Raw genomic sequence first — 72089 nt, 5'->3', positions numbered from 1 at the left:
GGAGCAAAATGGCTGAGTGGTACACTAAGTGTATAACTTTTTAAGACACCACCAACAGTTTTCAAACAGCTTTTAACACTTTAAATTCCCATCAGTTACATATGAGAGGTGGTTACTCTGTATACTCAACAATAGGTATTATCAGTCTTTTTCATTATACTATTCTAATGGGTACATAGTGATATCTCACTGTGGTTCAACATGGTTTTAATTCAGATTTCCCTGATCACTTAAGCTACTGAGCAATTTCTGGGGTACTTACAGTCATTCATAGATCTTCTTTTGTGAAGTGTCTAATAAAATCTTTTGGCCATTTTTTATTTGGCTGTCTGCTTTTTAGTTGTAACAGCTTATTACATATTCTGAATACAAGTTCTTTTTCATATATGTATTGCAAATAGTTTCTACTAGTCTCTGACTTACCTTTCATTTTCCTAATAGTATCTTCCAAAGAGCAAGAATTCTTTATTTTGATAAAACCTAATTTACCATTTTTTTCTGCATGATTTTTGCCTTTTGTGCCCTAAGTAATCTCTGCCTATCTCAAGGTCACAAACTTTTATTTCTATATTTTCTTCTAGAAGTTTTATAATTTTAGCGTTTATATTTATGATCTTATCCATTCCAAATTAACTTTTATGTATGATGTGAAGTTAGGGTCAAGGTTCATTTTTCTATATGACAGACTATACAGTTGTTACAACACCATTGCGGAAAGACTTCCCTTTCTTCATTCAATAGCCTAGACAGCTTTGACAAAAACCAACTGAGCATTCTTGAGTGGATCCAGCCCTGGGTTCTCTTTTCAGTTCCACTGATCGATAATATCTATCCTTTTACCACTACCACACTTTTTCATTAGTGGTGCATTATAATTAGTCTTGAAATAAGGTAGTAATTTTTCCAAATCTGTTCACCTTATATAAAATTGCTTTGACTAATCTAAGTTGTTTATAGTTCCATATAAACTTAAAATCAGCTTATCAATTTCTATCTTTTAAAAAAAACCTGTTGGAATTCTTATTGAAACTGTACTGAAGCTATATATAGATCAATTTAAGACTTAACATATTGCCTGACATGCTGAATCTTTTAATCTAAGAACACAGTAAATTTCTCTACTCATTTAGATCTTAATTTTCTCTCGGCAATCAATATTCTGTAGTTTTCAATGCAGAGATCTTCTACTTCTGTTAAATTTATTCTTTTAACATTTATTCATTTTTTGATAGAGAGACAGAGCATGAGTGGAAGAGGGGCAGAGAGAGGGAGACAGAATCTGAAGCGAGCTCCAGGCTCTGAACAGACAGCACAGAGCCTGACGCGGGGCTCGAACTCATGGACCATGAGATCATGACCTGAGCCAAAGTCAGACACTCAACCAACTGAGCCATACAGGCGCCCTAAATTTATTTTTAAATATTTGAATACTTTGATACTATTGTAAATGGAATTTCCCCCCATTTCCTATTGTTTGCTACAATACCAGAAATTTTCCTTTCTTTTTTGTACAGTGTATTTGGTGGAAAAAGTGAATTTCTATGATGGAATCATTATTTCATTACAATATATTGTATGAAAGTTGAACCACTTTTGTTTTTGTTTTTAATGCAGTAATCATTTTTCCAATGTCAACTATTCTGCCAAGCACCACAACAAGAAAATGCTTAATCAAACTGCCTGATCAAACAAGCATGGGTATTTTTCTGGTAAAGACATCTAAGTCATCATAGCACAATACTCTGACCATTAACCCTATTCAACTCATTCCCCTTGCTTGTGTTCCATGATTAGCCAACTGTATGATCAGAATTTAGGCTACTGTGGAAAATAAGGATCTGAGAGATTTGAGCATACATATGTTCTCTCAAACTTTTTCCTTTAACCTCAACTTTATTGTGGCCCTTTCGACAGTTTAATTGCTTTCATTCATGATTTTTAATATGAAATTTATTGTCAAATTGGCTTCCATACAACACCCAGTGCTCATCCCAACAGGTGCCCTCCTCAATGCCCATCACCCACCCTACCCTCTCTCCCACCCCCCAACAACCCTCAGTTTATTCTGTTTTTAAGAGTCTCTTATGGTTTGGCTCCCTCCCTCTCTTTTTTTTCCTTCCCCTCTCCCATGATCTTCTGTTAAGTTTCTCAAGATCCACATAAGAGTGAAAACATATGGTATCTGTCTTTGACTGACTTATTTCACTCAGCATGGAACCCTCCAGTTCCATCCATGTTACTGCAAATGGCAGGATTTCATTCTTTCTCATTGCCAAGTAGTATTCCATTGTATATATAAACCACATCTTCTTTATCCATTTGTCAGTTGATGGGCATTTAGGCTCTTTCCATAATTTGACTATTGTTGAAAGTGCTGCTATAAACATTGGGGTACAAGTGCCCCCATGCATCAGCACTCCTGTATTCCTTGGGTCAATTCCTAGCAGGGCTATTGCTGGGTCATAGGGTAGATCTATTTTTAGTTTTTTGAGGAACCTCCACACTGTTTTCCAGAGTGGCTGCACCAGTTTGCATTCCCACCAACACTGCGAGAGGGTTCCTGTTTCTCCACATCCTTTCCAGCATCTATAGTCTCCTGATTTGTTCATTTTAGCCACTCTGACTGGCGTGAGGTGGTATCCGTGTGGTTTTGATTTGTATTTCCCTGATGAGGAGTGACCTTGAGCATCTTTTCATGTGCCTGTTGACCAACTGGATGTCTTCTTTAGAGAAGTGTCTATTCATGTTTTCCACCCATTTCTTCACTGGATTATTTGTTTTTCGGGTGTGGAGTTCGGTGAGTTCTTTATAGATTTTGGATACTAGCCCTTTGTCTGATATGTCATTTGCAAATATCTTTTCCCATTCTGTTGGTTGTCTTTTATTTTGCTGATTGTTTCCTTTGCAGTGCAGAAGCTTTTTATCTTCATGAGGTCCCAATAGTTCATTTTTGCTTTTAATTCCCTTGCCTTTGGAGATATGTCAAGTAAGAAATTGCTGCGGCTGAGGTCAGAGAGGTTTTTTCCTGCTTTCTCCTCTAGGGTTTTGATGGTTTCCTGTCTCACATTCAGGTCCTTTATCCATTTTACGTTTATTTTTGTGAATGGTGTAAGAAAGTGGTCTAGTGTCATTCTTCTGCATGTTGCTGTCCAGTTCTCCCAGCACCATTTGTTAAAGAGACTTTTTTTCCATTGGATATTCTTTCCTGCTTTGTCAAAGATTAGTTGGCCATACTTTTGTGGGTCCAATTCTGGAGTCTCTGTTCTATTCCATTGGTCTATGTGTCTATGCTTTTTGTGCCAATACCATACTGTCTTGATGATTACAGGTTTGTAGTAGAGGCTAAAGTCTGGAATTGTGATGCCTCGCACTTTGGTCTTCTTCGTCAATATCACTTTGGCTATTCGGGGTCTTTTGTGGTTCCATACAAATTTTAGGATTTCTTGTTCTAGCTTCGAGAGGAATGCTGGTGCAATTTTCATTGGGATTGCATTGAATGTGTAGATAGCTTTGGGTAGTATTGACATTTTGACAATATCTATTCTTCCAATCCATGAGCACGGAATGTTTTTCCATACCTTTATATCTTCTTCAATTTCCTTCATAAGCTTTCTATAGTTTTCAGCATACAGATCTTTTACATCTTTGGTTAGATTTATTCCTAGGTATTTTATGATTCTTGGTACAATTGTCAATGGGATCAGTGTCTTTATTTGTCTTTCTGTTGCTTCATTATTAGTGTATAAGAATGCAACTGATTTCTGTACATTGATTTTGTATCCTGCAACTTTGCTGAATTCATGTATCAGTTCTAGCAGACTTTTGGTGGAGTCTATCGGGTTTTCCGTGTACAATACCATGTCATCTGCAAAAAGTGAAAGCTTGACTTCATCTTTGCCAATTTTGATGTCTTTGATTTCCTTTTGTTGTCTGATTGCTGATGCTAGAACTTCCAACACTATGTTAAACACCAACGGTGAGAGTGGACATCCCTGTCATGTTCCTCATCTCAGGGGGAAAGCTCTCAGTTTTTCCCCATTGAGGATGATATTAGCTGTGGGCTTTTCATAAATGGCTTTAATGATGTTTAAGTATGTTCCTTCTATCCAGACTTTTCGAGGATTTTTATTAAGAAAGAATGCTGAATTTTGTCAAATGTTTTTTTTCTGCATCGATTGACAGGATCATATGGTTTTCTTTTATTAATGTGATGTATCACATTGATTGATTTGCGAATGTTGAACCAGCCCTGCAGCCCAGGAATGAATCCCACTTGATTATGGTGAATAATTCTTTTTATGTGCTGTTGAATTCAATTTGCTAGCATCTTATTGAGATTTTTTACATCCATATTCATCAGGGATATTGGCCTGTAGTTCTCTTTTTTGCTGGGTCTCTGTCTGGTTTGAGAATCAACATAATGCTGGCTTCATAGAATGAGTCTGGAAGTTTTCCTTCCCTTTCTATTTTTTGGAACAGCTTGAGAAGGATAGGTATGATCTCTGCTTTAAATGTCTGGTAGAATTCCCCAGGGAAGCCATCTGGTCCTAGACTCTTATTTTTTGGGAGATTTTTGATAACTGATTCAATTTCTTCTCTAATTATGGGTCTGTTCAAGTTTTCTATTTCTTCCTGTTTGAGTTTTGGAAGATGTGTGGGTGCTTAGGAATTTGTCCATTTCTTCCAGGCTGTCCAGTTTGTTGGCATATAATTTTTCATAGTATTCCCTGATAATTGCTTGTATTTCTGAGGGATTCGTTGTAATAATGCCATTTTCATTCATGATTTTATCTATCTGGGTCCTCTCCCTTTTCTTTTTGAGAAGCCTGGCTAGAGGTTTATCAATTTTGTTTATTTAAAAAAAAAAAAAACTCTTGGTTTCATTTATCTATTCTACAGTTTTTTTTAGATTCTATATTGTTTATTTCTGCTCTGATCTTTATTATTTCTCTTCTTCTGCTGGGTTTGGGGTGTCTTTGTTGTTCTGCTTCTAGTTCCTTTAGGTGTGCTGTTAGATTTTGTATTGGGGATTTTTCTTGTTTCTTGAGATAGGCCTGGATTGCGATGTATTTTCCTCTCAGGACTGCCTTCACTGCATCCCAAAGCATCTGGATTGTTGTATTTTCATTTTCATTTGTTTCCATATATTTTTTAATTTCTTCTCTAATTGCCTGGTTGACCCATTCATTCTTTAGTAGGGTGTTCTTTAACCTCCATGCTTTTGGAGGTTTTCCAGACTTTTTCCTGTGGTTGATTTCAAGCTTCATAGCATTGTGGTCTGAAAGTGTGCATGGTATCACCTCAATTCTTATATATTTATGAAGGGCTGTTTTGTGACCCAAATGTACTCTATCTTGGAGAATGTTCCATGTGCACTTGAGAAGAAAGTATATTCTGTTGCTTTGGGATGCAGAGTTCTAAATCTATCTGTCAAGTCCATCTGATCCAATGTATCATTCAGGGCCCTTGTTTCTTTATTGACCCTGTGTCTAGACAATCTATCCATTGTTGTAAGTGGGTATTAAAGTCTCCTGCAATTACCACATTCTTATCAATAAGGTTGCTTATGTTTGTGATTGTTTTATATATTTGGGGGCTCCCATATTCGGCACATAGACATTTATCATTGTTAGTGCTTCCTGACGGATAGACCCTGTAATAATTATATAATGCCCTTCTGCATCTCTTGTTACAACCTTTAATTTAAAGTCTAGTTTGTCTGATATAAGTATGGCTACTCCAGCTTTCTTTTGACTTCCAGTAGCATGATAGATAGTTCTCCATCCCCTCACTTTCAATCTGAAGGTGTCCTCAGGTCTAAAATGAGTCTCTTGTAGACAGCAAATAGATGGGTCTTGGTTTTTTTTATCCATTCTGATACACTGTGTCTTTTGGTTGGAGCATTTAGTCCATTTACATTCAGTGTTATTATTGAAAGATATGGGTTTAGAGTCATTGTGATGTCTGTAGGTTTCATGCTTGAAGTGATGTCCCTGGTACTTTGTGGTCCTTGCAACATTTCATTCACAGAATCCCCCTTAGGATCTCTTGTAGGGCTGGTTTAGTGGTGATGAATTCCTTCAGTTTTTGTTTCTTTGGGAAAACCTTTATCTCTCCTTCTATTCTGAATGACAGACTTGCTGGATAAAGGATTCTCAGCTGCATATTTTTTCTGTTCATCACATTGAAGATTTCCTGCCATTCCTTTCTGGCTTGCCAAGTTTCAGTAAATAGGTCTGCCACTACTCCTATGGGTCTACCTTTGTAAGTTAGAGCCTGATTATCCCTAGCTGCTTTTAGAATTTTCTTTATCCTTATATTTTGCCAGTTTCACTATGATATGTCATGCAGAAGATCAATTCAAGTTACGTCTGAAGGGTGTTCTCTGTGCCTCTTGGATTTCAATGCCTTTTTCTTTCCCCAGATCAGGAAAGTTCTCAGCTATGATTTGTTCAAGTACACCTTCAGCACCTTTCTCTCTCTCTTCCTCTTCTGGAATTCCTATGATACAGATATTGTTCCATTTGATTGCATCACTTAGTTCTCTAATTCTTCCCTCATACTTCTGAATTTTTTAATCTTTTTCTCAGCTTCCTCTTTTTCCATAATTTTATCTTCTAATTCACCTATTCTCTCCTCTGCCTCTTCAATCTATGCTATGGCCACCTCCATTTTATTTTGTACCTCATTTATAGCATTTTTTAGCTCCTCATGACTATTTTTTAGTCCCTTGATCTCTGTAGCAATAGATTCTCTGCTATCCTCTATACTTTTTTCAAACCCGGTGATTAATTTTATGACTATTATTCTAAATTCTTGTTCCGTTACATTGCTTAAATTGTTTTTGATCAATTCATTAGCTGTCGCTACTTCCTGAAGTTTCTTTTGAGGAGAATTCTTCCATTTTGTCATTTTGGGTAGTCCTTGCGGTGGCTCAAAACTGCAGGGCACTTCCCCTGTGCTGTCTGGAGTAACTTGTGTTGGTGGGCAGGGCCACAGTCAGACCCAATGTCTTCCCCCAGCCCACCGCTGGGGCCACAGTCAGACTGGTGTGTACCTTATCTTCCCCTCTCCCAAGGGCAGGACTAACTGCCGAGTGGTGTGGCCCCTGTCTGGGCTACTTGCACACTGCCAGGCTTGTGGTACTGCTTGGATGGGATCTGGCGTATTAGCTGGGGTGGATCCGCAAGATGCACAGGGGTAGGAGGGACAGGCTTAGCTCCCTTTGCTTTCGGTGGTCCCCTGCAGGAGGAGCTCTGCAGCACCAGGACGGAGGCAGACCCATCGGAAGGATGGATCCACAGAAGCACAGCCTTGGGCGTTTGCACCGTGCAAGCAAGTTAGATGACAGGAACTGGTTCCCTTTGGAATTTTGGCTGGGGAATGGGAGAAGGATATGGCGCTTGCCAGCGCCTTTGTTCCCCTGCCAAGCTGAGCTCTGTCTTCCAGGCTCACCAACTCTCCCTCCCGGTGTCCTCTCGCCCTCCCGCTTTCCGAGCAGAGCTGTTGACATTCCAGATGTTAAGTCCCACTGGCTGTCAGAACTCAACGGAGTCCGGCCCCTCTGCTTTTGCAAGCCAGACTTCAGGGGCTCTGTCTTGCCGGGTGGGCTGCCCCTCCACTGCTCCAGCTCCCTCCCGCCATCCGTGTAGCGCGCACTGCCTCTCCGCCCTTCCTACCCTCTTCCGTGGGCCTTTTATCTATGTTTGGAGCCAGAGAGTCCATTCTGCTAGTCTTCTCATGGTTTTCTGGGTTATTTAGGCAGATGTGGGTGGAATCTAAGTGATCAACAGGATGCAGTGAGCCCAGCAACCTCCTATGCCACCATCTTCCCCCTCATGAAAAGCCGTCTCCCACTTTCATTTATGATTTTTAAAGAAGGTGATCTGAAAATTTTATTTCACTCTCCAGAAAAACCCTCATTGATATTAACAGTTGTGAAGTTTTTGTTAATCTTTGATTGCCTTTTCTTCCAGGAAATCAGTAATCTTAAATATTGAAAAGATTCACAGTATTCACCTAACCTAATCATTATCCATACAATTCAAATTTGTCAAAATCAATCTGTCATGGTGCCAGACATAGGACAAAACAATGAGGGAAAAAAAAGGACCCTTAATATAAACACACAACCCACTACTGGAGATAAGTAAAGACTAAATTAATACAATATAAGATATTTTTCCCCTGCAAAGCCAGGGGACCTTCTCTTTTTTATCAACTTTTTGTTGTAAGCAGTGCTAAAAATGTCACAGAACAGAACTTAATATATACTCTTAATAACAAACCAATCCAGCCATTATGGCAACTATACAGAAACCCCTTAATAACTGTAACTCCTCAAATTCAAGTACAGACATTAATATAAGAAATAATCCTAATAGGGGAAGAATGCAGACAAGAAAAGCTTCTTGCAGGATATAGAAAGTAGCCTTAAGGAGAAAGATTTCAATAATTGGGAAAAACTCTGTCAAGAGATGACAAGGAGCTGTCAAGGGGCTCCAAGGCTGAGGCAACATACTGATTTAGTAAATCAACAAATGTTTACTGTGGATTGGGGTTGATCACTGTGTTAAACACTAGATCTAGTTACAGTGAACTAGACACATATGCTTATATCTCACTGGTTAGAATTTAATCACATGGCTACACTTAACTGCAATGCAGTTTGGGAAGTATACTTTGTTTTTTTTGTAGAAGGCCATGTGTCAAACTTTCATTACAATGAAAGAAGAGTATAATGGACTTTGGAGAACAACCAACAATCTCTCCTAGGATAATAAATCATCCAAGACAAAAATAAGCCAAAAGAAACTTCCAGGGTGGTGGTAAAGGAAAGTCCCAGTTTGAAAACTGTACATCACACTAAAAAGCATTCAGTCCAGATTGGAGCAGGTGGATAGGGGACAATGCAGGGGGAAGGGGGGCACTAGGAAGATACCTCAAAGTGATAGGTCATGCTATAGAGAGGAGTTTTAGAGTTCTGTTAAAAAGTTTAGGAGACAGAACCTTGATGGATATATTTCAAACCAAACAAATATAAAACAAAGCAATTATTAACTCCAGAAAATCACTAAAAATGAGGATGGGAAAAAACATAATTCTAGAATACTCCTCAACTTTGTAGCAGATAATCTTCAAACATGGCCCTCAACACTACCTGGCAATTATATTACCTTCCTCTAGTCACCTCACTTTCTCACTCTCCACAATGACAAATTCAAGCCTCCCCTACTCTCCTCAAACCTCAATGCCCCTTTGAAGGTGATTCTAGAGAGTCTCTCACCTTCTCTACAGAGAAAATAAAAGTCACCATTTGAGGTTGATAGTCATGAATTTCACATAAAACCATTTTTTCCCTTTTACATGATTTCCTAACACAGGCTTTAGCTCTTCCAATATAAGCACAGAGAAAGCCAAGAGTTGATCATGTAAATTTATGAGTTTGCCAGAAAGATGCAATAAAAATACAAAAAGGACAAGGGAATGTAGGACATTGTCAAAGAATGTTATTATCTAATATAATGTTTTACTGAATTTCCAGACAATCAAGGTCCCTTTGAAATATATTGTGACAGAAGGAAGGAGAGTTGATACAGCCCTAGAACATGACCAACCATAAACCTGTACTTTTGTCCATTCTAAGTGTGTATGAACTGCTTCTTATCCCCCTTCCTGATAGATACTTAAAGAAGGCATTCTCCATTATCACTTGCTTGCTGCATATGAAGTGCCACAGGCTGTGCTGCTCTACTCTAGTAAGGGTATCTTACCTGATACAGCAGCTGTGGTCAGCAAATTACTTGGTTAAATGTGTAATAGTTCACCATCACTTACCATCAGTCCTTTGCAGGGAAAATCTCATTAATTCAATGGGGATTTGACAGGAATCACTACCTTCAACTGTTAAGTCTTTGAGACTAACGTTAATCTCTACCATTCAACCAGGAAAGATTACTGCTTCTGATTTGCTATCTTGTGCAGAAGTTCCAGTAGTTTCCACCTGTCTTTTCCTACCATGAGGACTCTTACTCTATAGGTTAAACATGATGGTTCTGTCAATTACTAAATGTATCCATGATAATTACACATTCAGGAACAGGGAAAATTACCACACAGTGAGTCTAGTGATACAGTGAGCCCAGTTGTGAGACAGACTTGAGCCAGGACTCCATTTATCACCTGGCTTCCATATGCCCCCATATACACATGGGAATCATTACAGTGTCTAAAATCCCCTAGTAACAAGTGAGCTTGACCCAGTTCCCAACAATCCTTGAAAGATCTGGATAGATCTCTTTCTCCAGTGGACTGTTAAAATGTCCACACTACCCAAAGCAATTTACAAATACAATGCAATCCCTATTAAAACTCCAATGGCATTTTTCCCAGAAACAGAACAATTCTAAAATTGGCATAGAACCACAAAAGACCCCAAATAGCCAAAGAAATCTTGAAAAAGAAGAACAAATCTGGAGGAATCATATTCCCTGACTAGAAAGGTACAGAAATCAAAAAAGTACACTATCAGCACAAAAACAGACACATAGTTCAATGGAATACAATCAAGAACCCAGAAATTAAAAATAGACAAATATAGTAAATTAATTTATGACAAAAGAGCCAAGAATATACAACAGGGAAAGAACAGTATCTTTAACAAATGGTGGTGGAAAAACTGGACAGCCACATGCAAAAGAATGAAACTGGATCACTATCTTACATCATACATAAAAATTAACTCAGGATTTGGAGACATGAATGTAAGACCTGAAACCATAAAACTCCTAGAAGAAAACACAAATGGTAAGCTCCCTGACACTTCTCTTTGATGATTTTTTGGTTTGACACCAAAATCAAAGGCAACAAAAGCAAAAATAAACATGTAGGACGACATCAAACTAAAAAGCTTCTGCATAGCAAAGGAAACCATCAACAAATTGATAAGGCAACCTATCAAATAGGAGGAAACATTTGCAAATATCTGATAATGGGTTACTACCAAAATTTTATATTAAAGAAACTCATGCAACTCACTAGTTAAAAAAAAAAATCTGATGAAAAAAATAGGCAAAGGACCTGAACAGACATGAACAGCACATGAAAAGGTGTTCAACATGACTAATCATCAGGGCAATGCAAATCAAAACTAAATTCACCTCACACCTGCCAAATGGCTGTTATCAAAAAGAGAAGAAATAACAAGTGTTGGTGAAGATATAGAGAAAAGGAAACCGCTGTGCATTGTTGGCGGGAATATAAATTGGTGCAGCCACTGTAGTAAATAAGAGGCTCTTCAAAAAATAGCACTACACTATGATTCAGCAATCTCACTTCCGGGGATTTATCTGAACAAAATGAAAACACTAACTCCCTAGTGGATATAACCCTAGGGAACATAAATTCCCTGGCACTTTTAGCTCTATGTGCAAGCAGGCAAACAGTGTCCTGGAAACCTTAGGATAGCCTGTCAGCAGAAAGAAACAGGTGGTGGCTACTGGGAATGAAAAGTACACGAGGACCAACATGCACAAGTATGGTAAAGGGTTCCAAAGAGAGATGGATAGAGATCTGACAGTTCTATGTTTTCACTCTTATGTGGATCCTGAGAAACTTAACAGAAGACTGTGGGAAAGGGGAAGGGGAAGGGAAAAAGAGAGAGAGAGAAAGAGGGAGGGAGCCAAACCACAAGAGACTCTTAAAAACTGAGAATAAACTGAGGGTTGATGGGGGATGGGAGGGAGGGGAAAGTGGGTGATGGGCATTGAGGAAAGCACCTGTTGGGATGAGCACTGGGTGTTGTATGGAAACCAATTTGACGATAAGTTTCATATTAAAGAAAAAGATCTGACAGTTCTGCTACATGTATGTCTCCTGGTGCACATATGCAAGAGTTCCCCTTGGATAAATAGTAGGGTTATAGGATATGTGTGTGTTCAACTTTATTAGTAATGCCTATTTTCCAAACTGTGTACCAATTAATACTCATTTCAGCAATGTCATATTTAAACGCGCCCATTCACTTATATCCTTTACAACCTTGCAACTGAAATTGTGGTCCACAAGACCATCAGCATAGGCATCGCTTAAAACTTTGTTAGAAAGCCGGAATATGTCAGACCCCACTCCAGATTTGCTAAATCAGAACATGCATTTTTTCAAAGATCTTTAAGTAATTCATATTAAAATTTGAGAAGCCCCACTATCACTTAGTATTATCCTACTCATTAATTTTTGCCACTCAAATGCCAAATGAAATTTCATTGTGGTCTTAACTTGTATATCCCTAATTAGTTAGAACATAAGTTCAACATATGTTGACTATGTGTTTCTTCTTCCATAAAATGTCTGTTTTGTAACTTTTGCATATTTTCCTACAGAGTTATTGTTACTGATTTATTACTCATTTTATATTCTTGATATTGACTCTTCTGGAATTGATCTTTGTATTTAATGTGAAGTAAAAGAACCAATTTCAATTTCCTTCCCCATTTGCCTTTGGATTCTGTTTCCATCATTCCACAAAAATAACTCTCATTTAAGAAATCAATCATTTCCATATTAGCAATCCATCTTTTACTTCCTTACTTAACATGTTCAGCAGTACTGATATTCAGGACTCCCTCCTTCAAGAAATTTTTCTTTTAGTGGCTTCTAAAACACAGTTCTCTCCTCATTTCCCACCTACCACTCTGACTAGTCCTCAAAACTCTTTTGCAGGCTCATCTATCTCTAACCAGTGAGTAAATGCCATTGTTACTCAATACTCCACCCTATGTTCACACTTAGAACAGTGCCTGGCACATAGTAAGTACTATCCAAGTATTTGGGGAATATCATCATCATATTTTCACTCTAAACTCTCTACCTGGGCAATCTCTTCAATTCTTAGTGTTCAAGACTTTAAGTACTATTTATACAGGGATGATTTACAGTGTATGTCTTGCCCAGACATCCCCCTTGGAGTTCCTAATTTATGCCTATTTGATGTCTCCTCCTAGATATCTCCAAGACACCTCAATTCAGCATGTTTGAAATTAAACTCATGATCTTCTCTCTCCTCCCTCCATAAAATTTGGTCTTACTCAGTTTTTTCTGCAAATGCTACCACCACTCATCCATGTCTGTAAATCAGAAATGCATCTGTTTCCTATAATCAATCCATTGCCAAGTACTGCTGATTTAATTTTCTCTGACCACTTACCTCCATTATTCCCACTACCCCTAGATTCAACTTCCTATTATCTCTCACTTGCATTACCTCAAATGTAGGTCTCCCCGCACCATTTTCTTTTTCAACCTTTTCTCCCCACTAAAACCAGCATGATCTTTTCAAAATGCATCACATTTCCCTCCTACTTGAAATCCTCCAATGACTCTTAGGATAAAGTGCAAAACATTTAACATGAGCTACAAAGATCTGTACAGACTAGACTTACAGCCTCTTCTCACACCACCCTCCCTTTTGCTCTGCATTCCAGGCATAATGAATGGCCTTTCAATCCCTGATTCACCATGTTCCCTCTTACCAAAGATTTTAACACATGCTGTTCCTTCTAAATGGAAGGTTTGAGTTCAACTATCGCTGCCTCAGAGAAGCCATCCCTAACGTTCCAGAATAGGTCAAATTCCCCAGTCAGATGATTTAATAGTAACAAGAGCTTCTCATTGTTGTCATGCTTATCACAATAGGCATTTTCCATTTGTGTTATTGTTTAAGGTTTGCTTGCCCCCAACACAACCCCATTAGTCTGTGAGATCCAGGAAACCAGGGTTCATTTCTGTTTTTCTCACCATTGTACTTCCCATGACTAGTAGTATCTGGTATATAGTAAGAATGAATAAGCATTTATTTAATGAAGTAAGGAACACTCTGAATCACTGAAAACTTTTCTTTCTAAAGTATGTCCACATTTTCCTCACTGTATCATACACATAACAAAATTTCCAGAAATGGGGCTCCTGTTAATGTGTTTAAAATTGGAGGGGGGGGGGGATAAAAAGCTGGTTCTGGTCCAAGATGGCAATATAGGAAGACTCTGAACTCCCCTCCTCCAAGGGCACAACAAATCTATACCTATTTATAGAGCAATTCCTCCTGAAGAACGATGGCTGACTGAACAGCCCCTGCACAACAAAAGATAGAGACCACACAGAGAATGGCAGGAGGAGACACAGTAATAAAGACAAAGTAATGAAGTAATAAATGAAGTAATAAACCCTCAACACTGCAAACTCCAGTGGGGAGGGAGAGCTAGTCCTGAGGAACTGTGAGCAGACTCATCTGTCCTGGGGCACAGAAAAAAAGCTGCAGTTTATAGGACAACTAGAATATAAGGGAACTAGAACCCTGCCAGATGTCAGAGGAGATGCTGGAACTCTTGTCTGGGTCAGAAGGGCTGGCGGGTGTCCCGGTTTCCATTCCCCTGCCACCTGATAGCACAGACTGGAACATGGTATGAATGTCATAGCTGGCCTGCTGTCTCAGCAAGCCCCAGGTGCAAAGCCCATACCAGCCCAAGACACCCTGGAGCTGGTGATTTAAAAGGGCAATAGATGGGGCGCCTGGGTGGCGCAGTTGGTTAAGCGTCCGACTTCAGCCAGGTCACGATCTCGCGGTCCGGGAGTTCGAGCCCCGCGTCGGGCTCTGGGCTGATGGCTCGGAGCCTGGAGCCTTTTTCCGATTCTGTGTCTCCCTCTCTCTCTGCCCCTCCCCCGTTCATGCTCTGTCTCTCTCTGTCCCAAAAATAAATAAACGTTGAAAAAAAAAAATTAAAAGGGCAATAGAATATAAAAGAACTTGCCCTAGAGCCCTGCCAGCTGGCAGGGGCACTGCTGCAACTCCCTCGGGGTCAGAAGGCCTGGAGCGCTAGTTTCCGTTCCTCCTCCAGCTCGACAACTGGGATGTGAACAAGGGTCCAAGCACACAAGCCAGCTGATCACCTTAGCAAGCCCTGGGTCCCTGGTGACACAGCCCAAACCACCCCACTCAGGCGGCCTTGGCACAGTGCACATCAGGACACCACTGGCCAGCACACTCGACAGTGCCAGCCATCTCACCAGAAAGCCACAGGCTGAAGCCCCCTGGAATACCCCAGGCCCACAGCACTTGGGCTGCAGACAATTTGCACAGGCAACCCTGGCACATGGCACTACTGGACATCCCAGCTCACACCTGCACTGGCTCCAGCTATCCCAGGGGCATCTTGGCCCAAGATCACCTCAGCTAGAGATATCCTGCCAGGGCACCCCTGTATAGAGCACCTGGGGAATGCCACCTGTCCATGTCCCATCTTGCATCCAACCACCTTGCCAGAGTGCCCCCTACGAAGAGTGCCCCAGAAGTCCCCCAGCCGTTCACTTCAGCTCCAGCTGCCCCACCAGGGTGCTACATAAACGAAATGTCCTGGGACCAACTTGCACCCTGCCTTGATTCCAGTCACCCTGCCAAGGTTCCCCCTGTAGTGAGCACTCCAAGACACCCTAGTCTGTACTCACTTCAGCTTCAGCTATCCTACCATCCTGGCCTCTGTGAGGATCATCCCAGGACTCCCTGGCTTGTGCTGACTTCAGCTTCCTCTGCCTGGGCATCCTCTACATGGATAGCCCAGGATACCCTGGTTTGCACCTACTTCAGCCTCAGCTGTCTTGCTAGAGCATCCTCTGTACAGGGAGCCCTGGGACCACCCCAGCCCATGCCAACTTCAGCTCCAGCTATCCCACCAGGGCAGACCCAGCAAGAAGTGACCTGATCCCCAGCCCACACCAGTCATAGCTCCAGCCAACCAGCCTAAGTCACCAAGCACCCACAGTCTATACAAAGAACAATATACATAACACCATCCCTTCAAGTTTAGGAGAAGTAGCTGTTCTGCCTAATTCACAGAAACAAACATAGCACAGAAAGTCAAGCAATATGAGGAGACAAAGGAATATACTCCAAACAAAAAGAATAAGACAAAACCTCAGGGCGGGGGGTGGGGGTGGGGGAGGGGAACACCTAAAGAAACAGAGTTTAAAAATATGCCTAACAAAGAGTTTAAAGAAATTAGCATAGCCTGGATGGCTCAGTTAAGTGTCAGACTTCAGCTCAGGTTATGATCTCACAGTTTGTGAGTTCAAGCCCTACATTGGGATCTGTGCTAACAGCTTAGAGCCTGGAGCCTGCTTTGGATTCTGTGTCTCCTTCTCTCCCTGCCTCTTACCCACTTGCATTCTGTCTCCGTCTCTTTCTCAAAAATAAATGAACATTAAAAAAAAATTAAAGAAATGATCATAAAGATCCTCAGCAGACTAGACAGAAGAGTGGATAAACTCACTTATAACAAAGAAATAGAAAATATTTTTAAAAAATAATCAGAGTTAAAGAATATAACTAAAATGAAAAATATAGAAGAGAGAATCAACACTAGATTAGAAGATGCAGAACAACAGATCAGCTCTCTGAAAGACAGGATAATATAAAGCACCCAAGCTAAACAGAAAAAAAAAAAAGAGAGAGAATTTTTAAAAATTAAAATAGATTAAGGGACTTCTTGGACAACATCAAGCAAACAAAAACATTCATACTATAGGGGTCCTAGAATAAGAAGACAAAGAAAAGGGGGCAGAAAAATTATTTGAAGAAATAATAGCTGAAAATTTCTCTAACCTAGGAAAGGAAACATACATCCAAATTTAGGAAACACAGAGCTCCAAACATGTTGAACCCAAACAGGTCCACACCATGACACATGATCAAAATGTCAAAGATAGAGAATTTTAAAAATAGCAAGAGAACCAAATAGTTATGAACAATGGAAACCCACTAAGGCTTTCAGCTGATTTTTCAGCAAAAACTTTGCAGTCCAAAAGGGAGTGATGAAAGGAAAAAAATATGCACAAAGTGATGACAGGAAAAAAATCTACAACCAAGGATACTCTATCTGACACGGTTATCATTCAGAATTGAAGGAGAGATAAAGGGTTTCCCAGGCAAACAGAAGTTAAAGGAATTCATCACCACTAATCCAGCCTTATAAGAAATGTTAAAGGTACTTCTTTAAGTGAAAAAGAAAAGGGCATAATTAGAAGGAGGGGAGGGAATAGTAAACATGAAGAGGGGAGTAAAAAATATCTTTTACAAAGTGTTTGAACTTGTGACCATCAATTAATACAGACTATTATATATTTAGGATGTTATATATAAACCTCATGGTAACCACAAACCTAAAACCTATACCACATACACATACACACACACACACACACACACACACACACACACACACACACACACAAAGATAAAGAAAGCCAAACATAACACTAAAGAAAGTCATCAATCACAAGAGGAAAAGAAAAGAATGAACAGAGAAGAACTACAAACACAATCAGAAAGCAATTAACAAAACTGCAGTAAGTACATACCTATCAATAATTACTTTAAATGTGAATGGCATAAGTACTCCAATCAAAAGGCCTAGGGTGACAGAATGGATAAAAAAAAAAAAAAGCCCCATATTTATGCTGCCTACAAGAGACTCATTTCAGGCCTAAAGACACATACAGATTGAACATGAGAGGATGGAAAAGATACTCCATGCAAAAGGAAATGGAGGAAAAGAAGAAAAGCCTAGGTAGCAATACTTGTATCAGATAAAATAGAATTTAAAACAAAGATTGTCACAAGAGACAAAGAATGATATAATGATAAAGAGATCAGTATAACAAGAGGATTAGTATAACAATCAGGCCAGGCCAGCAATTATAAATACCTTATGCAACTAACACTGGAGCACATAAATACATAAAGCAAATATTAACAGACAAAGAGAAAAACTGAAAGAAATACAATAACAGTAGAGGACTTTAACATCCCACCTACATCAATGGATATATCATACAGGGCAGAAAATCAATATAGAAAAAAAAATCAATATAGAAATAGTGCCTTTGACCTGTAACACATTAGATCAGATGAATTTAAAAGATATAGAGCCAACATTCAATCCAAAAACAATAGAAAACACATTCTCTTTAAATGCACATGGAACATTCTCCAGAAGAGATCACATGTTAAACAAAAGAAGCCTTAATACATTTAGTAAGACTGAAATCATATCATGCATCTTTTCCAACCACAATGGTATGAAACCAGAAATCAATCACAAGAAAAAAAATGGAAAACGCTAACATGCAGAAGCTAAACAATATGCTACTAAACAATGAGTCAAACAACAAATCAAATTAAAAAAATACATGAAGACAAATGAAAATAGAAACACTATGTCCAAAATCTTTGGGAGGCAGTGAAAGCAGTTTTAACAGGGAAATTTATAGTGATTATAGGCCTACCTCAAGAAACAAGACAAATCTTAAACATCTAACCTTACACTAAAGGAACTAGAAAAAGAGAAACCAATAAAGCTCAAATTCAGTAAAAGGAAAGAAATAATAAAGATCAGAGAAGAAGTAAATGTAACAGAGCCAAAAAAAAAAAAAAAAAATAGAGACAATGAAACCAAGAGCTACAGCTTTGAGACAATAAAGAAAATTGATAAACCTTTAGCAAATGAAGAAAAAAAATAGAGGACCCAAATAAATATAATCAGAATGGAAAGAGACAAAATAACAACCGACACCACAGAAAGACAGGGATTATAAGAGACTACTACGAAAAATTATATGCCAACAAATTGGACAACTGAGAAGTGGATAAATTCCTAGAATATTCTAAAACTGAATCAGGAAGAAAGAGAAAACCTCAGCATACAAATTACTAGGAACAAAAATGAATGAGTAAGCAAAAACCTCCCAAAAACCAAAAGTCCAGGACCAGATGGATTCACAGTTTAATTTTATCAAACAAGTAAGAAGAGTTAATACCTATACTCCTCAAACTATTCCAAAAAGCAGAAGAGGAAGTAAGGTTTCCAAATACATTCTATGAGGACCACATTGCACTAATGGCAAAACCAAAAAGGAAACACAGAAAAAAAGGAAAATTATAGGCCAATATCCCTGATGAACATACATGCAAAAATCCTCACCAAATAGTAGGAAATCACATTCAACGATACATTAAAAGGATCATTTACCATGGTCAAGTGGGATTTATTCCAGGGAATTAAGACTGGCCCAATAGTCACATATAAATCAATGTGATATGCCACATTAATAAAATGAAGGATAAAAATCATGATCAACTCAAGTAGCTCCATGAAGTGGAAGATGGCAGCAGAGTAGGAGGGCCTAGACTCACCTCATCCCACAAATACAACTAGACAACTATCAAATCATCCAAAATACCCCAGAAATCGATCTGAAGACTGGCAGAACAAACTCCACAACTAAAGGTGGAAAAGATGTCCCATGAAAGAAGGTAGGAAGTGCAGATATGCAGTTTGGGGGAGGAACAGATCATGGTGACAGGGATGGGGAGAGAGCCGTGGTCACAGAGAAGGGCAAGAGACATCAGTGTACTTGGCTCTGGGAGAGCTTGGAGGACATTAGAGCTGCTCTTGGAGAAAAGGCAGGGCAAACAGCCTGTGGATGTATAGCATGAAAACAATGATCTTTAGAGCACCTGGGATACCAGTGGGGAGGTTAGTTTTTAATCTCAGAGCTTATCCCACAGAGGTAATATTCATGGAGAGACCCCCTCTGGAAATAAAGGAACTGGCAGGTACCATTTCCTTTCCCCACCCCTGAGTGTAAACACCAAGCCAACTGCATAGCACAAACACTTGCTACTTAACTTGCTTATATCAAACCCCACCCCACACTCCAGTGGAACCACCCTTCCCAGTCTCGCTTGCCTCAGTCCCAGCATGGCAGGCATTCCCCCCTAAAAGACAGGCACAAATCCCTGCCCACGTCATGTCTCCCAACCCAGGAGTTTTGCAAGGACTTGGTCCCAGTGGAGGTGGTGACAGGTCTCATTTCACAAGCAGACTAAAGTACAGCTAGTTAAAACACACCACATTCAGGCCAGGAACCAAACACTGACCACAATAGGCAAAGAGCCTCTACAGACAACTGGCTTGAAGGATAAAGTGGTCATGACACAACAGTAGAGCAGATGCAGCACACATTGGAAACACTCCCAGAAATGCCAGGCCCTGAGGCCTTCAATGCAGGTCACTACAGGATGTCTTCTTCATAAGGCCATTACCCTCAAGAACCGGAGACATAGCTGACATTCTTAACACAGAAACAGGCACAGAAACATAGACAAAATAAGAGAAGAGAGAAATTACTCCCAAATAAAAGGACAAGGTCATGGCCAGAAATATAAGCAAACAGATATAAATAACGTGCCTGATGGAGAATTTAAAGCAATAATCATAAGGATACTCAATGGACTTGAGAAGAGTGGAGAAAATCAGTGAGACCATTAACAGAGATAATGAATAACACAGCAGAGATAAAGAGATCAATAAGCAAAATGAGAAATAAACTTAATGGGATGAACAGTAGGCAAGAGGAGGCAAAGGAATGAATAATGACCTAGAAGACAGAATAATGGAAAGTAACCAAGCTGAACAAAAGAAAAAAATGAATTACAAAAAATGAGAATAGACTTAGGAAATGCAGTGTCTCCATGAAACATAATAACATTCGTATTATGGGAGTCTCAGAAGAAGAAAGAGAGAAAATGGGGCAGAGAATTTATTTGAAGAAATAATAGCTAAAAACTTCCCTAACCTAGGGAAGGAAACAGATATCCAGATGCAGGATGCACAGAGAACCCCCAGCAAAATCAACAAAAGCTGATCCACACCAAGACATATTATAATTAAAATGTCAAAGTATAGCGATAAAGGGAAAATATTAAAAGCAGCAAAAGAAAGAAGACAGTTACATACAAAGGAAACCCCACTAGGTTATCAGGGGATTTTTCAGCAGAAACTTTCCAAGCCAGAAAGGAGTGGCATGATATATTCAAAATGCTGAATGGGAAAAACCTGCAGGCAAAAATACTCTATCCAGTAAGGCTAACATTCAGAATAGAAGGAAGGATAAAGAGTTTCCCAAACAAAACCCAAAGGAATTCATGACCACTAAACCAACCCTGCAAGAAATATTAAAAGAGATTCTTTAAGTGGAAAGAAAGACCAAAAATTGCAATATGAAGGTAGGAAACAAAAAAGCAGTAAAATGAATATTTCTGTAAAATATCAATCAAGGAATTCACAAAATAAAAGGACGTAAACTATGACACATATCCTAAAATGTGGGGAGGAGAGGAGTAAAGAATAGGTTGAAACTTAAATAATCATCAACTTAATTTAGATGGCCATATGCATGTTATATATAAACCTAATGGTAACCACAAAGACAATACTACTAACAAATACACAAAGAATAAAGAGAAATCCAAATACATCACTAAAGAAAACCAGCAAACCATGAAAGACAGAAAGGCAAGAAAGGATTAGAGAACATCTTCAGAAATAGCCACAAAACAATAAAATAGCAATCAATATATACTATCAATAATTACATGAATGTAAATGGACTCACTACTCCAATCAAAAGACATAAGGTGACAGAATGTATACAAAAAATAATAAGACCCATCTATATACTGCCTACAAGAGAATCATTTCATACCTAAAGGTACCTGCAGATTCAAAGTGAGGGGATAGAGAAACACCTATCATGTAAATAGATGTCAAAAGAAAGCTATAGTAGGAATACTTATACCAGACAAAATGGACGTTAAAACAAAGACTGTAACAAGAGACAAAGAAGGACACTATAGAATAATAAAGGGGACAATCTAAAAAGAAGATATAACAATTACAAATATTTATGCATCTAACATGGTAGCATCCAAAAACATAAAACAGCTAGAAACAAACATAAAGGAACTAACGGATAATAATAAAATGGTAGGGGACTTTAACACCCCGCTTACATTGATGGACAGATCATCTAAATAGAAAATCAACAAGGAAACAATGGCTTTAAATGACACACTGGAACAGATGGATTTAACACATATACAGAACATCCCATCCTAAAACAGCAGAATATACATTGTTTTCAAGTGCACATGGAACATTTTTTGGAATAGATCACATATTAGGCCACAAAACAGGTCTCAACACATTCAAGAAGATGGAAGTCATGCCATTCATCTTTTCTGACCATGATGCAATGAAACTAGAAGTCAACCACAAGAAAAAATCTGGAAAGAATACAAATACATGGAAGTTAAGTAATATGCTAGTAAATAATGAATGGGTTATACAGAAAAAAAAATAATAATAATGAAAACACAAAGGTTAAAAACCTTTGAGATACAGCAAAAGCGATCCTAAGAAGTTTATAGCAATATAGACCTACCTTAAGAAGCAAGAAAAATCTCAAATAAACAACTTTATACCTAAAAGAGCTAGAAAACGAACAAACAAAACCTAAAACCAGCATAAGGAAGAAAATAATAAAGGTTAGAACATAAATAAAGGTTAGAACATAAATAAAGGATATAGAAACTAAAACAACAACAACATAACAGATGAATGAAATCAGGAGCTCATTCTTTTAAAAAAAAACAATAAAATTGATTAACTTACAGCCAGAGTAATAAAGAAAAAAAGAGAAAGGACCCAAATAAATAAAATCACAAATGAGGTGAAATAACAACACCACAGAAATACAATTATAAGAGAATATTATGAAAAACTACCTGCCTAGAAGAAATGGATAAATTCCTAGAAACATACAACCTACCAAAACTGAAACAGGAAGAAATAGAAAATATGAACAGACCAATTACCAGCAAAGAAATTGAATCAATAATCAAAAAACTCCCAACAAAGTCCTAAACCAGAGGGCCTCACAAGCAAATTCTACCAAAATTTTAAAGAAAAGTTAATACCTATTCCATTCTTGTCAACTATTCCAAAAAATAGAAAGGGAAGGAAAATTTCCAAATTCATTCTATGAGGCCAGCATTGCCCTAATACCAAAACCAGATAAAGATACCACACAAAAAAAGAGGACTACAGGCCAGTATCTCTGATTAACATAGCTGTAAAAATCCTCAACAAAATACTAGCAAACTGAATACAACAATACATTTTTTTTTTAAAAATCACTCACCACGATCAAGTGGGATTCATTTCTGGGTTACAAGAGTGGGTCAATATTCTCAAATCAATCAATCTGATACATAACATGAATAAGAGAAAGGATAAGAACTATATTACTATTTCAATATATGCCAAAAAAAAAAAAAAGCATTTAACAAAGTACAACATTCTTTTTTTACATTTATTTATTTTTGGGAGTCAGAGAGAGACAGAGCACAAGTTGGGGGAGGGCCAGAGAGAGAAGGAGACACAGAATCCAAAGCAGGCTCCAGGCTCTGAGCCACATCAGCACAGAGCCTGATTCGGGGCTTGAACTTACAAACCGTGAGATCAGGACCTGAGCTGAAGTCGGACACTTAACTGACTGAGCCACCCAGGCGCCCCGTAACAAAGTACAACATTCTTACATAATAAAAACCCCTCAACAAAGTAGGTTTAGATACTCAACATAATAAAGCCCATATATGAAAAACCCACAACAAACATCATTCTCAATGGTGAAAAATTGAAAGCTTTTCATTTAATGTCAGGAACAAGACAAAGATGTCCACTCTCACCACTTTTATTCAACACAGTACTGGAAGTTTTAGCCACAGCAATCAAACAACAAAAAGAAATAAGAGGCATCCAAATTGATAAGGAAGAAATCAAATTTTCACTCTTTGCAGATGACATGATGTTATACATAGAAAACCCAAAAGACTCCACCAAAAAACCGCTAGAATAAACGAATTTAGTAAAGTTCCAGGTTACAAAGTCAATAAACAGAAATCTGCTGCATTTCTATATACCAAGAATCAAGAAAACAATCTCATTTACAATTGCACCAAAAATAAGATACTTAAAAATAAACCTATCCAAAAAGGAGAAAGACCTATGTTCTGAAAACTATTAAACACTGATGAAAGAAATTGAACATGACATAAAGAAATGGAAAGACATCCATGGTCATGGATTGGAAGAACAAATATTGTTAAAATGTCCATACTACCCCAAAGCAATCTACACATTTAATACAATCCCTATCAAAATACCATCAGCATTTATCACAGAGCTAGAACAAACAATCCTAAAAGTTGTATGGAAACACAAAAGACCCTGAATAGCCAAAACAATCTTAAAAAAAAAAAAAAAAAAGCAAAGTGGGACCACTTACACCAAACCCTGCCCCTTCTTGCCTGGTAACTGTTTATCTACTGGAGTGGGACTGACACTGACCAAACCAGACAGCCTCTCCTCCAGACCAGCACAGCCCTTGGTCCCAGGCATCAACAGACAATTGTCCTGCAGTTTTGTATATTAGTCTGAGTTCTTTCTCTTTTCTTTCCTTCTCTTCTATTTTCCCTTTTCTTTCAACCTTTTCTTTTTTTCCTTTAGAATCAGGCTCATAGTTTCTAATTTGATTTTTGGTCAATTCTTATTATATGTATAATTTCAGACCTACATTATTTTTTATTTCTTTCTTTCTTTCTCTGTTCTGTTTGTTTGTTTAATCAGGCATTATTCTGTTTATACCTTTTCTGTACCTCCTTCTTTATTTTCCTCTCTCTCTGTATTAAGCCTTATAGTTTCTTTGATTCTCTACCTGTGTTGTTGTTTGTTTTTGTTTTGTTTTGGTTTTTTGCCCCTTTAATTTTTCTCTTTGTATGGGATGTCCCCCCCCCCCCAACACCTTTCCTTCTTTCCAGGGTTACTTCAACAAACAAATCAAAGCACACCTGCTGGAAAGTCCAAACAATCCACCACTAAGAGCAGTGGGATAGAGAAGCCAAATACACAACAACTTAGTGCACACAACACACTCCAAAAACACTTCCTAGACAGTCTATGACCCCTTTTTAATATAGTAGTACTTGCAGGTACAGGACACATAACAAGATATTAAAACAGTTAAAAGACAGAAACATAGCCAAAATGATGACACAGAAGAATTCTCCTCAAAAGAAATTCCAGGAAGAAATGACAGAGAATTGCTCAAAACAGATAAAACAATATACCTTAACAAGAATTTAGAATAATGGTCATAAGACTAAGAGCTCAGCTTGAAAAAAGCATAGAAGACAGCAGATAATCTATTTCTGCAGAGATCACAGACCTAAGAAATAGTAATGATGAATTAAGAGGTGCTGTAAATGAGATGCAAAATAAACTACACAAAGTGAGAGCAAGGATGGAAGCAGAGGAGGGAATAGGTGAAATACAAGATAAAATTATGGAAAATAATGAAGCTGAAAAAAAAGAGAGAAAGGAAACTACTAGACCATGAAGAGAGAAGTAGAGACCTATATGATTAAATGAAACCAAATAATATCCATATAACAGGTGTTGCAGAAGAAAAGAGAGAGAAAGGGGCAGAAGTTTAATCGAACAAGTTATAGCTGAGAACTTCCCTAATCTGGGGAAAGAAACAGACATCCAAGTCCAGAGGCACAGAGAACTCCCTTCAGAATCAACAAAAACAAGTCAATGCCATGACATAATCATAGTGAAACTGGCAAAATACAAAGATAGAGAATCCTGAAAGCAGCTAGGGACAAATGGGCCTTAACCTACAAGGGTAAATACACAAGGGTAGTAGCAGTCTTGTCTACTGAAACATGGCAGACCAAAAGGGAGTGGCAGGAAATATTCAATGTGCTGAATAGGAAAAATATGCAGGCAAGAATCCTTTATCCAGCAAAGCTATCATTCAGAATAGGAGAAGGCTTTCCCGAACAAAAACTAAAGGAGTTCATGACCACTAAACCAGCCCTACAGGAGATCCTAAGGGGGACTGTGAGTGTAATGCTGCAAAGACTACAAAGAACCAGAGACATCACCACAAGCACAAAACCTACAGGTAACACAATGACACCAAATCCATATCTTTCAATAATCACTCTGAATATAAATCGACTAAATGCCCCAATCAAAAGATCAATCAATCAATCAAGATCCATCTATATGCTGCCTACAAGAGACTCATTTTAGACCTAAGGACACATGCAGATTGAAAGTGAGGGGACAGAGAACCACCTATCATGTTATTGCAAATTAAAAGAAAGACAGAGTAGCCATACTTATATCACATAAACTAGATTTTAAAACGAAGACTGTAACAAGAGATGAAGAAGGGCACTGTATCATAATTAAGGGGTCTATCCATCACAAAGAGCTAACAATTGTAAATGTTTATGCCCCCAACATGAAACACCCGAATATATAAATATATTGATCACAAACATAAATAAATGTATAGATAATAACACTGTGTAGGGGACTTTAATACTCCACTTACAACAATGAACAGATCATCTAGGCAGAAAATCAATTAGGAAACAATGTCTCTGAATGATACATTGGACCAAATGAACTTAACAAATATATTCAGAAATTTTCATCCAAAAGCAGCAAAATACTCATTCTTCTCAAGTGCACATGGAACATTCTCCAAAACAGATCACATACTGGGTCACAAAACAGCCCTCAACAAATATAAAAGGATTGAGATCATACCATGCATTTTTCAGACCACAACGCTATGAAACTTGAAATCAGCCACAAGAAAAAGTTTGGAAAGCCTCCAAATGCATGGAGGTTAATAGCCTACTGAAGAATAAATGGCTCAACCAGGAAATTAAAGAAGAAATTTATATATGGACATAAATGAAAATGAAAATATGACAGTCCAAACCCTTGGTGTGCAGCAAAGGCAGTCCTAAGAGGAAAATACATTGCAATTCAGGCTGATGTGTGGAAGCAAGAAAGGTTCCAAATACAGAACCTAACCTCACAGCTAAAAGAGCTAGAAAGGCAGCAGCAAAGAAAGCCCAAAGCCAGCAGAAGAGAAATAATAAAGATAACAGCAGAAAGAAACAATATAGAATAAAAAAATTATAACAGATCAATGAAACTAAGAGCTGTTTTTTTGAGAGAATAAACAAAATTGATAAACCCCTAGCCAGACTTCTCAAAAAGAGAGGAGACCCAAATAGATAAAATCACAAAAGAGGAAAGATCATAACCAATACCACAGAAATACAATTATTTAGAGAATACTATTAAAATTTATATGGCAACAAACTGAGGCAATCTGGAAGAAATGGACAAATTCCTAGACATCTACACACTACCAGAACTCAAAAGGTAAGAAATAGAAAATTTGAATAGACCCATAATCAGTGAAGAAATTGAACTGGTTATCAAAAATCTCCCAACAAATACGAGTTCTGGGCCAGATGGCTTCCCAAGGGGAATGCTACCAGACATTTAGAGGAGAGTTAATACCTGTTCTTCTCAAGCTGTTCCAAAAAATAGAAATGGAGGGAAAGCTTCAAGACCCATTCTATGAAGCCAGCATCACCTTGATTCCCAAACTAGACAAAGACCCCACTAAAAAGGAGAATTACAGAACAATGTCCCTGATGAACATAGATACAAAAATTCTCAACAAGATACTAGCAAATTGAATTCAACAGTATGTTAAAAGAATTACTCACCATGATCAAGTGGGATTTACTCCTGGGCTACAGGGCTAGTTCAATTAATATATTGATTAGTATACTGATTAGTGCAAATCAATCAGTGTGCTACATCACATTAATAGAAGAAAGGGTAAGAACCATATGATCCTATCAATAGATGCAGAAAAAGTATTTAACAAAATACAGCATTCTTTCTTAATAAAAACCGTCAAGAATGTTCCAGATGGAAGGAACATTCCTTAACATCATAAAAGCCATATATAAAAGGCCCACCGCTAATACCATCCTCAATGGGGAAAAACTGAGAGCTTTCCCCTGAGATCATCCAGGGATGTCCACTCTCATACTGTTGTTGAACATAGTGTTGGAAGTCCTAGCCTCAGCAATCAGACAACAAAACGAAATAAAAGGCATTCAAATTGGCAAAGAAAAGGTCAAATTTTCACTCTTCACAAATGGCATGATACTCTGCATGGAAAACCTGAAAGACTCCACCAAAAAACTGCTAGAAATGATACATGAATTCAGCAAAGCTGTAGGACATAAAAATCAATGTACAGAAATCAGTTGCATTTCTATATACCAATGATGAAGCAACCAAAAGAGATATCAAGGAAATGATCCCATTTACAACTGCACCAAGAACCATAAAATACCTAGGAATAACCCTAACCAAAGAGATAAAAGGTCTGTATGCTGAAAACTATAGAAATCTTATGAAAGAAATTGAAGAAGACACAATGAAGTGCAAAACCATTCCATGCTCATGGATCAGAAGAACAAATACTGTTAAAATGTCTATACAACCCAAAGCACTCTACACATTCAATGCAATCCCTATCTAAAATAGCACCAGCATTCCTAACAAAGGTAGGATAAACAATCCTACAATTTGAATGGAACCATAAAAGGCTCTGAATAGCCAAAGTAATGTTGAAAAACAAACAAACAAACAAACAAGGAGGCATCACAATCCCGGACTTCAGCCTGTATTACAAAGCTATAATCATCAAGACAGTATGGTATTGGCACAAAAACAGACACATAGATCAAGGGAAAAGAATAGAGAACCCAGAAATGGACCCACAAATGTATGGCCAACTAATCTTCGACAAAGCAGGAAAGAATATCCAATGGAAAAAAAAGACAGTCTCTTCAGCAAATGGTGTTGGGAAAACTGGACAGTGACATGTAGAAGAATGAAACTGGACCACTTTTTTTATATCATACACAAAACTAAATCCAAAAGGGATGAAAGACCTAAATGTGAGACAGGAAACCATCAAAATCCTACAGGAGAGAACAGGCAACAACTTCTTTGACCTTGGCCACAGCAACTTCTTAATTGACATATCTCCAAAGGCAAGGGAAATAAAAGCAAAAAGAACTATTGGGACCTCATCTAGATAAAAAGCTTCTGCAAGCGAAGGAAATAATCAGCAAAACTAAAAGGTAACCTACAGAATGGGACAAGATATTTGCAAATAACATATTGAATAAACAGTATCAAAAATCTATAAGGAAGTTACCAAACTCAACACCCAAAAAACAAATAATCCAGGGAAGAAATGGGCAGAAGACATGAATAGACACTTTTCCAAAGAAGACATCCAGATGGCAAAAAGACTCATGAAAAGATGCTCAATATCACTCATTATCAGGGAAATACAAATCAAAACCACAATATGATACCACATCACACCTGTCGGAATAGCTAAAATTAACAACTCAGGCAACTACAGACACTGGCGAGGATGCAGAGAAAGGGGAACCCTCTTGCACTGTTGGTCGGAAAGCAAACTGGCGCAGCCAGTCTGGAAAACAGTATGGAAGTTTCTCAAAAAGTTAAAAATAGAACTACCCTATGACCCAGCAATAGCACTACTAGGAATTTATCCAAAGGATATGGGAGTGCTGATTCATAGGCACATATACACCCCAATGTTTATAGCAGCACTATCAACAATAGTCAAATTATGGGAAGAGCCCAAATATCCATCAACTGATGAATGAATAAAGAAGATGAGGTATAAATGCACAATGGAATACTACTTGGTGATGAAAAGAATGAAATCTTGCCATCTGCAACAATGTGGATGGAACTGGAGGGTATTATGCTAAGTGAAATAAGTCAGAGAAAGACAGATATCATATGATTTCATTCATATGTGGAATTTGAGAAACTTAACAGACGACCATAGAAGGGAAAGAAAAATAAGATACAAACAGAAAGGGAAGCAAACCATAAGAGACTCTTAAATACAATGAACAAAATGAGGGTTGGTGGGGTGGGAAAATGGGTGATGGGCATTGAGGAGGGCACTTGCTGGGATGAGCACTAGGTGCTGTATGTTAGTGATGAATCACAGGAATCTATTCCTGAAGCCAAGACTACACTGTATGTTAGGTAACTTCACAATAAATAAAAATAAATAAAATAAAATATTAAAAAATAATAAAAAAATAACCACTATGGTTATGGTAAAAAAATAAAAGATGCCTCCAAAGAAGGCATACAGATGGCCAACAGGCTCATGAAAAGATGTTCATCATCACTTATCATCAGGGAAATGCAAATCAAAACTACAAGGAGATATCACCTCATACCTGTCAGAATGGCTAACATCAACAACACAAAAAACAAGGGCTGGTGAGGATGTAGAGAAAAAGCAACCCTCCTGCACTGTTGGTGGGAATGCAAACTGGTGCAGCCACTCTGGGAAACAGTATGGAGGTTCCTCAAAAAGTTAAAAAAAGAACTATCCTAAGATCCAGCAATTGTACTATTTACCCAAGAAATACAAAAACACTAAATCAAAAGGATACATGCACCCCTATGTTTATAACAGGATTATTTCAAACAGGCCAGATTGGAAGCAGCCCACATGTCCACTGTCTGATAAATGGATAAAGATTTTATTATTATACACACACACACACACACACACACACACACACACACACACACATCCCTCAACATCAAAACCCCAAATAATCCCATTAAAAATGGTCAGAGGACCTCATTCAACATTTTTCCAAAAAAGGCATACAGATGTCCAACAAACATGGAAAGATGCTCAACATCACTAATCATTAGGAAAATGCAAATTAAAACCACAATGAGATAGCACCTTACACCCATCAGAATGCCTAAAATCAAAAAGACAAGAAATAACAAGGGTTAACAAGGATGTAGAGAAAAATGAACACTTGTACACTTTTGGTGAAAATGTAAATGGGTGCAGCCACTGTGGAAAATAGTATGGAGGTTCCTCAAAAAACTTAAAATAGAAATACCATATTATCCAGTAATTCTACTACTGGGTAATTATTTAGGGAAAATGAAAATACTAATTGAAGAGGATATACGCATCCCTATGTTTATTGCAACATTATTTGCAATACCCAAAATATAGAAAAATCCAAGTGCCCATCAGTAGAGGAATGGATACACAAGATGTGGTATGTATATATACATACATACACACACACACACACACACACACACACACACACACACACACACTGGAAGATCACTCAGCCACAAAAAGGAATCAGATCTTACCATTGGTGACATCATGAATGGACCTAGAGGGTATTATGCTAAGTGAAATAAGACAGTGGAAGACAAATAACACATGATTTCACTTATATGTGGAATCAAAAACAAAACAAACAAAAAATAAAAACATACCCCTAAATACAGAAGTCAAGCTAATAGGAGGAAGTAATCAAAATGGGTGAAGCAGAGTGGGAAGTACAGGCTTCCAGTTAAAGAATGAATAAATCACAGGAATGAAAGGTACAGCATAGGGAATATAGTCAATGGTTTTATAATTGTGTTGTATGGTGACAGATGCTACAGTTGTGAATATAAAGTAGTTGAATGACTATGTTGAATTGCTGATATTAACATAACATTGTGTGTCAACTATACTTCAATTAAAAATATTCTTTTGAAAAAACAAAGTTCTGCAGGTAATACTGATACTACCCTTATCTCAACTATTAGCCCAAGAATTCTAAATTAAATTTCTGGTAATTATTCAAACTAAGGTCTATTGCCTAAGAGAAAATAGTCGATTGGCTTAGCATAGCAAATTCAGGTTTTTTTGGGTTTTTTTAATGTTTATTTATTTTGAGAGAGACAGAGAGAGAGAGAACAGGGGGAGGGGCAGAGAAATGGAGAGAGAGAATCCCAAGCAGGCTCCTCACTTTCAGCTAAGAGCCCAATGGGGAGCTCAAACTCCCAAACCATGAAATCATGACCTGAGTCAAGATCAAGAGTCAGATGCTTAACCAACTGAGTCACCCAGGTGCCCCACAGCAAATTAAGTTTTAAATTGAAAGTAAGCATCAAAATTAGAGATAAATGACCAAAAAAGATAAATTACCAAAAAGTAAATCATAGGGATTTGATCAAAAAAGAATATTCCAGGATACATAGTAAAAGTCAGAACAGATATATCTCAATGACTATCACCAACAACAGGAAAAAGTAATGGACTGATGATCTTAAACCAAAAAATCATAGTGGTTTAGGGGAGCCTGGGGGATTCAGTCTGTTGAGCGTCTAACTCTAGATTTCAGCTCAGGTCATGATCCCGTGATTGTGGGGTTGAGCCCCAAGTCAGGCTCTGCGCTGAGCTTGGAGCCTGCTTGGAATTCAATCAATATTTGGTTTCCTAATTAGCTAAATGAATGAAAACACCATATGGTCTTTATTCCCAGGAGCTCACAATGTAGTTGCAAGATGAAATGAATATTAAAAAAAACTTAATTATTAGATAATTTGAATATAGTTGACCCTCAAACAATGCAGGGGATTAGGAACACTGACCACCTGCACAGTCTTAAATCCACATATTGTGATGCCCAAAAACTTAATCATTAATAGCCTACTGTTGACTAGAAACCTTCCCAACAACATAAACAGTGAGTGAAAACATTTTGTGAGCTATATGTATTATATTCCGTATTCTCACAATAAAGCTAGAGAAAATGTTAATAAAATCACAAAATACATTTACAGTACTATAAGATATCCATATATAAGTGGACCCACACAGCTCAAACTCATGTTGCTCAAAGGTCAACTGTATATTTGCCAAGTTGTTAAGAATTCACTGAAGTTCTTGAATGGCTGCGCATAAAAAACACCTGCCAACTGATTTGAGCAACAGGATGCATGCATTAAATTGCAAACTCTACCAGGTCAGAGGGAGTAGGAGAATTCGCCTGGAATGGAACAGTAAAGGCTTATTTTACCTATTTCAAGATCTCTTCCCGTATTCTACTAGTTTGTTATGACCTGGGTGAGGGGGGTGTAACAGTTAAAAAGGTTTTATCTCTTGAAGTGCAAATACACACACTTAAAGGTTAAACCTATCTGTAGCTTTAATGTCATTAAGTCAGTGAAATGTATTGCTTTGTTCCTAATCACCAGTCAAATCACCCTCACTGATGATTTCAGAAGATGTGATATCCAGAGAAAGAAACTCAAACCTACGTGGGATGTTATAAAGAAGAAATGCAGGTAGCTAAAGGCCTGCAGGTGAGGCAGCATTAGAAAAATGGCCTACTAAAACCAATTTGTCAATAAATTTCATAAAAAAAAAAAAAAAGAAAAAGAAAAAAACAAACAATAAAAAAAAAAAAAAAAAGAAAGAAAAATGGCCTACTCCTCTCCATAAACTCTCCTACCTTAAAAGCATCAGCTACAACACTGGAAACCATCCAGACTGCTCCATTTCTTTTATGCACCTGGAACTGTTAATGCCTGATAAAATCCAAGTATTACCATGCTAGCATTTAGTAAACAATTTGATTAGTGACACTCATTTTACTCACACTAATTAACTTTCCTACTTCCTAAATAAACTTCTTTAAGTAAAGATTATGTTGAAGATAAATTTAAAATAATTTTTTAAGGAATCAGGAAGCTTGACATAGAAATTAGATCTGACTTTATTACTTTTTATTTTTTATTTTTATTACTTTTATCACATTGCATTTATTTAGTACATCCAATTCACACCTTTGCACTGACTTGCAATATAAAATAAAATCTGTTTACATAAAATAATGTTCAGCTCCAATAAAACCTACTTTTTAAAGTGCAGTAAATATTTAAACCATATTTCAAAATGATAAATAATAAAAATCAACATGAATCCAGTGACATTTAAAATATCACACTATTCCCCAGAAAAGAGTTCAATGCAAAATAGATGTTGCCTGATATTTCAGTTTGTGTCTTCCATTCTCGGGCAAATATTTTCTTTTAAAATTAATGCTTTAACTGTTCCTTATAAAGACATCTTATTCACTGTTACTGCATATTTACTTAAAGTATCATTTATGCTATTCATAAGTAATTATTTCTAAAATTTTATAATAAAAATTATTACATTCATTCATACAAAATATTCTGAATTTTTAAAATGTCATAATTTCTTACACTGTTTTTAAGTAGTTTGCTAAAATTAGTGTTTTGAGGATAAAAAACACACACAAAAAAACTACTTCTATTTCCTAAATTGATAATATCTATGTAGCTCATTACTATACGAGATATTAAAACCTTAAGGGTTATTATTACACATCACTTTGAGAAATTCTACAGGATGGATCAACTGTACCACACTTGTATTTGTAAATTATTTTGCCCAACTGCTTAATCAGGAGTAATGCACTCAAAGAAATTGGATTCTAAATTTATGCCTGTATCTAACTGATGTTTTTTTCCAACCTGTATAAAAATTGATCTTCTAAGGCATATATAAAAGGAATACAAGGTTTAACTTTGGCAGGACTGCTAAAATACTGTCAACTAACCAATGCCCTATAAATACTCTTATCTTAGCAATGGCTCACAAGGTTAACTTCTAGAGAATTTTGCCTGATACAATGAAATAATTCATAACCATTAGACCATATAATTTTTGTCACTTTCGCAACAAAATATGTAAATTAAAATAATGTCTGTTTATAGCACTTGCAAATGTCTATATGTTAAGATTGCTACAGCCTATGGGGCGCCTGGGTGGCGCAGTCGGTTAAGCGTCCGACTTCAGCCAGGTCATGATCTCGCGGTCCGTGAGTTCGAGCCCCACGTCCGGCTCTGCAGAGCCTGGAGCCTGTTTCCGATTCTGTGTCTCCCTCTCTCTCTGCCCCTCCCCCGTTCATGCTCTGTCTCTCTCTGTCCCAAAAATAAATAAACGTTGGAAAAAAAAAAAAAAAAAAAGATTGCTACAGCCTATAAGGTTCTTAGCATTTAGAAAACACAACTGGTCACACACTGTTCTTTTTAGACATATTCATATAAAAATGGAAATAGTATTTGTAGCATCAATAAGTTTGATTAGCAAATGTCACCCATGTAGGTATCAACAGCCCAAATACAAATAAATCAACAGCCCAAGTGTGCCTTTGATTATAATCACTATTTTAACTGAATAATCTGTAAATTATATCATGAGTTGTAATCCCCCATCCACTACCAGAACATGCCCTGTAACATATGGTGATTCTAAAAGAAACACAACCGCATGTGCCACATCAATAGGTTCTCCAAACCTCCCAAGAGGGATAATTTTCTTTAAATGTTCTTCTTTCAGGTCTTTCGTCATATCTGTATGAACAAATCCTAAAAGAAAAATGTTTATTTAGTTGACACTTAGAGACACTAAGACATCTGCGCAATTCTAAATAAAAATAGTTTGCATCAGAAAGTTTGAGATTATCAATAAACTTGTTTAGGAAATACAGAGTTCTGCTAGCAATCAAGCATGTTCATTAAGTTTAACTGAATAACACCAAAATATTTGACTCCCAATTATTTCGCCCAATTCATAGCACAATACAAGTGGGTAGATACAACATGAATAAAAATTTCATTCCTTGGGGAACCTGTAGTTTATGGAAGAAACACTTGTACCCCTAAATATAATAAAAGGACATCTGATGAATATCCTTATATATAAAGTATCACAAAAAAGTAATTTTTACTTGATTGAGGGTAGAGGGGTAGTAGGGTTAGAGGGAAGAAAGGTGGTGACATGAACTGATTTGACAGTTCTGACAAAAATTAGTTTCATTTGCTATAGCTAAGATAGTTGATCAGAAAGACCAATATTTCCAATATTCATAAGAAAAATATCTTATGGGATGATCCAATTCTTTTTTTATAAAGTTTATTTATTTATTTTGAGAGAGAGAGAGAGAAGGGCGGGGGGGGGGGGGGGAGAACAAGCAGGGGAGGGGCAGAGAGAGGGAGAGGGAGAGAATCTCAAGCAGGCTCTCAGCTATCAGGGCAGAGCCCAGTGTGGGGCTTGAGCTCATGAACCATGAGATCATGACCTGGGCCAAAATCAAGAGTCACAGGCTTAACTGACTGAGCCACTCAGGCATCCTTGAAATGATCCAATTCTGATGCAAGCATAATACACTGAAAATTCAAAATTTAACATGGCATTGGTATATGAAATAAAGCTCAAAAAGAACATGTTCTAACATGTAGAGGTTTATAGTATAAAGTACTATATATTACGCAACCAATTCTAAATGGTTCATACTGTAGATATATGCAAGAATTCTAAATTTATTAAGAAAATCTTGTGAGATTAGTCTGAGACAAATACATATTACCAATAAAGTGCTCAATTACATAATTACTATACTGTATAGTATTCAATCATTTAAACTTTTAAAAAGAAAGCAAATAATTAACCCTCAGGAAATTAACAATAGAAAAGATCTTTAAAATGTTAAGGTCATGAAAAATATATGGACTAAAAGTCAGACATGTGAAGTGAAACTTTAACGTGCAATCTGAAGAATACAGTTTTCAAAGTGGCTTATGTTAAAATTAAATCATTTGTCACTCAAATTGTAAATCAACCTAAATACAGTGACATTTTAAACTATAAGGATAAATGTGAATTAAACACTATACTGAAAATTAACATTAAGTCACTGGTTTATTATGTAATACTATGTTATTATTTAATTGTTCTTTGCCTTAGATTTCACTCATAAATATCCAAACAGTTTCTGAAAAGTCTTATGAGAGATAATCATAGATTCTTCTATCACAAGGCCTATGACAGTGACAACTTTATTAGGGGAAAACCAGAAACAAATTGAATGTCTTTCAAAAAGGAACTGTTTAAAGAAATCATGGTATATCCACATGATAGAACAATATGTATCTATGAAAAATGATGCTATAGAAGAACATTTAAAAGTGGAAAATAATATTTGCATATTAAAAAGGTGGTTACAAATGCATTATCCCATTATTAAAAAGAAAACAAAAAATATATATACTAACAAAAAAAGTCCCACCAAAATATTAACAGTGGTTATCACTAATTACTAGCATTACAAGTAATGATTTTTACTTTCTTCTCTGTACTTGTCTGTACTTTCCAAATCGTCTACAACAGATATATATTATTTTGGTATTCAAATAAAAAGTTACTGAAAAAGATGCACAGTACTAACTTCAGGTGGTCTGTAATGAGGGCCTGGAATAACAAAATAATTTTACATTGTGAGATTTCACTGTGAAATAAGACAGTGAGATTTCACTGTTTCATTGTGAGATTACACTGTAAAATATGACCTCTTCTGCTACTACATTTATTTAAAAAGTCAGCAACATTTCCTTCAATCCCTTTCATCTTTAAGAACAATGAGATGGCCAGAGGAAAAAAGAATAAAGAGAAGCAGCTGACACAGATAACACTGGATAACCAGCCTCTGCAGAATTTCAAGTGAACTGTAAATGAAACTTCATCTACAGTGAAGAGTCAGAATGATCAACAGGCAATCCAAATTACCTTAAAAAGCACTATCACGGGACTGCTTGATATCCAAAGTTTTAGGTCTTTGGACACACTTATTTTCAAAGATACCTCAGAGTGTATTAGGAAAAAAAAAAAACTATCTCACATGTTTAAGAAGTTGAATGCATTAGGGGCATCTGGGTGGCTCAGTCGATTAAGCACCTGACTCTTGATTTCAGCCCAAGTCATGATCTCATGGTTCGTATTTTGAGTCCCGCTGCCACCCCGTCAGGTTCTGTGCTGACAGTGTGGAGCCTGCTTGGGATTCTCTCTCTCTCTCCCTCTCTCTATACCCCCTGCCCCCACTCACGCTCATTCTGTCAAAAAAAAAAAAAGAAAAAAAAAAGCTGAAGGAATTAAAATTATGAACGTAACATTTAAAAGACATTATTTTCTCAAAGAGTTCATGATACACTTATTTTAATCTAAGGTTGTTTTAATTCTGGCAAAACTGGCATGTTTCTCCCCTAACTCTCAAAGCCCTCAACAGAAAATCAATAATGTGTTTTAATCTTAAAAAAAAAAAAAAAAGCAAGGAAAGAGAAAAAACTCAAAAAAACTACAGTAAAAATGGTTTGCAAGAAAGACCTTGTGACAATCAGTTAGCAAATCCCAGGCTCAACTTCTAACTGGTCCTAGTAACTTTTTCTCAAAAGCAGCATTTTGTGGTAAAAAAAGACCCTTGGATTAGGACACATTAAACTAGATTCTGGTTCCCTGCTCTGCTAATACTATCAAAGCTATGACCCAAGCAAAGTCATGTACTATCTAAAACTGTATGACTATTTCTGTATCATATAGTAAGTAGATTGAAAATGATGGACCTCTGAGATTTCCTTTAGCTCTACAAAACTATGATTCAAAGACGAAAAGTATGCCTCATTAAATGACTACTTAACTTGAAGATTAGGAAAGTGGGCTCCCCTACAAGGACCCTCAAGTAGAATAGCTCCAATTCAGGAAGCGCTGATGCTAATCTAGGTTTTTATTCATTCTGTGTGGAAAGAAACTCATTTGCCCAGCTTCCGGCTGGATATCAGTCCTTATGGGTCTGTCCTTTTGGAGACAAAGAATAAGGCCACACAATCTGTGAGAGGCCATTTGAAGGCATTCCGCCTTGGAAAAAAAAAGAAAGATCTAGAACAGAGCATGAGGTACTGAAAAGCAAATCTTAGATTTAAATAGTGAGACAAGGTTTTTTGGGTTTTGTTTTGTTGAGAGAGAGAGAGAGAGAGAGAGGGAGGGAGGGGGAGAGAGAGAGAGACACGAGCGCACACACAGGGCAGGGGCAAAGGGAGAGGGAGTAAAAGAATCTTAAGCAGGCTACGCGCCCATGAGTGAGATCATAACCTAAGGCAAAATCAAAAGTTGGACACTTAACCAGCTGAACTACCCAGGCACCCCAAAACAGTGAGACAATTCCAGTAGGTGAAAAGAAGTCTTATGCCACAGATATGGGCCATGAGGGCAGACTATAGTCTTCCAAAAAACAACCAGGTAAGTGAGAAGCATGGAACAGAAAAAAGTATCTTGAAGCTTTTGATAAGATCTTGTTCAACTTTACAACCTGGATTCAGCCCTGCTACAATCTGTGTCCATGTTAGGTCGAATTTGAGAAGGAGAGAGATGTGTGTCCCCTGAATCCAGCAATGATTGCAAGAAGTCCAGAACTGAGATCCTGATGTTCAAACACCCACCTTACATGAAGATTTTCCCTCTACTGCTCAAGTTTGGATAAGGGTGTTATTTCATGAAGGGAAGTTTGCACAGATTCTCTCCAGGTCTTTGTTTTGTTTTGTTTAAATATGAAATTTATTGTCAAATTGGCTTCCATACAACACCCAGTGCTCATCCCAAAAGGTGCCCTCCTCAATACCCATCACCCACCCTCCCCTCCCTCCCACCCTCCATCAACCCTCAGTTTGTTCTCAGTTTTAAGAGTCTCTGTCTTTGAATGAATAGTTATAATGACAATCCTCATGGGATCCCTGAGGATCCCATAGCCATCCCTGAACTCTACACCGAAAGTCTAAAATAAAGTAGGCATGAGAGGCCAAGTTGAAAGGAAGGGATGAATTCACCAATACTGGCTTTTCCTCTTTGAAATTGATGTTTGATATTGAGACCAAGAACAGGTCCAAGGAACAAGAACCTTTCTCTCATCACTATCAGCAGCTTTTTTAATTAATAGACTTATTTTCAGAGCAGCTTTAGGTTTACAGAAAAATTGAGCACATTACCCCATTTTTCCCCAATTATTACCATCTTGCCTTAGGGTAGTACATTTGATGATGCAATATTGATACATTATTAAGTAAAGTTTGTAGCTTACGTTAGCGTTCACTATATGGCTGGTATAATAATTGTATCCACCATACAATATAATAATTGTATCCACCATACAATAGCATAAAATAAAATAATTTTATTGCCCTAAAAATCTGCCTTCAGCTTTTAAGAATTCATGTATATCATCCCCAAATTTATCAGAAATCAAATAAAAAACATGTAGCTAGTCTCTAATGATAAGCTACTCCAGGCTCTACCAAATTTCAATGTCATTTTATGCTATAGCTCATGAACCGTGTGATCCTCATTTAAAAATATATTCACAACCCAAGACACTGACCGCATATAAACAGCCTGTTAGATTCTCTATCATATATCATAAGACCTGAGCAGAAATATTAGTAGTCCTTAAACATGCTCATTTTTGTGCTTGTATTGCACAAACTGTGCTCTCCCCTTGGCCCCACAGGCATCTCTTCCATATCATTATTACTTTATTTATAAAGTTCTGGAAATGTTGCTCTCCTACTTGCTTTACTACATATGTATTTACAATGCCTTTCAAGCTGGGTTATAAAAATTACAAACTACCAGTAGGTGCCACTGTCTAGCAAATGATGTTACTGATCACTTGGGCAATTCAGGGTTTCCAGCTAAATACAAAGCTGTCACTCCTTAAACAGATAACTGAAATGTATCCTTGTACTAAGTCGAGTGCATGTCTTCCATTTTAGTTCCACAAACATGACAACACACTCAGTAAATTGTTTTTAAAAAGGTACAGATATACTCTTCCTCATAAAATCATGTACATGGTTCTTGTCCGATGAGAATTTATATTTGATAAATTCTCAAGAAAACATATTTCTTTTATCCATTTTTGGCTAGCTATATAAATAAACAGCATCTCATTTCCATATCTGTTGGTCACTACTTTAGTTTTGAAAGCTTTTATGTACAGCACAGACCATGTATTTAAATAAGATGCCAGGATTTTAGCCTATCACCAGTATTAACAATTGTGGGATGTACACTAATTGATACCAGCTCAGGTATCAAGTCCTTGGTATATAGAAAGAATTAAAATAACCCCAGACACTTTTTTTAAAGAAGAACAAATAAGGTTGTTGTCAGAAACTAGACTAAGATTTTAACCAGAACAAATTTCATATGTCTTAATGTTATGGTTGTAAAAGCATATAGGAAAGCAGTGTGAAAAACCATCTCCATATCAAGTGGCATATTAAGAGCACCAAAATAATATCTGTTTTGAGTAGCGGCAAAGCTTATGCAAGCATTTGTCAACAAGATTTTCTCCAAGTAGTAAATGTAAAAGCTCTTCAACTTAAAAAGGGGGGAAAGGGTAGACACTTAAGGTATCCTACACAAATAAATGCAATGCTGTACTACTTGTCAAAACTTAAAATGCATATACCCTTTGAGTCTTGTAAGTTTCATTCCCAGGATTATACTCATATACTCATACATGTACAAGATAAATTGCACACAGGTACTGTCACCACATTATTAGTTATAATGGCAAAAGATCAGAAGCAACCCAAATGCCCATCAAGAGGCAATAGGTTAAATAAATTATGGTACACCCCTAAGACAGACATTATTGTCTTTTAATTCAGCCAGTAAAAGTGATACAGCAGTCACATAAGACCACATATTGTATGATTTCATTTATATGAACTGTATCAGAATAGGGAACTCTACAGAGACAGAAAGTAGGTTATTAGTGGTTGCTAGAAGCTGGGGAGATTGGAGGGAAATGGGGAGTGAATGCTAACGGCTACAGGTTTCTTTTGGGATGATGAAAATGTTCTAAAATGTATTGTGGTGATGATAGAACAATTCTTTGACTATACTAAAACCACTGAAGTGCACACTTTAAATGGGTGAACTGCATGACATAGGAGTTATACTTCCATAAAGCTGAGATTTTAAAAATGTAAAGCAATTCTATATAGAATAATATGGAATCAACTCCAAGATACACTACTGCACTATGAATAAAGCCAAGGTACAGAACTCTACGAACAGCATGATACAATTTGTGCTTTCTTTTTATATATATATTTATATATTCACATATTGTATATTCACATAAATACAGATTTATATTTTTATATATTATATGTATTGATACACACACACATACTTTATTGGGTTGTGTGTGAAATACTGAAGACTCTAGTTAACTCTAGTGGTTGTTTTGAGAAAAGAAACTAGATGATTAGAGAAGACTCACTTGTCAGTCTATGCCTTTTTATACTTTTGAATTTTGTACCATTGTTATCTACTGAAAACACATTTTTAAAGTTATGTACCCATTATAGTTTCAATTTATCAAATATTGTTTCTCATATTCAATATTTTCTAATCAGTGAGATCTATCCATGATGAGAAATTTATTTTATATTTGAATACCAAAGCTTAGTAACTAACTGATCTTTAAAAAGTCAATAATATTAGGCAGGGATTAATGGCCTAACTTATTATTTTCTCTTTCTTGCTTTTTCTGTTATGATTTGCTTCTTAATTGTTTTCCTTAACTGGAAACTCCATTTGAAGGTGACCAGGAAAACTGACATAAGAAGAAACATATTTGTTAATTCTGAGGTTTGTCAGTTCTATTAAAAGACATGACAAATCTGGTTGAAATTACTACCCAAAATAAATAAATAATCCATAGAATCAATTTAATTCTTCTACTTCCACTTACACTTCACTTCTGGCCAATAAACATATTCAGACTATGAATCCTGCTAAATATGCATCCCCAACATAAGAAAGGTCACCCTATGAAATGGCCACATTTTTAGCAATAAGGTTTTTTTTCTGTAGTACAAATTGGCACTGGAAAGTAAAATCTTTAGGAAAGGCTATACAAACACACTTCCATTAACACTCATAAAACTTCCCTTTGTATACAAACTGGATTCCCACTATTTAGTCTGTTGCCTTGACGACTGATTCACTTTGACAAAATTAAGCATTCCTTCTTCAGTGTTTCCATAGCATCATATATATATATGCTCCTCTACTTTATATTCATCATACGGCATTTTAATTATTTGTTTACATGTCAGTCTTTATCACTGTACTTAGCTCCTTGTAGCAGAAATATCTTACTCATTTTTTTTTATAATTTTGGAACCCTTGCATATAGGAGACACTTCAGGAAATCTGCTGAGTTATTATTATGAGTTAGAAACACTTGCATTACCATTAAATCATTCAACTTTTAGATCATCATGAACTAGAACTCTTCACCACCCACACTACTGCAATCCCTAAAGGAGGGAAGCAAATACATACATCCCAAATCTCAAGTAATCGAGAATCAAGTAATTCTGTATATGGTTTAAGCTAACACAAAAATCAACCAGGTTACATAAGCATACACAAACAGAAAGCAGTGTCAAAATGACTACAGGTTTTAGTTTTTTTTCTTTTCTTTCCTCCCCTGCCCCCCTAAAATGGCTGTATCGAAACCACAGTCATTTATCAAATGTTCATTGAGATGAAGTCACATTACAGAGCACAAGGGTTATCAGGACATTTTGACAATTCCCTGATCCCTGCTAGTTCAGCATCACTGACAAAGAAAACACCAACTCCAATATACAAGCTGGAGTCATTAGTGACTTGAAATGAAAAAGTGGCAAAGATCTACTCCAACCTAACACTCTCAAACAACCAACCAATGAACCAAAATGTCTTTTCTCATATAGATAATCAATTCTTCAATACCTACAGTAAGCTAGGACAAAGATCCCATGGCTAACTGGCACAGGTATACAAAAACAATCATTTTATCCAAAAGCCAAGGAAATATCTATGCAAAACTTCTATCACACCAAAGAGTGATAATGTAGATTTGAGTTTTAGCACCTTTTTATCACCCTCTTTACTAATCCAGGTAATTTGTGTATGTTTTTGGTTTTTTTATATCCATTTGGTCCAAGGATAGTTTACACTTTTTATAATAATGCCATGTTCTCATGTCCTTGGTAAGTTAAAACTTCTGTCTGTACTACCTATGATCTCCTGAACTGACAAATCACAAAGAACCAAGCTCTCCATTCTGCACCTCCAGTGAACAGCATTGCCACATAATTCACATGAGAACTAACAGCTTGTTAACCAATCTGCTGAAATAATGGACTTGTCAAAATCTTTTTTTAAAAAAATTAAACATCGGGGCGCCTGGGTGGCGCAGTCGGTTAAGCGTCCGACTTCAGCCAGGTCACGATCTCGCGGTCCGTGAGTTCGAGCCCCGCGTCAGGCTCTGGCCTGATGGCTCAGAGCCTGGAACCTGTTTCCGATTCTGTGTCTCCCTCTCTCTCTGCCCCTCCCCCGTTCATGCTCTGTCTCTCTCTGTCCCAAAAAAAATAAATAAACGTTGAAAAAAAAATTTTTTTAAAGATTAAACATCAACTTTGTACAGCTCTTATTTTTTAATTCATTTGTTATTTTCAAATTTGTACATTTAAATGGTTCTAACTTCCAGATAAAATGATTTTTGATGTTATTGTGAGACTTCTTCCTATTTTTGGGATACTGAACTGTAATGTTTTCTTAAAACTAGAGTCTATTTTGTTATACTATCTGCTTATAAATTTATGGAATCCCAGATACTTGATGCAGCATCCGTAATTTTCATTTTTGGATTTCTAGCTGGATTAGTACTAATTTTATACATGTTTAACTGGTCTGTACACTTTGGGATGGTACTTGAGGAAGGTTTCTGACTAATCTTAAAGTCATTGTAATTAATACTTACCTATTCAACATTTCTGGCCCTATTTTGGCTGAAGAGTGACATATAGTTATGACCATTTTGCAGTTCATGTTTAGGAACTTAATATGTTTTTATGTAGGTATTCCAACTGCTTCTATTATCCTGTGAACTAAACACACTGCATAGCACTGAGTCTTCTGATAGATGCTTATATGCTGCATTGTTTCAGTCCCCTCTGGGAGGCCTGTAACATCTGTAGATCAGAACAGAGACCAGAATCTATAATATGGTCCCTTTCTCAAACTGAGCAACTAAACCACTTCAAGATAAGCTTTGGCAAAAGTTTTCTCTTATAACTCTGTGCTTGCATTTGGTATCGTGAAAGTTGGCTTTATAATTATCTTGAATATTATATCAACACACTGACACTTCATCCCTCTTTCCCTTTCCATCTTACAGATTATTTAGCATAATGTGGAAATTTAAATTGGAGGAAATTTTTAAAAGGGACTTAAGTGATCTGTAGAATGCTTTTGTTCATGAGTACAGATGGCTATTGAATAGAACTTGTTTAAAATTTCAGGCAATTAATTTGAAGACCAAAAAACCAGATGTAAATTGTATATTTGAATTTACATTTTAAACCGTTAGCATAAGTTAAGAATTGGAAAATTTGTTTTGCCTTTACCAAACTACACTATTAATTCTAATCACTGTTTTAATATTTCCCAATTACCTGTAACTGACAGACCAAGTTAATTGGCTTTGCATCCCATTTAATCCACCCGTATTTTCAAGCCATGAGGAATGCCCAAAGTCAGCACATTAAAAGAAACAGGTGCACAATAATGTTCTACTTGTTTTCTTGAGAAGTCTCTGATTTCTGTGTACTTAGCCCAAATCAAACTTGCTTTGTCTTACAAGTGAATTGCATCTCTGCTGGCTTGGTTTTTCCTACATATTTAACAAAAAGACAAGTGTTCCTGATAGATTTCCTAAAGAAGGCTAGCTCTATTGCAAGTTTCCCACTGTGACTTCTACTATTTTAAAAATTATTAAAAAGCCACATCTATTAAACAGTCATCTTCATTGTTGGCCACTTCAACATATGTCTGATGTTAGGAACCTTAGTTCCTCTAAGCAGTGCCTCATGCATATGTAATAGTACTTTCTGGTGCCAGGGTATTCACATTCTCATTTCTGTTACCATGTCCTACCACTTTCCTCCTCCCATGCCATTGCACAATGAGCCTCAGAGCCCCCATCCATTCATTAAGGAAACAACCACAAATAAAATTGCTGTTAAAATCTTGCTACTTCATAGACTGACTTCAAAAAGGATGTTTCTTCCCCGAGTCTGTGTAAATATCTTTTTACCCTTCAAGTTTTTCTTTGTTTTGAAACTCTAACATGAATCCTGGGTAGTTCTCTGGGGTAAAACGAAGTCCAGTGAAGAGCATCTTGTCTATTTTAAAAACAAACATGTGATCCCTAGCAATTCTTTTTCTGTCTGAATATTGACTTTCTAGAGAAATTACTATGTCAGTACATGACTGCTTAGTTAAATGTGCAAATGTCATCACATATGCATCCTTGTTTGATTATTCCTTCTGGTTTGTGCTGTTATTAAAAGCATATTTTATTATAGACCTATTCAAATATTTTAAATATAAATAAGTATTGTTCCCATAAGATAAACTTAGGAAACATATTTAGGTAATAGATGCATTACTTGGAAAGTTCTGCTTTGACACTGACAAAGTCTAAATTAACTAGCAAATGTATGCCAATGAGCAATAAATCAATGGAATATTCCAAGAAGAGAGAGGACACTTAAAATGGAAATAGTTCTGGGGCGCCTGGGTGGCGCAGTCGGTTGAGCGTCCGACTTCAGCCAGGTCACGATCTCGCGGTCCATGGGTTCGAGCCCCGCGTCAGGCTCTGGGCTGGTGGCTCGGAGCCTGGAGCCTGTTTCCGATTCTGTGTCTCCCTCTCTCTCTGCCCCTCCCCCGTTCATGCTCTGTCTCTCTCTGTCCCAAAAAAATAAATAATAAAAAAAAACATTGAAAAAAAAAAAAAAAGAAAAAAAAAATGGAAATAGTTCTCCAATAGTGTACCATTTTGAATTGTTCAACTAGTGGATATGTTACCAATACTCACCCCCTACCTACCTTGAAATTCTTAACATTCAGCTCTTAAGAGTTCTTAATTTATAACTGATTTTTAAATGAGAAGTTTCTCTTGTGGTTTCAGTTTGAGAGTAATCATTTATTTAAAAATGCAATGTGGTTTATGCAAGCAAACTGGCATTACTCTTGGTCTCCTTCTTGAAGGTGGCGCACAGACTGGCAGTGTGGCCAGATGTAGCCATTTAAGTCCTGTCAAGATATAGTCATACCCTCACCAATTTCACTACCCAAGTATTTAATGAGGCGCCTCGGTGGCTCAGTTGGTTAAGTATTAGACTACTGATATGGGCTCAAGTTGTGATCTCAGAGTCATGGGATCAAGTCCCAAATCGGGCTCTGTGCTTAGTGGAGACCACTTGGGATTCTCTCTCTCCCTCTCTCTCTGCCCCTCCCCTGCACTCATGCATGCGTGTGCACTCTCTCTCTTGCAGAATGAATAGATAAACCTTAAAAAAAAAAAAAGAATTTATTAATAGTGAAGAGTCCATGCTCCTATTCTGATACTCTCTCAGAAGTGCCTGATGATGCTGATGTACTTACAAACACAGGAACAATCTTTCCTATTACTGTACAAAGCCATAAGTATACATAAATTACGTTTAAAAAGAAAAACATAAAACTGGCACTATTTGAAGATGACATGATCTATATAGATATATATAAATCTTGAGGAGTCCACCAAAACCTACTAGAAGTAATAAATGAATTCAGTAAAGTTGCAGGATGCAAAACCAATACAGGAATGTGTTGTATTTCTATACACTAATAATGAACCAGCAGAAAGAGAAATTTAAAAAACAATCCCACTTACAATTATACCAAAAAGAATAAAATACTAAGGAATAAACTTAACCAAGGAGGTAGAAGACCTACACTCTGAACCTTATAAGACACTGATGAAAGAAATTGAAAATGCCACAAATAAACATAAAGATATTCCATGTTCATGGACTGGAAAAATTAATATTGTTAAAATGTTCATACTACCCAAAGCAATCAACAGATTCAGTGTGATCCCCATCAAAATACCAATAGTAATTTTTGACAGAACTAGGGACAAAGAATCCTAAAATTTATAGGGAATCACAAAAGACCCCAAATAGCCAAAACAATCTTGGGAAAGAAGGACAAAGCTGGAGGTAATACAATCCCAGATTTTATACTATATTACAAAGCTACGGTATTCAAAGCAGTATGGTACTGGCACAAAAACAGACACATAGATCAATGGCACAGAATGGAGAGTCCAGAAATAAACCCATTCTTACATTGTCAATTAATCTGTGACAGAGGTGAAAAGAATATACAATGAAGAAAAGACAGTCTCTTTAGTAAATTGTGTTAACTGGACAGCTACATGCAAAAGAATGAAACTGGCCCACTTTCTTACACAATACATAAAAATAAACTCAAAATAGATTAAAGATCTATATGTGACATCTGAATCCATAAAATTCTAAAAAAAAAAAAAAAAAAAAAAAAAAAAGAAAAGCCAGACAGTAACATCTTGGACATTCACCTTAGCAATATTTTTCTGGATCTGTCTCCTCAGCCAAGGGAAACAAAAGCAAAAATAAGCTATTAGGACTACATCAAATTAAAAAGCTTTTCCACAGGAAAAAATTATCAACAAAACCAAAGGCAACCTACTAAATGGGAGAAGATATTTGCAAATGATATATCCAACAAGGAATTAATATCCAAAATATATGAACAACTTCTACAACTCAACACCAAAAAACCACAAATAGCCCCATTAAAAAATGAGCAGAGTGGGGCGCCTGGGTGGCGCAGTCGGTTAAGCGTCCAACTTCAGCCAGGTCACGATCTCGCGGTCCGGGAGTTCGAGCCCCGCGTCAGGCTCTGCGCTGATGGCTCAGAGCCTGGAGCCTGTTTCCGATTCTGTGTCTCCCTCTCTCTCTGCCCCTCCCCCGTTCATGCTCTGTCTCTCTCTGTCCCAAAAATAAATAAACGTTGAAAAAAAAAATTTATAAAAAAAAAAAAATGAGCAGAGGACCTGATTCAACGTTTTTCCAAAGAATACACACAGATGGCCAACAGACACATAAAAAGATGCTCAACATCAATAATCATCAAGGAGATGCAAATTAAAACCACAATGAGATATATCACTTTATACCTTCAGAATGACTAGTATCAAAAAGACAAGAAATAACAAGTATTGGCAAGGATGTGAAGAAAAGGAAACCATTGAGCACTGTTGGTGGGAAGGCACAGCCACTATAGAAAACAGCATGGAGGTTCCTCAAAAAATTAAAAATAGAAATACCATATAAGCCAGTAATTCCACTTCTGGGTATCTACACAGAGAAAACAAAAATACTAATTCATAAAAATATATGCCCCCCCTGTTTAATCTACTATTATTTACAATAGCCAAGAAATGGAAAAAACCTAAATGTGCAACCATGATGGATAAATGGATAAAGGTGTGATACATACACACACACACACACACACACACACACACACGGAATATTACTCAATCATAAAAAAGAATGAAATCTTGCCATTGGTAACAACATAGACAGACCTAGAGGGTATTATGCTAAGTGAATAAGAGAGAGAAAAAGACAAATAGCATGATTTCACTTGTGTGTGGAATCTAAAAAACAAAACAAACAAAACCAGAAACAGACTCATAAATACAGAGAACTGATGGCTGCCAGAGGGGAGGAAGATGAAGGGATGGGCAAAATAGGTGAAGAGGGTTAAGAGGTACAAGCTTCCAATTATAAAATAAATAAGTCACAGCGATGGAAAGTAGAATATAGAGAATATAGTCAGTAATATTGTAAAAACTTTGCATACGGACAGATAAATGAAAGCTACACCTATCATGGTGAACATTTTATAATACACATCATTTTTTAATCACTATGTTGTACATCTGAAACTAATATAATAGCGTATATCAACTATGCTTCAATTTTTTAAAAAAAAAAGAAAAAAGTTTTCACTGACCTGGTGCGACCACATTCACTCTAATTTTCTTTCTTGCTACTTCTTTAGCAAGAGCACGAGAAAACCCAACTAATCCTCCTTTACTGGCGCTGTACACAGACTGGCCAGAATTGCCTTTTAAACCAGTAATACTTCCTAGAAAAAATAAAATGAAAGCAAATTCAAACCAATTAATGGATTACTTGAATATTTAGATAATCTTACAGGAAACAAACAAAGGCACAAAGCATTTTACCTTGTCCTTTGCTAAAATTAGGAATTCTAACCAGCATCATTTGAGTAGTAAGACTTAGGGTTGGAGTCTGCTCCAGATACAAACAGAAAACAGGTTCTGAAAGAAGCTTACGTAAAACTTCGTGTGTCAGGCAAGGGCTTGAGAACTGATCCATTAAGTGAAAGAAACCCAATCTCATCTCTTAGTAGGTGAGACATGGTGAAAATCCTATAGTATTTTTAAAGGCTTCCAGTAGGAAGAGGTTAAAACCAGAAAAAGTCAGACAAAGGCTGATTAATTTTATGATTCTACAACACAGATTAAGGACATATTCATTTCCAACTAAAAAAAATAGTTCATCTGAAGATAAATCTCACTAAGTTTGAACTACCATCAATCTAAATTAACTAAGGTTCATTATAAGCTTTTTGTAAAACTGCAATTTAGTTATCTTCAGTGATGTATTATAGCTAGTACTGCCTACTAAAGATTCTTGGGTGGTCTCATTTATATGAATATGAAAGAATAATTTATAATTCAAATATCAACTGTATGCAAATAAATTCTGGTAAAACAGAAGTGGGGAAACAATTTTCTGCACCAGTGACCTGTACTTATGATATAAAAAATTAATCAAGAACTTCACAAAACTTTCAAAAAAGTAATTTTATTTTAGGAAAAGAAAAACACCCCACTTTTTATATTAATATATCTACATTATATATTACATGCCAGTTAATGACAGATGAAAAGAACTCTGAAGCACAGAAAGAGAGAAAAGAGGGGCACACAGGTGGCTCAGTTAAGCATCCAACTCGACTTTAGCTCAGATCATGATCTCACAGTTCATGAGTTTGAGCCCTGAGTTGGGCTCTGTGCTGACAATGTGGAGTCTGCTTAGGATTCTCTCTCCCCCCCCCCTCTGCCCCTCCCTGGCTTGCTCAAGTGTACACATTCTCTCTCTCTCTCTCTCAATTTAAAAAAAAAAAAAAAAAAGAAGAAGAAGAAAGAGAGGAAAAAAAACATCAGAGAAAACACAGACAGAGAAATGGGTATTTGGGAGAAAGAGAAATATGGAGAGACACAAAAAAGAAAAATATAGGCATGGAAGAAAGGCCAAATAGGAAACTTTAGTTCATGCCACACACTATTGCTTATCTAGTGAGAGTTAACTCCTAAATCAATGAACTTTTTAAAGTAGTCCTTTCTGTAAAAAGATTCTCCTAATTTATTTTCAATTATTATTTTTGCACAATTCTAAAAGTTTTGCATGTACACAAAGGACTGATGTGGGTTTTTTAAATATATCTAAAAAGGGGATATTTTAGAGTTAAACAATACACCCATATTATCAGGTGATATATACAGGCCAGTATACCAGCTTCTAAGAATCCAAAATCATTACCTGGCTGTGTTACAAGGCAAAGGTCAACTAAATCTTTTACTTTTTAATCATTTACTAATCTTTTTTAAGAAAACCTATTTCTTACATTTTTAAGGGTAAATGTCAAAAATGTTCTAATTCTTATTAGCACAGTATTCGTGTTTCATCTTCAAAAGAGAAAAACCCTACATTTTGGCTTGGACAGCCATTTCCTATATTAAAAACAACAGGGTCATTTACTCTAATGGAGCAGCATTCCCCTTTTGCAGCCTTTTAAGGTATGACCACTTAAAATTAAAAGGCAGATGATATGCTATTTTCAAATTACCAAACTGAAATAAAATTCTAAGTCATTCTGCGTTTTAAGGTCTACGAACACACCTATGTGGTTTATCTACTACTCCATGGGTCAGATGAACTGAAAACTAGAGGTTAGTTACAGTCACTCTAAAAAAACTAAAAAGATTATTCACTCAAAACTTCCTCCTAAACCTCTGTACTAGATTTATCAGTCACACACATAACTGCTGTAGAGATCATTTTCTATCCTCCACTACCTAAAATTTTTCAATCTACTTTCCTTATCTGTATTTTAAAAACCAGGTTTCACATGAAAATCAGGGTGTCCAATTTCTCTTAAAAAGTCAAACAGCTTGGGGCGCCTAGGTGGCTCAGTCAGTTAAGTGTCCAACTTCAGCTCAGGTCATGATCTCACAGTTCGTGAGTTCGAGCCCCAAGTCGGGCTCTGTGCTGACAGCTCAGCCTGGAGCCTGCTTCAGATTCTGTGTGTCTCTCTCTCTCTCTGGCCCTCCCCCACTTGCTCTGTGTCTCTTTCTCTCAAAACTAAATAAAAACATTAAAAAAAAAAGTTAACATTTTGATCACTAGAAAGATGTGAATCCGTGATTCCCGTTTTACCCACTAATCACCTAATCAAATCCTTTTTCCACAAATAAAAAGACCCATTTCATCCAAGTTTCACACATGAATAAACTCCAAATTAGTCAATTAAATATTTTTATGGCACTATGAGATAAACAATTTCACAGGTGAAGACTTACCTACATTAACAATAGACCCTCTCTGTTGTTGAATCATAGTCTTCAAGGCAGCTTTACAAGTCAGCATGGAACCCAAGAGGTTAGTATGAAGCTGGGATACCATATCTTCAGTTTTTGTTCTTACTAAAAGGCTATCCCTACAAAAAACAGCAGTGGCATATAAATTAAAAACGGGATAAAACAAATTTAAAAAGTCAAGAAGTATATATTTGAGCTAGAAAGCCTAGAGAGTCCCATTTTAAATCTGATTTGAGAGGCATTAAAATAAGTGATAAACTAGAAAAGATAACTTAGAAGCTGGCTGAGAGGCGAATATTCCTATCAGCTAAAAGTAGCCAAAAAAGCTTAAATAAACTGAGAAAATCCCACATTATAGTAAGCCCTGTTAGCAAGAAAATTAATATACTATTCTAAGTATTCTGTCCTAAATTCACCTTTTAACAAGAAAAAAAAATATCTACTCTTGATACCATTAAGTTCATGAACTGAAAAAACTTACATAATGGTGACAGAAGTCAGAATAGAGGTTATCTGTAATAACTGGGAACAAACTAAAGAAAGCCTTCTAGAGTGCTAGAAATGTTCTACAGTTCACTATGAATGTGATTACATGTTAAAATTGATCAAATTGTACCCTTATTGTATATCTCAATATAAAAGGAAGTATAGATAGACCAATTTTTAAAATACATATTTTCTTCCACTTAGAAGTAAAGTAAGTTAATATATTTACTCATACCAAAACAAACAATTAGAAAAGTACTTAAGTCTGTGACTAACCTGTTAATTCCAGCTGCATTTACCAAGAAATTAACTCGACCTAAATTTTTCTCCATCTTTTCAAATGTATTTTGGACATCACATTCTTTGGCAACATCACAGCTAAATGCCAAATGATCTCCTAGACAACAAAGTTAAATTAGAACTACTTATAAATTATGACTTGAATTTAAAAATTATTCAATACACATTTGTTAAGCATCTACTAGGACCTACACCTGTGCTAATTTAGAACCTACAGATAAAAGATGATTATGTCATGGATTCCTCTACTCATGGAGTTCAGTCTAATAAAATTGGGATGGAGGTCGGTGGGGAAGTAAACCTTAAGAATATTTCTTCATCAACAAAAAATGGCAGGAGGGCCCTTTTTATGTTCATAAGGCTTTGTAAGACTCATCTAACAATATTTATAGCTTCCACAATGACCCCATGCTACCCAATTCAACAGTGTTCTGGGTTTTATATTTTTTTGAAATTTATGGGACAACTGGGTGGCTCAGTTACCTAAGCCTCTACTCTTGATTTCAGCTGGGGCCATGATCTTGCTGTTCCTGAGACTGAGCCCCAAGTCAGGCCTGCATTGATAGCTCGGGGCCTGCTTGGGATATTCTCTCTCTCTCTCTCTCTCTCTCTCTCTCTCTCTGCCTCTCCCCCACTCACCCTTTTTCTCTCTCAAAATACACATTTTTTTAAAAAATAAATTTATGTCTAATTGTTACAGTTGTGTTTAACTGGTTTCCTGATCCTGAGAATATACCCTAGGGTTTCTCACACTTTTTTTTTTTTTTTACTATGGCACATATATTAGAATAACTATTATTCAAGGCTGACCATTACAAAGCAGGAAGGTGTAAAAACAAAATGCAAAAACTAAAAAACACACCAAAAAAAATAACTTTTTACTAAAAACAACTGTTACTTCCCTTTAAGTGTCCATTTTTTAAAAATGCATAAATATCAAAAGAATACACTTCAAAGAAAGCATTCTCTATTTAATAATACATCATTTTAATACTCTAAAATATAGGGGTTTTTGAAAACTAAACAATTCCTTATTTTCTGGCTGACCTTGCCTATTATGTTAACATTAAAATTACACTCTCATGTCTCTGGAAACAGTGTGCAAACCAAACACTTATGGAACACATAATTCAAGGAAATGAAAGGCCCAAAGCATCCTCTGTGACTCACCGTTGGCGTTCATCTGAAAACCTGTTGGGTCCACAATAACCCTTGGAAGCTCAACCAACAGGTTTTATCTATTCCAGCAAACACTAATGGCTTGGGATGACCCCATAAGGAAAACCACTTTCTCACTCTCTTGTCAGAATAACATAATGGTAGTGAATATGAGCAGCAAGAAACATTCACTGAATTTCTCCCTGCTCTGTAACTTGTACTTTGTTTTGCTTCTTTAAAGAGCCTAATATTTTCCCAACCCATATGCACAATTAGGGTGAACCAATCAGTATTGTTATTTTAAAGGTTACAGCCACCAGATGCATCCCAGGACTCTAAACTTCCCAATGCCTCCATGATAGTGAATAAGGAGCATTTGTCCGTTCTAGTTAGTAAACAATAGCAGCGTCTTAGCATCTATCCTACATCCTACTTCTCCCTACGATCAAAAGACTTAAGTTTGCAAAATAATGAAAAGTAATTACTAATCCATTAATAAACAGCAAAAAAAAAAAAAAAAAAGAATTTTAAATGCAATAAAAAGGAATCTGGAAGTCTCATTTGTCCATTTGTAAAAACCACCAAAACAATTTAATAACCTATCAAATGCTTATGGAGGTAAAGAGCCAAAACAGGTATATCTCAAAACTAGCTGGTACTAAAAAGAGTTTTGTCTATGAAACACTGCTTTGTGTATTTGCACGTGGGCCAAAACAGCCCACAGCAAAACTATACAGAGCCTTTCAGGCTTGACACGCCTACTCTTCCTGCCTTAACTCCTTTCCACCCAGCCCAGTCTCCAGGCGGCGCCCGGGACCTCACGGCACCAGTGAGCCCTTTACCCTACAAAGAAAGTTTGTGTCTCCCTCCTTCCAGACACCAAAACAAAACAGCGCCTCACGGTTAGCACTAGCCTCAGGGAGGTGAGGGCTTAATTAATGGGGCCTCACAAGACTGCTAAGTCTCAAAGAAAACCCCAAGTTGTTCTGTCCTTGGCTGCAGGCAGCGTGGCAGGAAACACTGCGGGAAACGGTGATAAGGGGTTCTCCACCCAGTCTGTTGTCCACACTGAGGAAAGGCTGCTCCTGAACGCGGGAAGCCAAACGGCTAAACCTCAGAGCCTTAAAGGCCAGGCCTCGTTTTACAAACGAGGAGAATTTAGGCTCTCGGGCTGCACCCCACAAGTGCACAATTCTAGTTTGGTACCTACCGCCGAGGTCACCGGCGGCGGCTTTGGCCAGTTCCAGATTTCTGGCGATGATGGCCAGTCGGTAGCCTTTCTGAGCCATTAACTGGGCCACTGCCCTCCCAATGCCCCGGGAGCCTCCAAAAATAGCACAGACTTTGTCCATCTTGGACCGCGGAGTCGCAAACTCGAAGGAAGGAGGGCTAGGAGTGGCGGCCCCTATCCAGATTCCCTCGGGTTTTTAAGCCACTGGGGCTCCCCCTCAAAAAACCGCCAGACGGCCTCGGAAAAAGCACCGCTTTACGCCTCCTGCCACCGGACTTTAGCCACCCAGAAGGCGGGGGAAGAGGCGCGAAGAGTATGACGTATACGCATCAACGTCAGCACGCACAGGCCTTCAGGCCCTGCGCCCTACGGGAGACACGGGCGTGAAAGAGCCCGAGCGATGAGGACTGGCCTATTAGAGTTGCGCTGCATGCTGGGACTTGTAGTCTTCACGCAAGAATGGAAGAGGCAAGGGCGCACTGCTCAGTGGGAAATGTACTCAAAGGAATCAAGGCGGGAGGGTACCTCCATACCCGTTGGGACATGGCAGTCGGAATTAGAGTTCGGATGACCTGCCATTCCAGTTTGCCTGGAACTAAGGGTTAAGACGCTGGACTTAACATTTTAAAATTAGGAGAGTACTGTCAACACACAGTTTGACACAGTTGTGTCAAAAATACACAACCTGGAACAACAGGACTAACACACACAAAACACTAGCTAGTAGTCGGAAACCATAAAGTGCAAAATGATATTAAAACAAGAGCGTAAAGAAAGGGGACAGATGGCAATGAAAAAATGCAGGAGTGCATGGAAAAGCTGGATTTGAGGACTGGATGCAGTTTGAATAAAAGGAAAAGAGGAAAAAAACTATAAGCGAATTGACCATTATTTTTAAAATATTTGTATTCCATCTAGATCCAAAAGGGATTTGAAATGGCTTGCAAAAATACACAAGTGAAACTTCACACTCTTTAGGATGGCTACTATCAACAACAACAAAAAAGAAAGACAGTAACAGGTTTTAGTGAGGACATGGGGAAATTGGCACTTTTCTACTCTGTTCCTGGGAATGTAAACATTAGCTTTGTAAAACAGCATCCTCCAAAGAATTAAAAATAGAATTACCTGGGCTCCTGGCTAGCTCACTTGGTAGAGCATGCAACTCTTGATCTCAGGATTGTAAGTTCAACTCCAGGTTGGGCATAGAGCCTACTTAAGAAAAATGAATAAAAATAGAATTACCATATAATCAAACAATTCCATTTCTGGGTATATACCAAAAGAATTAAAGGCAGAAGCAGAATGTCAGAGGGATATTAGTATACCCATTTTCATAGCAGCCATTACTCACAATAGCTAAAAGTTCAAGCATCCCAAGTGATCTTCGGCAGATGGATGGATAAGCAAAATGTGGGACACATACACACAATGGAATATTATTCAGGATTAAAAAGGAAAGAAATTCTGCAACATGTGACAACATGGATGAATTTTAAGGATATTATGATAAATGAAATAAGCAAGTTACAAAAAACAAATATTGTATGATTTCACTTATATGAGGTACTTAGAATCATGGAGACAGAAAGAATGGTGATTGCCAGAAGCTGGGGGGGTGGAGGTTGGATGGAGAGTTATTGTTTAATGAGTATAATGTTTCAGTTTTGTAACATGGAGCATTCTGAAGAGCCATGGTGGTGATGGTTTCATAATATGGCTGTGCTTAATACTACTGAGCTGTACGGTTAAAATGGTTAAGATAGTAAAATTTATGTTGTGTGTATTTTACCACAATTTCTAAAATCAGGGGAAGAAACCTCAGCAATACAAATATTACCATCGACAACATGAACACTATATGCAGTTTAAGATTTCTTAATGGAGTTTTTTTTGTCCCTAAGGCATACGGCAATATTGTCAAAATACTGTAATTTAAGAGCCCTTTAAACACTTCTTTTCTGAAGAGTTACACCACAAACTTGATATCAGGTTATTTATAATTTTTTTAATGTTTATTTATTTATTTTGAGTGTGTGGGGGAGCATGCAGAGAAGGGGCAGAGAGGGAATCCCACGCAGGTTCCAGCACAGAGCCTGACTCAGGGCTCAATCTCATGAATTGTGAGATCATGACCTGAGCCAAAATCAAGAGTTGGATGCTTAACCAGCTGGGCCACCCAGGTGCTGCTGTAATCTTTAGAAATTACTTTATTTTTGTCATGTTTATTTAATTTTGTCTTTTAATTATATAAAACATTTACATGGTGTTAAGTGTAAACCACAGAACAGGTACTTCAGGGAAGTATAGCTTTCATCCTTGCCCCTGTTTTCTGTTCTCTTCCTACCCCTATAAATGACATTTTTGTTAACTTTTTATTTATCCTTCCATTCTTTCTTTTTGAAAATATTGGAAAACACATGTGTTTCCTATTTCACCCTCTTTCTTATACAGCAGGTTGTATTTATAGTATACACACCTTGGTTGTTTTGGGTTTTTTTCCAGCATAATAATATACCTTGGAGATCATTCCGTAGCTGTGTACTGAGATCCTCCCCCTTCCTTTTCAACGCTGCATAGTCCACCATTATGGGGATTGTCATTGGCAGAATTCTGTAGACGGCCCTCCCCCAAGACCCGCCCCCTCCCACCCCAGCTAGTCAACCAAACACTAATCTAGAAACCACTGTGAAAGGAATTTGAAGATGTAATTAAATCCCAACTCAATTAACCTTAAAATATGTACAGTATCCAGGTAAGCCTAATCTAATCAGGTGAAACCATTAAAAACAGAGCGTTTTTCTCTTGCTGGTGGCAGAACCAAATCAAAGACATTTGAAGCATGAAGGGGATTCGGAGCAGGAAAAGTGTTCCTGCTGGCCTCCAGACAGAAAGCAAACAGCTACACTGTGAACTGTGGATGGAGAGGGATAGCCTCTAGAGGCTGAGCTCAATCCTCAGTTAAGAACCTCAGTGCCACAGGTGCGAGGAAGTGAATTCTGCCAACAGTCTGTGAGCTTGGGAGAGAACCCCAACCCTCAGCTGAGAATTGCAGCACGAGGCCACATCTAGACATCAAGTCTGAGACATGAGCAGAGGATCTAGCTACATGGTACCCCAGACTCCTGACCCACGGAAAATGTTAGGTTAATAAATGTGTGCTGCCTTTTTAAAAAACAAAACATGAGTACATGATTCTAAAAGATAGAGAACCACCCTCACCTGCCCCCTCCAAGGCCAGAACAAAAGCATGAGGTTTGTTGAAAAGCTATATAAATAAAATCACGCTAGAGAATCTATGCAGTACTAAACAAGAATGGCATATGTGATTCCGAGTTTCCTAGTGGTTAAAGCAAGCAAGGAAACACAATTAGTTACAAGGAGTAATTTTTATAAGAAGTAAAATCACAGAAATGCAGCATAGAGGTTGACGGGAAACTTCCTCCTCACAGATCCACATAAAGGGCACACAAAGGATTATAGTGGACTTTGTCATAAAATGTATATGTTAAGGCTATTTTTATAGTATCTATTGTTGTAAGCAGAGAACACAGCATCAAAACCCCTTTTAAAGAAAGTCAATACCATAGGAAGCTAAACAACATAAGCAAATATTTAAACACAAAGAATGAGTCTTTGTATATATGAAACAATGAGGGAATAAACCTGATTAGGGGGAAATTAGGATGATGCTGGATAATAGCAGGATTTAAAGCCAGAGGCTGGCATTAAATGAATCACTTTAACCAGAAGTCACAAGATAAAAGCTGCACCTAAAAACAAATCTAGTAATGATATCATGATGGGTTGTCCAGTTTGTCTAAGCCCCTCTCCCACTACACACTCATCACATGTAATCTTGGAAAGGAAAAGCTCTTTTAGACAAATTACCAATATGTGGGTCAGCCTAAATGCCAGGTGTATTCTTGGCATCCAGCTTCACAGAGCAATTCACAGAGGTTCGGACTTTGTGGACAGTTCTGTCAATTTCATAGGAAAAGTGTTATATTTTTTCTGCACACTGTTATGTTAGCAAAAAGCATGTTTTTACATCATTAACACACAATGCAAGGTGACATTCAGAATTCTCAAAACCTTCCAATTTTTCTCACTGTGCATATATGGTAATGGTAGGTAGAGCTTTTCTTTTGCCACTTAACTTCAGTTTAAACCCCAAAGCTATTATTTACTTTTTTCCCTCTTAATGTAATACCACTACTATCCTGAGTGAGAAAACACTTATCACAACATATCAGCCATTAGCCAGGTTGGTTATTGGCAGAGGAAGTCTCTCCCTAACCCCTTGATAGTGAACTGAGAGTCTGTAAATTAAATTGGGTCTCCTTTCCCCAGCAGAACACTGAAGAAAGCCAATGGGTCAATCCATCTTTAGTCCTTTCTTCTCATGACACCAGTCACTTTTGCAATAATACGTTGACCATATTTTACACTTTTCTTTCATTTAAACCCCCATAAGAATGTATTTTCTCTTGACTCCCATTATCGGAAGCACCTTAGAAAATTCCTTATGTGTAAAGACTATTAGATTTTAAATACTGTATGCTTTATATTCTTTTTTTCTTGTTACAAAAGGAATATTGTTTAATTGTAAAAATTATTTCTAAACAACATTTTTAAAACTCATTGAAAGTATTGTTCATATTCATTGGAATAATTATATGCTATGTGCATTATGTCTCAACAAAGCTGTTCTTTAAAAAGTTAATTGAAAGCTCATTTCCTACTACAGTGGATCCTTGTGCAACACAGGGGTTAGGGACGCCAACCCCCATGCAGTCAACAATTCACATATAACTTTTGATTCCCTGAAAGTTTAACTACTAATAGCCTACTCCTGGCCAGGAAGCCTTCTGATGATATAAACAGTCGATTAACACATATTTTGTATGTTGTATGTATTATATACTGTGTTCTTACAATAAAGTAGAGAAAGAAATTGTTACTTAAAAATCCTAAAGACGAGGGGTGCCTGGGTGGCTTATTTGCTTAAGCATCTGACTCTTGATTTTGGCTCAGGTCATGATCTCATGGTTGGTGGGATCAAGATCTGTGTCAGGATCTGTGCTGACAGCGTGGGGCCTGCTTGGGATTCTCTCTCTCTCCCTCTCTCTGCCCCTCCCCCACTCTCCCACACACGCTCACTTACTCTCTCTCTCTCTCTCAAAATAAACATTTAAAATAAAGAAATGAAGATAAAAATCCCAAGAAAGAGAAAATACATTTATAGTACTGTACCGTATTCAGTGAAAAAAATCTGCATATAAGTGGACAGGTGCAGTTCTAACCCATGTTCAAAGGTCAACCATAAATGGGGGCACATGGGTGCTCAGGCAGTTGAGCATCCAACTTCAGCTCAGGATCTCATGGTTCATGGGTTTGAGCCCCGCATCGGGCTCTCGGCTATCAGCGAGGAGACTGCTTCAGATCCTCTGTCCCCCTCTCTCTCTGCACCTCCCCCATTTGCACTCTCTCTCTCTCTCTCTCAAAAAAAAAAAAAAATAAATAAATAAATAAATAAATAATTAAAAAGTCAATCACAAATGAGGTTTGAAACTGCAGCTAATTGTAAGTGGATTATAACTTTCATGGGCATTTTTATTATAAGTCAAGACTTACAATTCTCACTATTCCTAATCCATAAAAAAAAATTTTATAATTCATAGTTATGGTTAAATATTTGTTGGGAGTCCTGTTTACACAACACTCTGTACTAAGTGCTTCCAATCTAGTGGGTCTATAATTGAACTGTCGCCTTTCCTCCCAAAAGTCGTCAAGCCATGATGAGTAACTTGCAGTACCCAGACTGCATGTGGCCAACCTAGCTTCTCAACACAGCTCATGCTCTTATCTCAAGAAGAAAGATTAGAAAACTGCCTCAGAGTGGCTGCACAGATAGAACTTTTGTGATTAGTCGGTGCAGCTGCAGCGTTGGTTTTCTCCTGACATTCTTCTATCCAATCTGTTAGGTAATCTAAGTTGTAAGGAATGTACTTTTTATCATTTATAAAAGCCTATTTCATTTTGAACTGGAAAAAAAAAATGTGTCTTGGGAGCACTTTTATTTTGTTGAATTGGCATTCATGCCAAAAAGGCTGCCAGGGAGCCAAGACTGCCCATCATGCACTTGATTAAAGCAAAAACTTAAACTTTATTCCTACCTTCTCTCCCACAGTCCATCACAAAGTCCTCCTGATTCTTCTTCCCAACTACCACTCCAGCCTACACCCTCTCCTCAAACCTCATTGCCTGAGTGACTCACAGAGCTGATCTACCAGCCTCCAGGAATTCAGCCTTTGATCGGCCCTCAACAACACCACCACCAGAGGGCTCCTTCTAAAATACAAATCTGATCCTATCACTCCCTGAATAAACCCTGCAATCGCTCCCCATCAAGCACAGGTTAGAGCAAAGTCCTCTTATCCAATAACCTCTCCAGGATCCTCTCCTGACCACCCTCCTCACCCCTCACCCACCAACCTTCTTCCCAATCACACATTCTCATCTATACAAGGTATTTGCAATTCCCTGAAATGATACGTTCCTGCACACTTCCATACTTTTCCAAAAACTGTCTTCCCAACCTGTAATGCTCTCACTTCTTCTCCTAGTAAAATCATATTATCATTTAAGCCTTGACTCAAACATCTCTTCCAATGGAAGCCTTTTCTGATTCATAGCAGGATATGCTGATGCCCTCTTTTATTCCTCTCCTTACCTTGTTTGTGTCTTTAAGTCTGTTTCATGGAGAGATCCTGACATCAGAATTCAGGGAATTTTAGGAAAACAGTGAACAGACTCCCATGAATCTGTGAACACAGCTAGTTAAATACAAAGTCCATTTTAAGTGTGTAGTTTCTGGGCAGACGGATGACTTCTTTCATCAGGTTCTCAAGGGGAACTTTCACCTACAATGGTTAAGAACTTTCTGTACCAAATTGTAAACTCTTTGAATGCAGACATGATCACATTAATTTCTGTTTCCCTGGTTGTAGCACAGTTCCTAGGGCTTGCGAATGCTCAGTACATTAGCTAATGGATGGATAAATGAGTGAATGAAATAACCCATTTAAAAAGAATTTATTGCTATGGGCAAGAACCAGTGTTGGATATAGCCATGATTAAAATAGCCCTGGTTCCTGTTTTCATTGGGGAAATAATCTGGCAAGGAAGACAGACATTAAACAATTAATCATGCAATTACTGTTTAATTGCAATAGTGGGAAAGCTTATAAAGGAGAAGTACAGGCTGCTAAGAGAGGACATAACTGAGGGCTTTGATCCAATCTGGGGGTCCAAGGTCAGAGAAGGCTTCTCTGAAAATGTAATGTTCATAAGTTAAAGGAAAAACTAAGACCTATTACAAAGAATGATAACTAGAGTTACTATCCATGAGTATAGTACAAGGTTAACTAGGAGATAGCAAAATTTATACATAAATAAAAATCCTAATTAAAATTCGCTTTTCATTATGAAAGAGATCATTAGCCAAAGTAGGGTTAGTGTTACTCCTGGATGAGATCACTTAGCTTGGATGTTTCACCAGGAAGCACCATGGAAGGGTATAATGCCTGAAATCTAATGAAACTCCTTTTCTTATCTGCCAAAATGTTTCTAATGGTGTAAGGCCAGCTCTAGATGCTTAAGATCAAACCCCCAATGCAGCCCGTCTGCCAAGCTACACATAAGAGAACTCTGTGTTCCCAAAACTAGGTCTGAGGCTGGCCTCCCCCGCTCTAACCCCATTCTCCTATCATTCCATTCCCATCTCTTTGTTTCTTTGGCACTTTCCCTGCTCTGTCCTTCTGGCTGGAGACTATCACTTGGCTCTCAACTCACCTGCTGCGTTTCTCAGGCTCAAGTGAACTTTTCCCACCCTGGCCCTGCCACTCCTCAGGCTCATAGATCTGTATCAGAGGCCCTGGGGAAACTCTGGGACATCCCACCTCCTCCATGGACTGTGTCTGGCAGCTGTGACTGGAGTTGGACTCTGCACATTCTGACTCTTCCAAGTTCACCCAGGAAAATGTGAATCTACACTGTGTGGCTTTAACATTTGAGACCAATCTAACACGTAATGGCTTCTGCATTTCCAGATTGCACCTATATGACTACAGGGATCTCATTTGAATGATCACTTCTTTCTGTCACTCATGTATAGGCTATAGACAACCCATCCCTCAGCTTCAATTTTGACTACAAAGTTATGCAGAATAGGAAACTTGGGCCTCTCAGACAGACACACACACACACACACACACACACACACACACACAAACTCTTAATTAAAATAGGTTTCCAGGGGTGCCCAGGTGATGCAGTCAGTTGAGTGTTGGACTCTTGGTTTTGGCTCAGGTCATGATCTCACAGTTGGTAGGTTCAAGCCCCATGTTGGGCTCTGCGCTGACAGCACAGAGCCTGCTTGGGATTCTGCCTCCCTCTCTCTCTCTCCCACTCCCCTGCTTGTACTCTCCCTCTCTCTGTCTCTTTCTCTCTCAAAAATAAATAAACATTTAAAAAGGAGGTTTGCAATTGGAATTAATGCATGTTATGGACTGAATTGTGTCTCCCCCCACCAAGATTCATATGTTGAAGCTCTAACTTCCAATGTCACTGTGTTTGGAATAGGCTTTTAAAGAGGTAATTAAAGTTAAATGAGGTCAGAAGAACTGCTATGACAAAATTTCAGAGATTGAGTAGTTTATAAACAACAACATTTATTTCTCACAGTTCTGGAGACTGGGAAGTCCAAGATCCAGGCAGAGATCAGAACCCTCTTCCTGTTATGGTCTCCCCATGACCTCACATGGCACTAGAGGCAAGGGAGCTCTCTGCAATCCCTTTTATCAGAGCACTAATCCCATCCATAAGAGCTCTGCCCTCAAAATCTAACTGTCTCTCAAAGGCCCCACCACTAATACCATCACGGCGGGGGGTTAGGATTTCAACATATGAATTTTGGAAGCCACAAATATCCCGTCTGTAGCAAAGATTAGGCCCTCTTCCAATAGAACTTCTGGACCTTTTAAGAAGAGGAAGAGACAATACAGAGGTCTCTTTTTCTTTTTCTTTCTCCCTCTGTGTGCACACGGAGCAAAGGCCATGTAAGGCCACAGCAGTGCAAGCCAGAAAGAGAGGCCACACCAGAAACCAACCATGATGGCACCTTGATCTTAGACTTCTAGCTTCCAGTACTATAAGAAAATAACATTATGTTGCTTAAGCCACTCAGACTGTGGAATTTTGTTATTAGAGCTCCAGCAAACTAATGAAATGTGACGGTTCACTTTCTTCTTTGCTACAACGAAGCTGATCACATAAGCTGAGTTGGGAAGAGAAATGTTACTATGAGAACCATTCCAGAACAAAAGTATGAAGAACACGAATCTCACACACTTAACGCTTGCCCATCGCTCACAGACATCCAGACTCCTAAAATCTCTCACTTACACTTTTGCCAAAGCTCACTTTTGGTGAGGACTTTGAAATTCATTTCCTCTAAGTGGTAAATAATACAACAGCATGAAGCGTTAAGTCGCTTAGGGACATGTGAATTTAACAGAGAGACAAGTGTTAAGCTAAAGAGATGATAATCTAATAGTGAAGTATCATCTAGCATCTACCTATCCAACAATATAAATCTGCTGTGAGCTCAGGAATATCCTCAGTACCAGACACAAAGCTCTGGGGATAAGAGAACAAAGAAGGTAATTACCTGAATTGTGAAGCTCACATGTGTTGAGGGAAATGATACATAAGTAGGCTATAATGCAGTGTGATGAAGGCTATAATATAAATGTGAACAAAGAGCTGTAGGAACACAGAGCTTCACACTTAGGCCAAGTAATGAGGGTGTGTGTGTGTGTGTGTGTGTGTGAGTGTGTGTGTTTACATCTCTACATGTGTATACATATATACATACATATAAATAGATTTTATTATAGGTTTTTTATATTACAGGCATATGTACATTATTACGTTTGTATATATGTACATACATGTGTATATGTATGAGTGTGTGTGTGTAAAGCCAAGGCCTTACTAAGATGACAGCTGGTGCTCATTGGATATTTGAAATACTACATGCCAAGTACACCGTTTACATGGGTTTGATCCTCACAACAAACTACGATGTCGAAAAATATCATTACCCTTGTGTTTACGAACAAACAAGGAAACCAAAGCACAGAGAGGTTAAATTGTCCAAGATCACACAACCAATAAGCAGCAGAACTGGGATTTCTAACTGAGCCATAAATGCTATAGAGCCTGCCTTCCCAGCCACTATGTTACAGTACCTCTATCTGATCTTCCCAGGAGCCCTGAAAATCTACCATATCCACGTAATGCCAAATCTGGAAAGTCTTTAGGTAGTTGTAATTGTATTCAAGATTTTCTGTTGCAGGAAAGAGAAATTCACTAAAGCAATTCAAATACCCAGAGATTATTGTATAGGGCATTCCATCAGAAAGGAGCAACCTGGGGTCCCCTGGGAATAGGAAATGGTCATTGGGAATCCTCAGAAATCATAGCAGCTCTTCTTTCTGCTGCCTTCCTGCTCTGCATAGTCATAAGATCTCCCTTCTTTGCTCTTCCCTGTTCTAAATTGCCACTTCTTCCTGAAGAACCACTTTATCTATGCACAGAATTGAAATAGTCTACTTTAGCCCAATAGCACTTTTCAGTTCAAGTGGCTAAAATCTGTCTCTCTTTGTTAAGACAGGAAATTTGATTGGTCATTAGCCAGGTGAGAGATTAAAAGTGTGCTGTGTAAGTGGGGTGCTTAGAGACTTAAAGTACAATCTTAGCCAAATAACCTTGCGACAAGGGCTCAGAATGGGAGGCTGTTATTAAAACAGACAGGCTGGGCAGTATTCCACTACAGGTCAGATAGACCTATACAAACATCATCCTCCTAGGTGATCTTTACTAAAATTAAGCACTTTTTAAAAATATTCAATTTAAATTGAAAATAAGAACAAAAATAGTCTGCCCATTTCTCCTACACCCCACCTCTGGCAACCAACAATCTGTTCTCTGTATCCATAAGCTTGATTGGTTTCTTTCTACCTTTCTTCTGCTTTCTTTCTTTCTTCATGTACTTTTAGATTCCACATATTAAGTGAGATCACATAGTACTTGCCTTTCTCTGTCTTACTTCACTTAGAATAATGCCCTCAAGGTCCAACCATGTCACAAATGGCAAGATTTCATTTGAGAATAGGCCATTAAGATGACAGAGCAGCATGGATATCCTCAGCTTGTCTCATCCCTGAAAACACAGATTAGCAACAAACCATTTTGCACACCTAGGAAATTGATTTGAGGATCAACACAACAATCTGTATAACCTGAGCCACAGAACTCAGAAGGTATGCAGTGCAGAGAGGTGAACTGGGGAAAGAAAAGCCGCAGAGGGTAGGGAACTGTTTTTGCGGAGACAGAACAGAGAAAGGGAGAGAATGTGGCACATCGGGAGGGTGCAGGAAAAACATTCCCCCGAAAATAGTTGGAGAGAAAGAGAAAGAAAGAGTGAAAACACCCCCAGGGGAATGAACAAGAAATCTGTTCCCCAAAACTATTGATGGAAAGAAAGGAGAGGGTTTCAATACCACCAGGATTCTATAAACAGTAGAATGCAGAGGCTGAAGTTTTGGAGCTCAGTGTCTGGCGGTATGCTGGTGAGGAAGCAGGACTAATCCCCAGGAGCAGGGAGCAGGATGTGAAGGGTCCATGTGCCACACGGGGAGAAGCAGTAATCTTTCTGGGAGAGCATTCGGTAGGGGTCATATGGCCTCCCCACAGGCAAAGGTCCCAGCAGACCCCAGAGAGCAGTCATATTTGCTGATATTGGGACAAAGACACCAGAGAGCAATGAAACCTGGTGCCAGCTGTGTTGTGTGACTTGCCACAATCTCTGAACCTCTGCCACTGCATGATGACACAAATGTTTTCTGGGATAAGCTGGCACCTGGCCATTGCTCAGTGAGACTCTCCCCCAGAGAGTCAGCAAGGGTCCAAGCTGCAGGGGTCTCTGAAGTGTGGGGTTTTGAAACACAACCCCTTCTGAGATAAAACTCTGGAGGGAGGTGCCAGTAGGCATGCGGACAGCTTGGACATGAACAGGGTGGAGGCGGGGAGTGGACAGAGGCCTGAGACAAAGGAGGGATGCTTGATTACCAGTTGGTGAGAGCACAAAATTCCTGTGCCAGAGACTACAGAGCTGGGTGAAGCCATTTCCACCTCTCCCACGCATGTGCATGCACAGCAGACTGATACACCCCAGTAAGCTAAGCAGTACCACCTAAGGGACAGTGGAGCTGTTACACCAAGCCCCGCCCAACTGCACTCTCCAAGCACGTCCTCCAGAAGACCAGCACAAGTCCCTCCACCTGCATAGTGTACAGATTACAGAGGGCTTCATAGTTTCAGTTCTAGGGGAAACTGGATGTAATTTCATTCAGGTTTCATTCTGTTTGTTGGTTCATTTATTACTTCAGTTTTTTTGCTTCCGTTTTTGTTTATATTGTGTCTCCTTTTCTTTTTCTCCTTTCTTTTCTTTTTCTTGGATACACAAAGAAAAACTTTATTTTTATTTTCTTTATTTTTAAATTTTTATTCAATTATTTTTCTTTATTTTTATATTTTTTAACATTTTTTAGGGGCGCATGGGTGGCTCAGTTGGTTGAGCTTCTGACAAGCTCAGGTCATGGTCTTGCAGTTCATGAGTTTGAGCCCCGTGTCGGGCTCTGTGCTAACAAACAGCTCAGAGCCTGGAGCTTGCTGCATATTCTGTATCTCTCTCTCTCTCTCCCCTCCCTTGCTCATGCTCTGCCTCTCTCTGTCTCTCAAAAATAAATAAATGTTAAAAAAAAGACCTTCCATTATAACAATTTTAATTCTATTTCACCTTATTTCATTTTATTTTATTTTATTCTATATTTTTTTGTTTTTAAATTTTTCTTACCTTTTTTCTTTTATTTTCTTCCCCTTTTTCCCCTCTTCTATTCAGCTTCTATCAACAAACAGACCAAAGCACACCTATGATCTATCTTAGTTTATTTGATTTTTTGTTTTGTCTTTAATTTTTTAATTTTAATTTTTTATTTTATTAATTTATTTCTTCCTCCAAAATGACAAATGAAGGAATTCACCCCAAAAGAAAGAATGGGAAGAAATGACAGCCAGGGGCTTAATCAACACAGAAATAAGCAAGATGTATGAATTAGAAATTAGAACCACAATAATAAGAATACTAGCTGGGGTTGAAAAAAGCATAGACTCTGCAGAGATACAAGAAATAAAATCTAGTCAGGACAAATTTAAAAATGCTATAACTGAGATACAATCTCAAATGGATGCCACAGTGGCAAGGATGAACAGAGCAGAGCAGCGAATCAGTGATTTAGAAGACAAAATTATGGAGAATAATGAAGCAGACAAAAAGAGGGAAGCAAAGGCAAAAGACCACGATACAAGACTTAGAGAACTCAATAACTTATTAAAAAGGAACAACATCTGAATCATTGGAGTTCCTGAAGATGAAGGGAGAGAAAAAGGGGCAGAAGGTTTATGTGAGCAAATTATAGTGGAAAACTTTCCTAATCTGGGGAAGAACACAAACATCAAAATCCAAGAAGCACAGAGAACTCCCATTAGATTCAACAAAAACCGACCATCAACAAGGCATATCATAGTCAAATTCACAAAATACACAGACAAGGAAAGAATTATGAAAGCAGAAAGGGAAAAAAAGTCTTTAACCTATGAGAAGACACTTCAGGTATGTAACAGACCTTTCCACAGAAATTTAGCAGGCCAGAAAGGAGTAGTAGGATATATTCAATGTGCTGAATCAGAAAAATATGAAGGCAAGAATTCTTTTTATCCAGGAAGACTGCCATTCAAAATAGAAGGAGAGATAAAGAGTTTCCCAGACAAACAAAAACTAAAGAAGTTCGTGTCCACTAAACCAGCCCTGCAAGAAATGTTAAGTGGGACTCTTTGAGTAGAGAAAAGACAAAACAAAACAAAAAAAGACCAAAAGCAACAAAGACTAGAAAGGACCAGAAAACATCACCAGAAACAACAACTCTACAGACAACACACTGGTCCTAAATTCATATTTTTCAGTACTCACTTTAAAAGTCAATGGACTAAACATTCCAATCAAAAGACATAGGGTATGAGAATAGAAAAGAAAACAAGACCCATCTATATGCTGCTTACAAGAGACCCATTTTATACCTAAAGACACCTGCAGATTGAAAGTAAGGTGATGGAGAACCATCTATCATGCTGATGGTCATCAAAAGAAAGCTAGAGTAGCCATACTTATATCAGAAAAACTAGATTTTAAAATGAAGGGAAATGAAGAAAGGAATTATACCATAATTAAGGGGTCTATCCACCAAGAAGATCTAACAACTGCAAATATTTATGCCTCCAATGTGAAATGCCCAAATATATAAATTAATTAATCACAAACATAAAGATATTCATTGATAATAATACGGTAATAGTAGGGGACTTCAACACCTCACTTACAGCAATAGACAGATTATCTAAACACAAAATCAACAAGGAAACAATGGCTTTGAATCACATACTGGACCAGATGGACTTAACAGATATAATCAGAACATTTCATCCTGAAACAGCAGAATACACATTTTCTCAAGTGTACATGGAACATTCTCCAGAATAGACCCATAATGGGATACAAATCAGCCCTCAACAAGTACAAAAAGATCAAGATCATACCTTGCATATTTTCAAATAACAATGCTATGAAACTCGAAATCAACCACAAGAAAATATTTGGAAAAGCCATGAATATTTGGAGATTAAAGAACATCCTACTAAAGAATGAATGGTTTAACCAAGAAATTAAGGAGGACATTAAAAAGTACATGGAAGCCAATGAAAATGATAACAGCCCAAAATCTCTGGGATGCAGCAAAGACAGTCATAAGAGGGAAGTATATAGCAATCTAGGCCTTCCTAAAGGAAGGAATAAAGGTCTTGAATATACAACCTACACCTTACACCTAAAAGAGCTGGAAAAAAACAGCAAATAAACCCCCAAAACAGCAGAAGGAGGAAAATAATAAAGATTAGAGCAGAAATCAATGCTATCAAAATAAAATTAAAAAAAAAAAAAACAGTAGAACAGATCAATGAAACCAGGAGCTAGTCCTTTGAAAAAATTAACAAATTTGAGGGGCACCTGGGTGGCTCAGTCGGTTAAGCGTCCGACTTCGGCTCAGGCCACAATCTCACTGTCCGTGAGTTTGAGCCCTGTGTCGGGCTCTGTGCTGACAGCTCAGAGCCTGGAGCCTGTTTTGGATTCTGTGTCTCCCTCTCTCTCTGACCCTCCCCCGTTCATGCTCTGTCTCTCCCTGTCTCAAAAATAAATAAAAAAAAAACGTTAAAAAAATTTAAAAAAAAATTAACAAAATTGATAACCCTCTGGCCAGACTGATCAGAAAGAAAAGGGAAAGGATCCAAATAAATAAAATCACAAATGAGAGAGGAGAGATCACAACCAACACCACAGAAATACAAACAATAATAAGAGAATATTATTATAAATTATACACCAGCAAATTGGGCAATCTTGAAGAAATGGAGAAATTCCTAGATACATATAAACTACCAAAACACAAACAGGAAGAAATAGAAAATCTGAACAGACCCATAACCAGTAAAGAAGTTGAATTAGTAATCAAAAATCTCCCAATAAACAAGAGTGAAGGGCCAGATGGCTTTCCAGGGAAATTCTATCAAACATTTAAAGAAGAGTTAACACCTATTCTTTTGAATATGCTCCACAAAAAAGAAATGTAAGGAAAACTTCCAAACTCATTCTATGAAGCCAGCATTACCTTGATTCCTAAACTAACAAAGACCTCACTAAAGAAGAGAACTACAGGACAATTTCCCTGATGAACATGAATGCAAAAATTCTCAACAAGATACTAGCAAACCAGATCCAAAGTGCATTAAAAGAATTACTCACCACAATCAAGTGGGATTTATTCCTGGGATGCAGGGCTGGTTCAACATCTGCAAATCAATCAATGTGATATCTCATATTAAGAAAAGAAAGGATAAGAACCATATGATCCTCTCAATAGATACAGAGAAAGCATTTGATAATATACAGCATCCTCTCTTGATAAAACCCCCCAAGAAAGTAGGGATAGAAGGATCATACCTCAATATCATAAAAGCCATATACTAAAGACCCACAGCTAATGTCACCTTCAATGGGGAAAACTGAGAGCTTTCCCCTTAAGGTCAGGAACATGACAGGGATAGCCACTGTCACCACTGTCATTCAACATAGTGTTGGAAGTCCTAGCATCAACAACCAGACAAGACAAAGAAATAAAAACCATCCAAATCAGCTAGGAGAAAGTCAAACTTCCATTTTTCACAGATGACATGATACTCTACATGGAAAACCCAAAAGATTCCACCAAAAAACCCGATAGAACTGATCCATGAATTCAGCAAAGTCAAAGGATATAAAATCAATGCACAAAAATCAGTTGCATTCCTATACACCAATAATGAAGGAACAGAAAGAGAAATCAAGGAATC

General features: G+C 37.6%; 1 protein-coding gene across 2 annotated transcripts; it reads right to left on the bottom strand.

Moving 5' to 3' along the window:
* Nucleotides 1-33495: 33495 nt before the first annotated feature.
* On the bottom strand, nt 33496-55785 carry CBR4 (carbonyl reductase 4). 2 transcript variants are annotated; one of them, XM_030312777.2, is made up of 5 exons: nt 55443-55785; nt 53051-53171; nt 52271-52407; nt 49612-49746; nt 33496-35192 (listed from the first exon to the last, which is right to left on the bottom strand). In XM_030312777.2, exons 1-5 carry the CDS (start codon nt 55582-55584, stop codon nt 35014-35016), a joined length of 714 nt encoding a protein of 237 aa, XP_030168637.1. In that variant the 5' UTR covers nt 55585-55785; the 3' UTR covers nt 33496-35013. The 2 variants fall into 2 exon arrangements, with proteins under 2 accessions (XP_030168637.1, XP_030168638.1); XM_030312778.1 differs by lacking the exon at nt 55443-55785 and adding an exon at nt 54245-55430 and having other exon boundaries at nt 34728-35192.
* Nucleotides 55786-72089: the final 16304 nt, after the last annotated feature.

Source organism: Lynx canadensis, chromosome B1 (genome assembly GCF_007474595.2).
Source record: "Lynx canadensis isolate LIC74 chromosome B1, mLynCan4.pri.v2, whole genome shotgun sequence".
NCBI classification, from domain to species: Eukaryota; Metazoa; Chordata; class Mammalia; order Carnivora; family Felidae; genus Lynx; species Lynx canadensis.
This window is presented reverse-complemented; position numbering and strand designations above follow the sequence as displayed.

What these genes read in the sequence shown, in the direction of transcription:
- CBR4 (XM_030312777.2), bottom strand. Translation starts at nt 55,584, where the DNA reads ATGGACAAAGTCTGTGCTATTTTTGGAGGCTCCCGGGGCATTGGGAGG. An exon ending in CGCCGCCGGTGACCTCGGCG is followed by an intron (nt 53,172 to 55,442) that starts GTAGGTACCAAA and finishes TTTGTTGTCTAG; the next exon opens with GAGATCATTTGGCATTTAGC. An exon ending in AGTGAATGTGGTCGCACCAG is followed by an intron (nt 35,193 to 49,611) that starts GTCAGTGAAAAC and finishes TTTTTCTTTTAG; the next exon opens with GATTTGTTCATACAGATATG.